General features: G+C 52.5%; 2 protein-coding genes across 2 annotated transcripts in view; both read left to right on the top strand.

Annotated features, from left to right (window-relative positions):
* The first annotated feature begins 14,213 nt into the window (after positions 1-14,213).
* Positions 14,214-47,165, top strand: LOC101990344 (olfactory guanylyl cyclase GC-D-like). Its single transcript, XM_005357534.3, has 19 exons — positions 14,214-14,298; positions 18,022-18,777; positions 21,382-21,677; positions 22,713-23,067; positions 25,175-25,259; positions 25,833-25,929; positions 26,007-26,135; positions 27,839-27,919; positions 30,343-30,519; positions 31,077-31,233; positions 31,456-31,605; positions 34,577-34,725; positions 36,649-36,812; positions 37,910-38,102; positions 41,681-41,855; positions 42,040-42,138; positions 42,910-43,004; positions 44,600-44,685; positions 47,057-47,165. The coding sequence occupies exons 1-19, from the start codon at positions 14,214-14,216 to the stop codon at positions 47,163-47,165; spliced, it is 3,438 nt and encodes a 1,145-aa protein (XP_005357591.2).
* An 11,206-nt stretch (positions 47,166-58,371) lies between these two features.
* The window catches only part of Lrrc32 (leucine rich repeat containing 32), an 11,877-nt gene continuing 1,475 nt past the window's right edge, over positions 58,372-68,773 (top strand). The window contains exons 1-3 of the mRNA XM_005357533.3: positions 58,372-58,427; positions 62,354-62,448; positions 66,540-68,773. The exon at positions 66,540-68,773 is cut by the window's right edge and continues 1,475 nt beyond it. Of these exons, the coding sequence (XP_005357590.1) occupies positions 62,362-62,448; positions 66,540-68,444 (1,992 nt within the window). The 5' untranslated portion in view covers positions 58,372-58,427; positions 62,354-62,361 and the 3' untranslated portion in view covers positions 68,445-68,773. The remainder of the gene's footprint in view (positions 58,428-62,353; positions 62,449-66,539) is intronic.

The raw sequence follows: 68,773 nt of genomic DNA, 5'->3' as shown, positions 1-68,773 counted from the left end.
TTTTCTTCTTCTTCTTCTTCTTCTTCTTCTTCTTCTTCTTCTTCTTCTTCTTCTTCTTCTTCTTCTTCTTCTTCTTCTTCTTCTTCTTCTTCCTTCCAGTGCAGCTGTCATTATCAGGTTTCCATAATTTCCATATGACCTGTGATCTGTCTCAACAGCTAGTTGGACAGGCCTGTTAATGTATTTTTCCTTTGGGGAGAGTATCTTGGCCTTTTGCTAACCCATTTAACAAAAAAGAAGGAGGAGTAGGAGGAAAAAAGAAGAGGAAGAGGAGGAGGAAGAAGAGAAGAAAAAAGAAGAAAAGAAGAAGAAGAAGAGAAGGAGGAGGAAGAGGAGGAGGAGGAGGAGGAGGAAGAACCTATTTTGTGGGCTATGGATGGCTCAGTGGTTAGAAGCCTGTACTGCTCTTCTCTAGTGAATTCAGGTCCATTGGGTGGTCCATTTATAGCTCCAGCTTCAAGGGATCCTATGCCTTCTTCCGGTCCCCAAGGACACCCACACATAATAAACATGCACAATTAAAAATAACTAAGTTAATCTTCTTTAAAAGCCCATATACAAGTGACTTACACAGTTCTCCAGGACAGTCACTAGAATTCGGATTGGAAAGACACACAAGCCCTAAATCTACACCGATAATTGATATCTTTCAGTATATGGATCTAAAATGTCTTGCTTCTTTATAGGTCTCTGTTGGTGCTTCTCAACAATGTTTAAAGTTTTTCTCATGAAGCCTTATTTGTCTATTATTAAATTTGTTTCAAAGTACATTTTAACTTCTGTTAGTATTATAAATACGTCTTTTAAAATTATGTTTCTGAACTTTGTGGTGTCAAGATATACAATGTGCCTGTTTTGATATATTTATCTCATACCCATGCACCTTGCTAAACTCTTAATTATGTGTGGGTGTTTATGATTTCTATGTAGACAATAGTATCCTCTGCAAACAACAGGCTTTAGTTTTTTTCCTTCCATATCTGTATGTCTCTTATTTCTTGGTGTTGTTTTATTGTGCTGTCTAGGGTCTCCAGGGGGAAATGCTATAGAAATTACAACAGCAGGAATCTCTAGCTCCTGTGGAGTTCTAAAGAGGCTTTAAACAACAAATTCCCCAGGTGACCCAGTGTTTGCTCCTGGGACTTTTGCAGGTGTTTTTTCTTTTTCATGAAATCAAAGAAGGTGTTGTCCTTTCCAAGTCTGCTGAGTTATTTTTAGAATCATGAGTGGACATTGAACTTTATTGAATCCATTTTTTTTCATTTATGAGATGAAGTATAATCTTTCTCCTTTAACTCCCTGTGGGTTGAATGCTAGGATTGGGTTTGGCTGCAAATGACTAAAAACCCCAAAGTATTGGCTTTCCCATGAGGGAGCTGTCTTTGTTAGAGACAAACCCAGAGCAAACAGTACGGGAGGAGTTTAGCAAGCAGGCATCAGGAGGAACAAGGTCCTCCCTCTGCATGCTGCACCTCTTCCCGTGAGCTGACGCTGTTGGCTCAAGGTGGTATCCTGGCTGGCACACCCTTTGTCCCAGGGCAAGCAGGAGGGTGGGACACAGGCAAAAGGCTGGCTCACCCAAAGAAGGGATCCTGGGAGCCAGTGCCTGAGTTCTCATGTGTGTTATTGGGATTTTCACATTCATGCTCCTGGAAACATGATTTTACTTCACATATAGACTTTGGTTTAGATATGGCCAAGTAGTGAAAGCTAGGAGTTATTCATTTCTGGAAAGTTTGGTATTGTTTATGGGAAAAACCTCTTTGGAAGTTTTATTGTGTGCACACACACAGAAAGTATTCAAAGGTGCAAGCTGGACAAACCATTGTGACCGACAAAACAAGGCCGTTTCCCTGTATAACAACAGGACCATCAAATCAAAGAGCACACCGCGAGTGTGGATGTGTTATCCCCGTCTGCTTCTTAGGCTCTTTGTGGGTTTCTTCAGCTGTCCCAGTGAAGTCCTTTAGAGCCAGTGATCCAGTTTAAAGTCTCTCACCGCCTACCTCTTAGACTCGAAATCAAGGCAGAGCTGCAGACCTGCCCTGCCCTTCGTGTGAACAAAACTCTAGAATATGACAGTCTCGCTCCCTGGACGACGCAATTCACCATGGCTTTGCCTGGTGGGTCCTTGACAGGAATGGTCCAGGTACCGCTGTCGTGGCCTCCTGTCAGGGACACATGACGTCACCCTGTCCCAACACTGAGGGCCTCTGCTCTTTGGTCTCTTGAAGACTGCTTGTCAGGCTTCCCCACTGTAAGATCTTGGAGAGAAAGGATCCTTTCCCATCCCGTGCACAAGGAACAGCATTTTGCGGAAGGGGTTTCGAGCGCGTGTAAATATCCCAAGCACCATTGAGTGTCCCTACCTCCTTCTGCCTCCAATAGCTTGGGCTCCTGGTCTCATTATTTTATCAAGGTCTCATTTATTCTGAGGCACAGAATAATCCGGCTTTGCCCTACGGGAACCCTTTCGGGTTCTTTCTGAAATGTCCCATCACCCTTTGAACGTGAACTTTCTGACATCTCAAGCTGTTCTGGGTTTGTTGTGTATATTCCCTACTCTGGGCTTGGAGTCAGTCATGTCTGCAAGAGGCTTTGACTCCATTGCCTTTTAGGGAGGGGTGTGCTCCCCAGGCCCTGATGGCAGAGAAAGCAACAGAAGGTTTCTCTCCATGGGTTTATGCCTCCACCCCCAATTCTATGCCAGCACCAGGGGATTCATCCTCTCACGGTCTTCCCATTCAATCATATAGAACTCCCCCATGACCACAGGCCCCAGTGTGGGGACATCCTCTTCCGACTGCCGTAGGCTGACGGCTGCTGGACCCTGCCTCCTCGTGCCCCAGGACCGGGCACAGTGGAGACAGAGAGAAGTTAATGTTGCTCTCACCCTCTCGGGGCTCAGTCTGACTTCAGAAAGTCAAGGCTTATGTTCTGAGCTTGTCTTTTAGCTAAGCACTGCAAAGGAAGCATTTGCTTTTGTAACCAGCAGCAACTCCTAAGTCCCACCCTGCCGCACCTTCTTCCCTTCCCTTTGGGGCCGCCTGCCCATCTCTTTCCTCCAAGTTTATTTTACTTGGCACTCTGGATCTTGTGTTTGCAGCCTGATGCTGCCGCTGTACCGGGGACCTCTGTCTCTCAACTGAGACATGGGAGAGGGCTCACCACTGTGAACACTCTGCCTTTCCCAAGCACAGATCCCGAGCGCCATTCTTTATTTGTTCCTGGTCTATTATTGCATATTATTTCGTCTGCCTCTCGTTCTCGTAGGATCTCCCTCCTCCCTCCTTCCTCTTTTTCTGATCTTTCCACCTCTACCTTCCAGCATTTACTTCCTGTCTTAACCTTCCTCAAAAATCTAGCTCTCCTCCTCTGTCTTTCTGTATCTCCCTCCACCCTTCTCTCTTTCCTGCCCCAAGCAGTTTTGTTGTTAATCCTCCTCTGACCTCATTGCTACTTGGTTCCTGCCTCTGGCTTCCTCCCCACCACTGCCGTCCAGTCCTTCCCTTGCCCAGGTTTCTGGGTTCCTACTCACTTCACTACCCCCGATCAGAGCCCCCTTCCCAAAGCACCCTGGCCGAGGACTGAGAGTTTATGTCTCACAGCTTCATCTCCGCCCTACCCCCGGAGCAGTAAGGGCCACTCTGAGGCCGCCTCAGGGAAGCATGCAGGTCCAACTGGCTGTCTCTGTTTCAAGGGAGGCTTTGTAAGCCAGCAGCAGCAGCACTCAGATGGCAGAAGGTCCGTCACAGCCCTGAACCCTCAGAGCAGACATCAGCTCCACCAGCAACCCCAGCCCTGGTGGGCGATACAATCACACGCCATGTATACACGCACGCACGCACGCACGCACGCGCACGCACGCACGCACGCACTCCTCCCCGCATCTGGGCACCGCCTGGCACTCAGCTTTCCTGGAAACCGTTGTTCAGGTTCAACTTTCTCCCTCCCTTTGGAGTTGACTCCAGCCTTAATTGCCAGCTCCGGCTCCAGCCTGGCCCCTGAAATGTTCTCCTCACAAGTCAGTGGGGAGGGAACAGGGGTGGGGCCATCTGCAGTTTAGGAGCCGAATCCGGCTGGTGGATTCTGCACCTTGTAGCCTGGCTTCTACGCTTTCTTTAAAACTCGGATCTAACACATGACATTCGCTGCGTATCTGCAACTCCAGGCGGGCCAGTCACTTCCTAGGACCTCCATCATCACCCTGCAAGACAGGCACCATTGCCGTCTGCATCACAGGTGTGGCAACTTAGGCTCCAGAGGTCACAGGTCAGGTGAGGATAGACTTGTCAGCCCAGCTCTGGTCATATTGTCCTCTATCCTGTGACAACCAGACTTGAAGAGTTGGCTGCGGCAGCGGGGTGGTGGTGGTGGTGGTGGGGTTAGCTGAGTCAGCAACTGGACCAGCTTTGGGAAAGGCTCCACAGAATGAAGCATCTCAGACCTGCTATCCCAACAGGGACCATGCCAGAGTTAGCCAGGATGAGGCAGTAAGTGAGGACCGGTGCCTTAGAGTAAGAGCTGGGGGAATAGGCACATCACAGTCCCTTCAGAAGGAAGAGGGTCTGGTTTATCAGACAGAGGACCTGCTTCCTCCCTGGCTCTCCACCCAGGGACCCCAGAAGGGTCAGCGTCTGTGCTGTGCACTGTACAACTCCTGAAAATACCAAGTCAGGTTGGCCCTGCTGGAACACTGGCCAGGTAGGGAGAAGGGAATGGACAGGTGTTTAGGCTCCAAATGTTTGCACCCCAGGCCCCAGGGCACTGCCGGGGCTCAGTTCACATAAATGGGGCTCCCTTTTGACAGACACCGTGGCTCACAGCGTCTGTATCTCCCACCTTACGCCTATTTGCTGCTAGCTTTATGCAGGTGACGGGTCCCCTGCAGCCTGCCCGCCATTGCTTCTGTTATTTTAGCTGCGAGGGGGGGTGAGCTAGCTGGGGGGGTGAGCTAGCGGGGGCGAGTGAGCTAGTAGAGGGGGGGGGTGAGCTAGCAGGGGGGTGAGCTAGCAGAGGGTGCAATCACCCGCACAGTCACCAGGATGGAGGGGCAGGAATCACCAGGTCGGGGATCCCCTTCTCAGTTGCCCTCCGCCAGGTCCTAAGGGTCTGCCTTCTCCACCCGATGATGGCAGTTGCCCTTGTCTGCTGACGTCCAAACAAAGAGCAGAGTAGGACATGGGGGGCAATGCAACCCACACGTGCATAACAGCTTCACAATAAGCAGGACTGGTGGATGGGATGCAGCGGAGAACTTCATGAGGGGTGGACGCAAAGGAAAGGCCCCATGAGCCCAAGACTGGGTACAAATCAAAACAACTCTGAGATTCCATCTTACACCTGTAAGCATGGCCAAGATCAAAAACACTGATGACAACTTATGCTGGAGAGGTTGTGGGGTAAAGGGAACACTCCTGCATTGCTGGTGGGAGTGCAAACTGGTATAGCCCCTCTGGATATCAGTGTGGCAACTTCTCAGAAAATTAGGAAACAACTTTCCTCAAGACCCAGTAATACCATTTTTGCGTATATACCCAAAGGATGCTCAATCGTGCCACAAGGACATGTGCTCAACTGTGTTCATAGCAGCTTTTTTTGTCATAGCCAGAACCTGGAAACAACCTAAATGTCCCTCGACCAAAGAATGGATAAGGAAAATGTGGTACATTTACACAGTGGAGTATTACACAGCAGAGAAAATAACAATAGCTTGAAATTTTCAGGCAAATGGATGGATCTAGAAAACACCATATTGAGTGAGGAAACCCAGACACAGAAAGACAATTATCACATGTACTCACTCATAAGTGGCTTTTAGACATAAAGCAAAGAAAACCCAGCCTACAAATCACAATCCCAGAAAACCCAGACAACAATAAGGAACCTAAGAGAGACATACATGGATCTAATCTACATGGGAAGTAGAAAAAAGAAACAGGATCTCCTGAGTAAATTGGGAGCATGGGGACCATGAGAGACGGTTGAAGGGGGGGGAGGGGAGCAGAGAAAAATGTAGAGCTCAATAAAATCAATTTAAAAAAAGAGTTCCTAAATCCAACAAAAAACAAAAAAGCTGCGTTTGCACATTGCTAACATACAGCTGGTGATCACGGTGGCGTGGGAAGCGTGCACTCGACATGACATCCTCCCAGGTGGTAGGATGAGTTCTTTTAACTCAGCACCACGTGTTTGCAATGACCTTCTCCAGCCTCAGAACATACCCCCCAACGCGCAGGCACACACACACACACACACACACACACACACACACACACACGCCCACTCCACTTTCATCAGACACTTCACTTTCAGAGAAGCTGCACTGGCAGTGTTTAGACGTTGGACAGTTTATTTCCCACCTTGCTTGCTGGGTGGTCTCGGGTGACTCCGAGTTCCAAACGCTCCGCACTGCGGTACATTCCGCTCACTTCTTAGACAGGTGCGGAAGACAATTACATCACTATTTCCCCTCGGGACTCCACGGCAGGTGGCGGGTGGCACTGAGTATCTAGTTTGTGCTTTCTGTCTCTGTTCTGTGCTCTGTGGACTCTGGCTTGGTCCTCTGCACCGTGAGTCCCTCCTCTCCCAGGCTCGCTGTCCTGAAGCTCAGCTCTCACTACAGGTGAACCTGCTGGCAGGAGGTGGCTCACTAAGAACTCTAGCGGAGGCCAGTGAGCGCAGTTCTGGCGCCCTCTGCTGGCAGAAATGCTGTGACCGCGTTTCTAAAGTGCTTTTAGTCGGTCTCCCTGTCCTCATTGACCCGCCTACTCCCTGTGTCATTCCGCTAGTCACTCATCCATCTGCCTATCCGGATACCAATCCTCCATCCACCCATCCACCACAAATCCTTTGATCTTCTCGTCCACATACTCATCCACCCATCCATCTGCTTATCATCCATCCATCATCTAACCATATATTCATCCATCCACCCACCCATTCAGTTATATCCATCGATCCATCCATCGATCCATCGATCCATCCATCCATCCATCCAAGCATCCACCCACCCACTCATGCACGTATGCACACAGCCATCCATCCATGCATGCATCCATATGTGCATGCATCCATATGTGCATTCATGCATGCATCCATCCATCCATGCATCCGTCTGTCCGTCCATCCACCCACCCACCCACATCTGCCTACAAGCCCCTGGCTATATCTATACACCTACTCCCACAGCCACGATCGCTCCCCCCACTCCCGGTACCACTTGTGTCTCAAAGACACCGCCCCTTTCCCTGGGCTTTTCACTGCAGTATCCCCATGTCTTCCTCTGCATCGGTCCCGGCATTGGCCTCAGTGCCACAGAGAAGGATAAATAGAGTCCCCGTCCGTGGGCCCCTTTCCCACTGTCTGTCAGCAGCTCGGAAGCCTTAGGAGCCTCACGGACCTGATGGGGAGACTGGAACACAGCATTGCCCGACAGCAGAACGTTAGGAACACTGCGGACAGTGAGTGGCCACAGCAGTCAATCTCGGGCTCTCTGAGCCTTAGATTTCATCGGTAAAGTTAACCACTCGGTGACTATTTGCTGGGTGTAGCATGTGCCATGCATGGCCCTGGGACACATCAGCGGGCCGGGCAGGAAGGTCCCTCTTAATTTTGCGCTGTGACATCATGAAGCTTACGTGACACAGACACGAGCCACCGTCACTGTCGTCACTACTTCTGTAAGAATGCAGAAGGGAGCGACTGGCATGTTTCAAGACATTTCCCATGGTTTATTATTTTTCTTATGTGTGTCTGGAGTCATGTTCTGCCTCTTACTGACCCAGAATCAACTGTGAGCCCCAAATGGTCTTTCTTCCCTGGATGGTTTTGTTAGCCATTTGGTCAAAGCAACGAAAAACTAACGGATACAACAATTCTCCCTGCCCAGCCATTCCCAAATTACAGCTGCGTGAGCAAAATAACCGGGGGTTATGTTAAACATCCACCTCTCAGGCATCTGTAGCTCATTAGCTATCTAATGCCATACCCCACTCTTCCCCTTCAGAATTCAGAGAAACTCGTCTAGAACACATGGCACGTCCTCACACGGCTGGGTCAGCCCGTGAAAGCTGCCTTCTGTGGGTCTCAGTTCCCTCATCTGCAAAATGGGACAGCAGTTGTAGCGTCTGGAATGTTCAGACTAAGCCACACCACTCCACACAGCTTGCTTTTCATTTTGCTGCGGTCTGGTGCGACTTTTCACCAGAGGCCACAGCTTCTCCCCAGGCAATCACCTGTCTGTGGGGGCTCCTGAAACCACCCTCTCCACAGCCTGAGCCTGTCTTTAAAGGTTTTTAAATTATTAATGAATTTGTTTAGAGCGTGTGTATGCCAGAAGAAAACCGTTGGAGTTAGGAGTCTCCCTCTGCCATGCGGGTCTCCTGGACCGCACTCAGGTGGTCAGGCTTGGCAGCAAGTACCTTTACCCACTGAGCCGTCTGTCAGCCCACTACCCCCATCTTGAGCAAGGGCCTCTTGGAGTTGCCACAGTCTGGCTGTATGTTTTCTGTTGCAATCCTAGGATTAGGGGTGCTGGGAAATGACCAACCCAACAAGACAATGGAGCTGAGTTGTTGGAACCAGAACTATGATCTGGGACAAAGCATTTACCTACGCAGAAGGCCTGGGTCCCATTCCTAGAACCATAAAATAAATAAGGAGTTGAGTTGTGAAATACAGGGATATTCCCCTGTATTTGTGCAATACTAGAATAGTCTTTTTGCCGAGGGAGAAAGGGAAGAAGCAAATTGTCCTAGGTGGTAGAATGGGACAGTACCTCTCCTGGGATGTCACAGGGCTCTGGCACTAAGCCCCTGTGACAACGATAACAATTGTAAGGATAGTGATGAGCTGAGACAACATACTTATGGCCACATGTTCCTTAACAGGGATCCAGTCTGGAGAGCACACTGCTGGGCACTTGTACTGTTATGAGGCCGTCAGAGCCTATATGTACAAATTCTGATGGCACACAGCCTTATGCATGCTTAGACCACACAATCACACCCCCACATATGCAGTCTGCCATCGACTGCTATGTGATGTGTATCTATATGTGGGAAATAAAGGATGTAAATTATCATCACATAATTGAGGGCTTCCATGACACCCAAGTCCCTCACGCCCTGCAGGGACAGTTATGGCACAATGGAGGCCCAGACTCAGGATCCGATGACATCATTCAGTCATGACCTCTTGGACTCCAAAGGATGGGACCCCAGCCACATGGGACAGACATTTAGGGACCAGGGATGGGTGTAAGAATTCTAAAGCTTCAAGTTGTCTTGAACTCCTTGCAGCAAAGGCAGATCCTGCAGGTCTTTCTGGGCACCCCTCCTTTGCTCCCCAGACCCTGCAGGTATTTCTGGTCACCCCTCCTTTGCTCCCCAGACCCTGCAGGGCTTTCTGGGCACCCCTCCTTTGCTCCTCAGACCCTGCAGGGCTTTCTGGGCACCCCTCCTTTGCTCCTCAGACCCTGCAGGTATTTCTGGGCACCCCCTCCTTTGCTCCACAGGCCCTGCAGGGCTTTCTGGGCACCCCTCCTTTGCTCCCCAGACCCTGCAGGGTTTTCTGGGCACCCCCTCCTTTGCTCCCCAGACCATGCCTTCATCACTTCGCTGCTTTCAGACCACAGCCAGGGCTCCATCCCAGCACAGTCTGGAGAAGCCCAAAGTCCAAACTACTAGCAATGGGTTAGCATGCAAAAAGCTGGGTCTGACCCCCCGATGACAGAGTCAACCGGTTATGAGGCAAGGGAGGGGGAAGGAAAGGCTTTATTACCATGAACTTAGCTGACTGGAAGATGGAGGACCACCTTGTCCCGGAGAGTGATCTTCCTGGGAGGCTGACTTGGGGGTGGTATGAAATGAGGGTCAAGTGAGGGGCTCCGGTACCCAGCCTCACATGCAGTGAAAGACTTTGAAGTCCACGTCAATCCCCAAAAGTTTAGATCAAGAGGGGGGAAAAACGCTAAAATTAGAGTGGGCCAAAATCACTGACATGGGAGCTGGTTTTTGGGATCAAATATTTTGCCTTGATCACTCGGGAGTCTTTTCATCTGCTGGGTGGATGAGCTGGAGTTTGCATTCAACAAAGGCCTCCCTCAGAGAGAAGAAATGTCAGAACGTCTTTGGAACAGGGAGAGTGATGCATCAGGAGGCCGAGAGGAGCAGACACATTGGGGAAGAGGATAAATATAGCACCTGCTAGCCTCCTAGGAGAAGCAGGAGCACGCTCCCTGCAGCAGAGCGAAGAGTAGGACCCTGCTCATGCTGAAGACTTCTGTGGGGGGAGGGAGAGGTGAGGTCAGTGTGGACAACAGTAGCCCGGGAGTCTAGATAGGGAAGAGCCCCTGCCCATCAGAAACAAATGAGTGGATACAATCGCCAGAGTGAGGCGGTCCAGACTTACCAGTCCAGAGCGATTGTGGAAGTGTTTCTGGGAGCTGTGGGAATTTCTAACTAATTGTTGTATCCCTGTCACCACAGGCAGGATGTTCTGGCATGGAATTAATGGAGATAAGATGGAGAAAAAGGTACCAGGTCAGACAAAGTGACTTGGGTGTGTAGCTGGCTGGTAGAGTCTTGCCTAGCATGTGCAGAGGTTCAAACTCTAACTCTGCAAAAGATAAAATCACTTTTGAAAACATAGGCAAGACTTGAATGGGGCGTAGGCTTGTGAGTAGAAGTGAGCTAGCACTGCCCAAAGAGGTAGCTGGACCTGCCTACTGAGCATAGGAAAGGATACACGTTCCTCTGATCTGCTGCAGTCAGATAAGCTGGGTATAGTTTCAGAAGATGGTTTATCTTCTCATGTACAAACATCTGGCTGTGAGGTTTGCAAGCTAACCGAGTAGTTATATTAACCCAGGAGAGGCCAAGTTACTTCGCTGTGGACACCAGCATCTCTCATGGTGCCCTGGCCTTTAGTGTAGTCATGGCCCTGTGACAGAAAGAAAGACTTCCAGTGTTTGGACTACTGAAGAGGCAGCAAGGTTGCGAAGAACACGTTCCAGCCCCAGTGGGCATTAGGCCAAGTGAACTCTGCATGCTCGTTCACGCACAAAACATCGTAAATAAGCAATGTGCTTCTACATGCATGGCCAAGTAGAATCTGTCTCCTGGGGCAAGATGGTAAAGGGTCAGACGCACACTATGAAGACAGACCAGGGCAAGATAGCAAAGGGACACACACACTCTGAAGACAGAGATCCCATGTCTTCCACCTGGTTAGTCATATACACATATGTTAGACATATACACATATGTCTGAAGGACATATATATGTGTGTGTGTGTATATATATAGTCTGTGTTTTCAGTGAAAGTACTTATTTTCCATGGGGATGATAGCATGGAGCTGAGACTGTACCACCCAGAGACAGGGCCTCAAGATTAGTGATTTTTAATTAACCAAAAGCAAGAATCATCACTAGGCTTAGACCGGACATCTGAGTCCATTCTTGGGGTTTGCCATTCATTTCATAAGATGACTTTTCCCCTTGGTAGTGATTTCTACCTTGCCTTTATTTACTCCTTGATCATGAGGGATTTGAGTGAAGCCACCCTGAACCTCACCAGCTCACGGGGTCCCTATAAACCTCCTGCAGGCGGACCCAGCCTTCTGTGTCACGGCTGTTGAGAGGGAGCAAGGATGGAGCAGATCTGTGTTTAGAGTGGGTGGCCGGTTAAGGACTCAGAGGGTTTCCCCGCTTTTCTCTCCTTGTGGGGATCCCTGCAGCATCCACAGAGAGAAAGAGGGCAGCCGTCTGCAGTTCTGCTTGAGAGTCAAACACTATCCGGAGTCCCCACAGTGAGGATGCTTTGCTTCACAGTCAGTCCCCTGCCTCGGAACCTCACAGAGGAAAGATGAGGGTGGACACTGGGTCTCTTCCTGCATGGAGGAGGGAAGCTGGAGGTTACTAGACACAGACTCTGACCACTGAGTGTTAGCTGCCAGGAAACAAAGAGCAAGCAGGGCGCTCTTGGTCTGGGCCTTCCCCATGGAGGAAGCCGTAGGTATTCACCCAGTTCCAGAAAGACTTGATGGAAGTGGGCATGTACAACAAGCAGACAGGTGGCCATCTGGAGTCCCCGACCTGGAAAAGGAGGGCTCTGGAGGAGGGAATATGAAACGGGAGCTTCGAGACCCCTGCCCAGAGAACACAGCCAGAGCAATACTCCATCCCTGAAGGCCTGAAGGGGAATGCCTGAAAAAAGGGTAGTCATTCTTATTACACCTCTATTAGCTTGCATTTCTTTTAAAAAAAATAGTATTTTATTATTATGTGTGTAGGGGTGCTCACGGAGACCAGAAAGGGGGCCGGATTTCCTGGAGTTGCAGGCTGTTGTGAGCAGCCCAGCATGGATTCTGGAAAGTCAACTTGGGTCCTCTGAATGAGTGGCAAGTATTTTTAAGTGCTGAGCCATCTCTCCTGCAACCACACTGGCATTTTGACTGAGGAAAAGAAGATGGATGGGTCCTTGGGGACAGAGATGATTGTCACCCATGCAGCCTGAGACAATGCCGAGGAAAGCTTCTAACCCGGCTGGCTTTACTGGACGGGTCAACAGTCTCTGGCCCCAGCTCTGTGGTTCTTGTCCTAGCGAACGTCTTCCATCCCACTCCTCAGGAAGTCCATTAGGAGCGGTGTGCAGGACACAGAGGTCTCTATTGTTTTGTCCCCAGAGCGATCCAGCGCTCCAGTTCTCTGTCATAACAGGGCTTAAGGGACCTTGGCTAAGCTGGCTGTCCCACTCAAATCCCTCATGATCATGTGATGCCGCTTTGCTAATTGGACCTGACGCTAAGGGGGGTAGCTGGAATCCTAGATGTCACTGTGGTAAGAGCTAGGAGAGCCAGCGGTTCAGGAGGCTGTTACCCCAGGGCCCAGATGGCCTAAGCCACCTTGGAACATCATCCCTCCTTCCCTTTTTCCCTCCCTCCCTCCCTCCCTTTCATTACCTTCTCTTTTCTTTCTGTGTGTGCATATTCATGGGGGGGGGGCTGTAGGTGTGGGCACAGTTGTGTTGGGGTTGGGTTGGAAGTCAGAAGCCTACCTTGAGCATTGTCTCTCAGGAACTATGAACCTTTTTAAATTTAACTTTTTAAATTTAATTTTTAAGAAGAGTAGAATTAATGTTCCATTATGACTTATCAGATGGCAGTTGGGTATAAATTTCTGTACTTGATACTTTTTCACAGATTAGAAAAACAACAGGTTTTAACCAGCTGGTGGCTGGTTTTACCTTTTCAGGACAAGGTTAGGCAAATCCATTAACAGCGGCTTCTAGGTTTTCCTTCTTAGCCCCAGAAAAAGCCACTGGCCTTTGGACCCACGTATAAGACTTGAAGGTCAGCAGGCCTGTGAGTTCACCGTTCGCGGCAACGTCCTGACAGTCCTCCACAGCCACTTCAAGGAGTGTGGCATGCTGGATACTTCTCAGAGGGGAAATGAAAGGGGCTGATCCTTCTGCAAGGTCTCCAGTCTGGGAGATCCAACACTCCAGGCTTACTTCCGGCAGCGTCCAGGGCCTCCTGCAAAGCTTCCATGCTCTTGATCAGCTTCACTATTTGGGCTGTTGTGGGAAGGCACCTGCTGAACTACTGAAGAAACAGACCTGAACCCCCAGACAGAGCATGCGCTAAACTTAATATAATTTATTAGTGTTGTGTGTGTGCATGTCCTTAGCACTTCGGTATACAAGATGACCTGTGGCTCTCAGTCACGCTTCTCCCATACCCTAGGGCTCCATCAGTAGGTGGAAGAAGCCTTGGGAGCCAGAATGTAGCCTACACAGGGCAGTGTGAACTTCTATTATGGCTGTGCCACTGCTGTGTGTCCAAGCAGCCAACAGCAGAGGGCGCTGCTGAGCAACAGTTCCCGTAGCGGGGAAGGTAACAACCTGGAGATTAATTCTACTCTCCCTAGCGGAAGAGAAGATCCCTTTCCATACAAAGAGTTAGAAGCTGGGCTGCACATGTGTCTGTTTCCCTCACCTCCAGCGGTTTTGCTGAAGCCATGATGGCAGTCACAGAGACCTTTTGCTATTGTCAAACAGACTCCCCTGCCTGGAGGGGGTGTTTTCCTGCTAGGGCACAGGAGCAGGGAGATGGCTGGCTTTACCTCCTCTGTCACCCAGCGCCTTGCTGATGGGCTAGAGAAAGGAATTGCTAGGGCTGAGACAGGGTCAGTTGGGGCCTTGTCGTAGGATGTATGTGGATGAGGGGGTGTGGGCTAATGGCCGGATGTACCTTTCCATAGTCAGAGCAATGGGCCAGGAACCAAGCAGTGAAGGTGGGGTCGGTGGGAGGGGGGTCTCTCACTTCTGTCCTGCAGATACAGTGCAGGAGGGCCGCTGGTTATCTGTTGCCTGTTTTTTGTCGTCTTGGACTTGGGGTTCTGGAGCAGCTCAATCTAGCAGCGGCTCTCAATCTCCCTAGTGCTGCAACCCTTTAACACAATTCCTCTTGTGGTAGCCCCCAACCATAAAATTAAATAACTATAATTTTGCTACTGTTATGAAGCATAATGTAAATATCTGTGTTTTCTGATGGTCTTAGGCCACCCCTGTGAAAGGGTATTTGGTTCACAAAGGGGTTGCAATCCACAGGTTGAGAACTATTGCTCTAGCAGGTACAGAGGTTCTCCTGACGAAGTAAGAAGAAAACAAAAAAATATAGTTCAGAATTTTAAAAAATATTTATTTATTATGTATACAATATTCTGTCTGTGTGTATGCCTGCAGGCCAGAAGAGGGCACCAGACCCCATCACAGATGGTTGTGAGCCACCATGTGGTTGCTGGGAATTGAACTCAGGACCTTTGGAAGAGCAAGCAATGCTCCTAACCACTGAGCCATCTCTCCAGCCCCCAGAATTTTTTTAAGTGCCATGTAAGTAAGAAAAAGAAAACAAAACCTAACCTATTAGTGCTGAGGAGTGAAATTCATAGCCCTACATAGTTTGTTGATATTATTACTTTAACTGATGAACACTTTCAAATACACACAGAAATACAAAGAAGTGTAAATAGTTCAAAATACACCTACAGAGTGAGGGGGAGAATTTCCCAGCTTCTCCCTTTCTCTGTTCTCCTGATGTCTGTGAGTGTCTCCCTTTGGCTGAAACCAGCCAGCAGCCATGACAAAGCATGCTGGGAGTTTCTGGGTTGTCCCTGCAGTGAATGCAGAGTCCTGGCTTTCCTCCCTTGCTCCTCCCTCTGAGTTTAGCCCAGCAGCCTGCTGAGGGTTCAGAGAAGGGATATGAGAGCCAATGGGGCCCACACCTGGCACATCGATAGAGGCCCTGAAGCCCCAGGCTATATAAAAATACACAGCCCGAATAACTTACGACATATCTGCTCTTTCTTGACCTTAAAATCATGCTAAAGACTGTGTAGTGATACAAAACTCTTGTGCGAAATTATGTATGTGGTAGTTGATGCTCATTTTACAACATCCGTCTCCTCTCAGCAGTAAAATGACACCTACCTACTTTATAATGTCCCAATCCTTGATAGAAAAAGTCTGTGAAGAGCAAAAAAAATCTTTGTTCTTTCCGTATGATGATGGGACCTAATTATCTAGGGAAATATGTAGGGGGAAGATGAGTTTGGGGAAAAGGGTGGGAATTAGGGGTATAACGGAAGCGGGGGAAAGTGGCTTCGACTCACTCCAGACAGAACTGGGAAATGAGTGCTTAGTGATTTGCAGCTGAACGAATAACATGACAAAGAAAACGAGACACATTTTCCACCTGACAAAGTTGTCTAAGTGGTGAGGCGGGGCATAATGCCAGCCCTTAGCAGACACAGGACCCTCAAGAAGAGCCGGCTGCCCAGGTAAGAGGGAACAGGTGGAGAAGGGATGTGGGAAAGCCCACTGGAATGAAGTATTATCCAAACCAAAAGGAGGGTAGAAAAGCCCGCTCATTCATGAGCAGCATGGTGCGATGTAAGGAGAAGCCTGAAGCTTCAACCACGCAGTCATGCCACTGACTGGTTCTGTACCCTACCAAATTGCCAAACTCTCTGGACCAGACTTTGTTTATCTCTAAAGTGAACGTAATAATAGAGCCTCTGTGGGTAGAATGAACTGTGCTCGGCACATGAGGGACGCTGACTGATGCTGGGTCCTGGGACTTGTCCACACTCCCTGCCTCCCGGGTGCCCCAGCGGACGGGAGCTGTCCACAGTGCTGAAGCACACACCTTCTCTCCCCTCCTCCTAGCCACAACTTCCCGTTCCTTTCTGATGTGCCTCCCCAGAGCCCTGGGGTCTGAACAGATCCAATTTTCCAAATGGTTTCTCTGGGCTCCTAAGGGGGACAGGAGGGAATGAACCATGTCTGAGGCACTCCCCAGGCAGGAGTCTCAGGAAGCTGGCACACAGCAGGAGCGGCAGGCCAGCCAGGACACACGGGAGGCCCTGGTCCAGAGAGCACTCAGTTTGACCTCTCAGGACTGACAAAGATGTCCACTCTAAAGGCCACCATGGCAAGTGAGTATACTGGGAGAATGCCCCGAAGAGAGGGGTGGGGTAAAGGGGGTGACCCTGGGCTGATAGGAATTCTCCATCCTTGTCCTGTGGGCTGCTATCACTCTGGTTTGGTGTCTTCATGCAGACAGACTTCTGCATCTCTGAGTTCCCTGAGTTCCAGGACTCTGATGAGGGCCTTTAACTCCATGTTCTTGACCTCATAAACAAAGCAGTAGCTAACCCTAAGGTCATCCCCAATTCTAAAAAAAAAAAAAAATGTAAATCCCCTCCCCACTTCAGGGTGGCCCTTTCTGTGGCCATTACAGAGGGAGCAAAGGAGCTTACGCCCTGGGGGGATATTTAGAAGAGAACATGGGTAGGCTTAGAGACAGAGATCCCTATCTCTAGGTGTTCTACCAGCTCATGGAATGTCAGTGCTGAAGGATGTTTAGAGACTTGAGATGTGCACCAAGCTCTCTTTGCACAGTTGAGGAGACCAGGGCCCAGAAAGGTGTGGACCATGTGCTACAAATCAGGACCAAAGCTGTAGTGAAAGGCTGCCCTGCCGTGTCCTATTGGCCTGCTGCACAGGTCATTGTCCTACGACAGGCCATTGGCTGTAGTATTATTTAGGGACTGCGTCCTACCAGCAGGAACTCAGGGATATGGACTCTGTGTCCTGAATCAGCAGCAGAGCTCGGGTGAAAGCCAGCCATTGCCTTATTCAGAAGTGAGCCTGTTAGGCTCTTCGGCTCTTAGGGTCCCTGCAGGTCACTGGCTACAGAACTCTTGAGACCCTGAGTCTGGCCAGCAGGGAATTTTGCTGATATTCTGTAGGACAGAGAAAAGTGTACTCAGAGGGAAGTCCAAGCATCCTGGTTGAGAAGGTCAAGTTCTGGGTGGAGCCTCCAAGCTGGATAGACTTGGGTCGTAGCTCATCTTTCCTACTAACTTCACGTCAGTTCCCCTAGCTTCTTCTTCTATACAGTGGGCTAGAGAGGCCGTTTAATCCAAGCAGGTCTGTGAAGGATGCCAGGGTTGGAACACATTATAGGTGTAGCATGAACACTGTAACTCCGATTCTCTTGGACACACCCAGCACGTGAGCTACAGCACTTGACACGTGGGCTTTGTTCCCTGGACCTTGGACTCTGCAGCCAGGACCTTTGGGTGGAGCTAGGCTTGAGGTGAACAGCGACGTGGCAGGGAGGGCTTGGTCCTCCTAAGGACAAGCCACAGAAGCAGCAGCAATCACAGGGTAATAGAGGTGGGACATTGAGTCCCACCATACTGAGACTTCTGAGGAGTTTTGCTGCTTATATTCTCAGAGGAAGAAGACAGACTTGGAGGCAAGGGATTGGGTCTTGGTGTTATTTCTGTAGGCAATATCCTGTTTGAAGTCCAGCCTGGGGCTCAGCTTGTATTCACAGTTCTGAGCCAGTCCTAGGGAGTCCTTCAGATCATGGCTCCAAGTGTCTTATGTACCAATATGAGAAACGGAAAAAGGCTAGACAGTGAGGCTCATCCATGCTCCTCCCCCAGGACTGCAGCAGGACCTGAACCTTGAATGCCAGGACTGGATAGCACCACACAGGAAGACCCGACTTCCCTGCCAGAGCCGGTGGGGGCTCACTGTGTGTCATCCGAGGAAAGCCTCTTCCATATCAGTTCTCACTGTGGTATTTTGGGGTGTCCTGTGGGCTGACTCCCTTTCCCCGCCAGCATGGGCAAGAGAGACCTTCATCCTTGGGGTCCTGGGTCCCTGGGAATGTGACCCCATCTTTGCTCAGGCACTCCCCAGCATGGCTGCCCAATTGGCTGTAGATCGAGTCAACCAGGATGCCTCCCTGCTGCTGGGCTCACATCTGGATTTCAAGGTCATCCCCACAGGCTGTGATACCCCCCATGCCCTGGCCACATTCGTGGCCCACAAGGACACAGTGGCTGCTTTTGTGGGCCCTGTCAATCCTGGATACTGCCCAGCGGCAGCTCTGCTGGCCCAAGGCTGGGGCAAGTCCCTCTTCTCCTGGGCCTGTGGAGCTCCAGAGGGAGGAGGTGAGTTGGTGTCCACTCTGCCTTCTGCTGTCCATGTGCTACTGTCTGTCATGAGATACTTCGGCTGGGCCCGCTTGGCCATTGTGTCCTCTCACCAGGACATCTGGTTAGCCACAGCCCAGCAGCTGGCCACAGCTTTCAGGGCCCACGGGCTCTCCATTGGACTGGTGACCTCTTTGGGACCTGGAGAGAAGGGGGCCACGAAGGTTTGCAAACAACTCCACAGTGTGCGTGGTCTGAAAAGTAAGTATGCCTGGGTCCACCCTGCTGTAGGCAGCCTGGACGTCACATGGCCACAAGGAGGCCCTGTCTATACCAGCTGGACTGAGCTCTTGTCAAGTCTCCATCCTTGCTGAAGGCTTCCTCTGGCAGTCCAGAGAGTGAGGAGTTTGTCATAGTATTCTGGCAGAGCGTCAGGATCATAAGCTTGGTCCAAATGTGGGTTGTGAAGTCCAGGGCGTTCTTGGTGGTTGTCTTTGAAAGTTTCAGGAGTGTAACAAAGATCTAATCATGGCTAGCATTAAAGAAAAAGAGAGGAAGAAAGGGAGGGAGGAAGAGAGAAGAAAAAGAATAGAATTGAGAATAAAATAAAATAGAACAGTGTGTGGTGTGTGTGTGTGTATGTGTGTGTGCGTGTGTATGTGTGGTGTATGTGTGAGTGTGTATCTGTATGTGTTTGTATGAGTGTGTGTATGTGTGTGCATGTGTGTGTATGTATGTGTGTGGGTATGTGTATGAGTGTGTGTGTGCGTGTGTGTGTGTGTGTATGTGTGTGGGTATGTGTATGAGTGTGTGTGTGTGCATGTGTGTGTGTGCGTGTGTGTGTATGTATGTGTGTGGGTATGTGTATGAGTGTGTGTGTGTATGTGTGTATCTGTATGTGTGGTGTATGTGTGAGTGTGTATCTGTATGTGTTTGCATGAGTGTGCGTGCGTGTGTGTGTATGAGTGTGTGTGCAGCTCTCAGAGCTACTTTCATTGTATCCCACAGGTTCTGATCTGCTGTGTTTTCATTTTCATTTGATTCTAGAAATTTAAAAGTTCACCCTCCAATTCTTTGACAACTCATTCATTATTCAGGACTGCGCCGTCCAGTCTCCAGTTTGCACAGGTTCTCTCGCTATTGATTTATGGTTTCAGTACACTGACATCAGATACAATAGATAAAATTATCTCAGGTTTTTTTTTTATTTGTTCAGAGTTGCTCTGTGTCCAAAAATGCAGCCAGTTAGTCGTCCACTCTTACTGTGCTGAGATCAACTGGCACCTTTGCATCCGGTATTGTTTGTTTCATGAAACTGGGTACCTCAGTGTTCAGTGCATATATGTTCATATTGGCAGTACCATCCTAAAAGACCATTCCTTTAACCAAACACACTGACTTTGTCTTTTCTGATTTTTTAAAATTTGAAGTTTATTTAGCCAGATATTAGAATTGCAACACTTGCATGTTTTCTTTTATTATCCTTCAAACAAAGGCTGTCTTTCTTATAGACAACAAATAGATGGATGCTGTTTTTGATTTTTTTTAATTCTTTGATATCTAATCCAATAATCTATGTCTTTAATTAAGGAATTGAAACTGTTAGCATTCAGGATTTTTATTGAAATGCATGCATTCATTTCTGTCACTTTGTTATTTTTGTAATATTTGGTACTTTCCCAGTCCTAAATGAGTTACATCTTTCTTGTGTAGTTTATCCTTTTTTGTCTCCATATGGATGTGTTTATCTTTCTCATTTGTGTCATGCTAGCTCAGTGGTCATGAATGTCTTTGCTTTTGTTTTATATAGAAGGATAGTTTGAGGAATAACTTTGCTGGGAATAGTAATCTGCGTTCTCAGTTACTTATCTTTCAGGGACTGAAGTACTGTCCATGACTCTTAGGATTCCTGTTGAGCCATCTGCTATTACCATGCTAGACCTGTTCTGGATGGGGCTTGGCGCTTCTCTAATGCAGCTCCCAACACAGACCCTTTGCTCTGTATCATCAGTGTTTCAGCTGTGCTATGACACGGGGCTGTCTCGTCTGTCTGACATGCTAAACGCCTCTTTATCTGGATAGTCCCCTAGGTTTTGGAAATTCTCTGATACTCTTATTAAATGTATATCCCATGCATTTACCTTGAAATTCTCCTTCTTCTATGTCCATGGCTCGTAGGTCTAGCCCTTTAGTGGCACTGACCTGACCTCATGCGCTCCGTCCACACTTTGTCTTCACCACTGTCTGAATATTGGAATCCATGTACTTTGACTTCAAGACCCGATAGTCTCTGTCTAACGCTTGATTCATTTTGCGCTGAGGTTTTCCACTAAGTTTTTTATTTGAGTTATTGAACTATTCACCTTCACTATTTGAACCTGACCTTTCCAGTATCTCTTTTGAAATCAGTAATGACGGTGATGATGTGTGTATGTATGATGATGTGTATTGTGATGTGAGTGTGTGGATGCCCATGCTATGGAACACAGGCGTGTTCTGGGGACTGAGCACAGGCTGTCAGATCTGCAACATATGTGGCAAGCGTCTTTACCCACTTCTTCCAGTGTTTCTTGGTATGGAATCCCCTTCCATATAAGTACTGACTTCCTCCATTTGCTGCTTGTTTGTGTCCTCTTTAGTTGGTGCAGTAATTTCTTTGCAGCCTCTTGGATTTTAGGATTTTTTTTCACCTCAGTCATAATCACTATGGAGTCAGACTGAGTTCAACTCTCAACTCATACCCGGAATGCTTAGGGGCTGGGACTAGAAGTGTGACCACAGATTTGGGGAGCTCCGAGGGCCTCGGGGTTTGGGTTTCCGGCAAGTGCTGAAGTGTGAAGATGACCCTGTCCTGTTCACCCCCAGTTGTGGTGTTGTGCATGCACTCGGCGCTGCTGGGGGGCCTGGAGCAGAGTACGCTGCTGCGCCGTGCGTGGGAGGAGGGCCTGGCAGACGGGAGACTCGTCTTCCTGCCCTACGACGCTCTGCTCTTTGCCCTGCCCTACCGCAACCGCTCCTACCTGGCCCTGGGTGACCGTGGACCCTTGCAGGAGGCCTACGACGCGGTTCTCACTATCAGCCTGGAGTCCGGTCCTGAGAATCATGCTTTCACCGCTACCAAGATGAGTGGAGGGGCTCCTTCCCCACTGGAGACAGAGCAGGTGGGTGTGTCGGTTCGCTGCAGCCTGGAAGGTGGGACCCTGAGTCAGAATATGGGCACACTGTAGCCATCACAGACCTCTGCCTGGGCTAGGGACCCACTGGGCTAGCCAGCCCCACCCCACTGTGGCCATGTGACCTGTGCCTGCCTAGCCCGCAGGTGCTGGCTTGTGCCTGCCCCCATCTTCCTGCCTGCTATGTAACTTCCAGGCATGGTGGACTCAGTTGCACTTTCTCTTGGGGCACCCCACTTCTCTTCCATCACATCTCTCTAGCGGTCTGTGGAGACTAGAAGAAGGTGTCGGGAGTGGGTTTCTGGAGGTCACCACTGTGAATCTGAAAAGGACTAGTGGTGGTGGTGGGGGGTGACTACAGGCATGGTTTTGGCTTATAGGAGTCAGCCAAACCCCAGTGCCTGCATTTAATGAAGGAAAACAGACTGACTTGAGGTGGTGACAGGGATGCAGGACCTGATGGAGGTTGTGCATCTTCTAAAGATGAGAACTGAGTCTTTCATGTGCCACCATGTCAGGTGACAGGGGGCTGGTAATAAAAAAAAAAGACAAGGTTCATTCTACTGGGGGACACAGACCATAACCAAGAAACAAGATAAACAAATCCAAACCGTGATGGTTCTGCCAAGAAGGTAGACCAGGACCGAAGGATGGAGAGAGGTTAGAACAGAAGATTGGACAATGGGCACAGGATGGACCAGAAAGGCCTCCATGAGGAGAGGACTCTTGAGCGGAGCCCTGAGGGATCGGGAAACATTCAGAAGAGGACCCGAACAAAGAGCAATGAGGTAGAAACTGCTAAAGCCAAGAGTTTTGCTTTTGGAAGGTTTGAGATGCCTACAAGACTTCTGAGATAGAGGAAGAAGCATAGTGTTGTCAGTCATGGAGGCAGGGAGGTTGTTCAGTGGGGCTGGGGCAATGTGTGTCCAAAGAGACTGTTTGGGGGAAAGAATGACCATCTAAACAATCCTGCAGGCCTGTGAGATGTCCAGGGTGGTAGGATGAAGACTTTCTCTTCCACAGGTGTCTCCACTCTTTGGAACGATCTACGATGCTGTCATCCTATTGGCCTATGCCCTGAACCGCTCTGAGAACCATGGAGCAGGGCTCTCAGGGGCTCACTTAGGGGACCACACAAGAACTCTTGATGTGGCTGGTTTTAGCCAGAGAATCCAGATGGATGGGAAAGGCAGAAGGCTAGCCCAATATGTCATCCTGGACACAGACGGTGAAGGAAGCCAGTTGGTTCCCACCCACATCCTGGACACAAACACATGGCAGGTACAGGCCCTGGGAAAGGCTATACACTTCCCTGGAGGGAGCCCTCCAGCCCGTGATGCCAGCTGCTGGTTTGACCCCAACATACTATGCATAAGAGGTAATTCACTGCTCACCTACTAATCTCTCATCTGTCTAGCCATTCATCTGCCCATCCATCCATACACCTCTTCCATCCGTCTGTCTACCCATCCTTCATCCATCCATCCATCCATCCATCCATCCATCCATCCATCCATCCATCTGTTCATCCACCCATCTTCTCACTGGTCTACCTATCCTTCTATCCATCTGTCTACTCATCCACCCATCCATCATCCATCCACCCATCCATCATCCATCCATCCATCCTTCCATCCATCCTTCTATCCATCCATCCATCTATCATCCGTCCATCCACCCACCCATCCATCCATTCATCATCCATCCATCCATCCATCCATCATCCATCCACCCATCCATCCATCATCCATCCACCCATCCTTCCATCCATCCTTCTATCCATCCATTCATCCATCCATCATCCACCCACCCATCCTTCCATCCATCCATCCATCCATCCATCCATCATCCACCCACCCATCCATCATCCATCCACCCATCCTTCTATCCATCCATCCATCCATCCATCCATCCATCCATCCATCCATCCCACATACCCACCCATCTATCCATCCACCATCTTCTCACTGGCCTAACTACCTTCCATCAAGGTACCACCAACTCTATTCACCTATCTAGCCCAACCACACGCTCGTTCATCACTCTATCTTTTCTCTCCAACTGTTTACAAATCCACCTTTACTAAAACTCTCTACGTGGATAGTTCTGTAAAGGGGGGCAAGAGAAAATATAAGGAAGAGCTATGACCTTTAAAAGGAGGTGTGGCCAGTAGCTAAGAAACACCAGGAGACCAGCAAGGCCTCCCTTGGGTGATCAGGGCTAGGATGCCCCCAGCTCACAGATCTCCTAAAAGTCCCATAGCGTTGTGAGAAGGCCATTACCTCCCATAGACACCATTAAAGAATTGAAGTTCAGAAAGTCTTGGTGACTTGCCAGAGTCACACAAGAAGTCAGTGGCTGAGCTCATGCTGGACCCAAGTCTGTTGGCTCCAAGTACAGGATTCATTTTCCTTATGTCCACTGGGGGCGCTGTGGGGCATGACACCCACACAGACTGATTTCTGTCATTCATCCATCCTGGCCATCGTCCTTTATGACACACGTGACTATGAACGCAGGGAAGTGCACACATGTGTATACAGTCACATACATGCAAGCACATCCCCTAAAGCACACATGCTCACTATGGCAGCAGTGACAGGTGGACCAGGCTTGGGTATGTTCCTGTCTGTGCCTCCTTTTGTCCCAGACTTGGCCAACCCTGTTCTTCCAGCCCAAATCTGTAGACACAGCAACTCTTGCACCCTCCCAGACACATGCCACCCCATCAGGCCTCCCTTGGCAGGAATGCTTGGGTTTCTGACCCCAGGGCCACCTCAGTTTGCTTGAGCACATCTGCTCTGAGATGTGTGTGTTCCTCTCATAAGCGAGCACTCAAGCCCCGAGCCACGTCCCTGACTCCACGGTCCTTACACATCAGCTCCTCCCCTGAGTTTAACACACACAGCAGGGTGCCTAACCAGGCAGCATTGTAGCTAGAGACTTTTCTCTAGCCTGCCTGCTCCCGCTGGACTGGGTTTCTCTCCTGCCTGCTGGTCCCTGCAGCTGCTTATAAAATAATCACTCGGAGGCTTAATATTAATTATGATTGTTTGACCAATGGCTCAGGCTTCTTACTGGCATTTGTTTACCAATGGTAATAAAACGGCATACAGAGGGGCATCCCACATCACGGGATTATCCTCCTTGCAGACGGAATGTGAATACCAAGAAGCCTCCTTGGGGAGGGAAGGGAGCTGAAACCCTCACCTGCCCATCTGCCCCTCTTTTCTTCTACAAATAGCAAATCCCACCTCCTGTTCCGCCACTGCTCACTCTCAGGAGGAGAGAGCAGAACATAGAGCGCCCTCCCATGGATGCTCTTGAAAACAAAGGCCTCCAGGGGCTTCAGCCTGTGACCAGCAGGAATGGCTGGAGTGGAGACCTCGCAGGGCAGGGACTGGAGGAGGCAGTAGCCGGGCTGTGAGGGGATGGTCACTGCTTTAATGACACCTGCCTCTTTCCCCCCTCTTACCCTCCCACAGGTGTGCAGCCACCAGATGGCCTCCTGACTCTGACACTGGCCTGTGTCTTGGCACTGATTGGTGGAGTCCTTGCTTACCTCATCAGGTGAAGCTGACAGACCCGGCTCAAGCTTGCTGCATCCTGTCCAATGGGGCCCTGTCCATTAGCAACCGACAGGGGCTTTCCCCACCTCTACTTCCTGATCTCAGGGCCTACAGCCTCCTTTCCCTGTCTTGGCTGCACCCAAGAAGAGCTAGGAGCCCTGGCTGCCTCCTGAGAGCTCTGTTTGAGACTTGCGGCAGAAGCCTGTGGTTCTGGATGAGGCTCTGCCTCTGAGCTTTGGGCTCCTGTTTGTGCAGTGTGGGACTAGCCAGATCCAGCCCAGGGATTCCCTCAGCGTTACAAACTCTTCTTCCCTCTGTGTGCCTGAATTCAGAAGCTCCAAAGCCCCGGCCATATCCGCTCTCACCTCTAACAAGGAAACAGGTGTAGGCATGAGTAGGCCCATCAGGGAAGGTTGCAGACCTGATCCCAAGGCCAATGGTCTCTGAGTAGACAGTATTCAGTGCTCACCATCCCTGAAGCTGACACAGGAGATGTGGAAAGACTAGGAGGCAGGTGCTGAGCCGGAGACAGGGCTGAGAGTCTGACCGAGGCCCTGCTGTCTCTCACTTCTAGGTTAGGCCTCCAGCAGCTGCAGCTGGTGCGGGGCCCCCATCGAATCCTGCTGACAGCCCAGGACCTCACCTTCCTCCAGCGGACCCCCAGTCGGCGGGTGGGTGGGCAGACCTGGGCTGGGTGGGCAGGTAGGCAGAGGGGCAGGTTGGGTCTGACATCTTGATCCTGTCCCAGAGGCTGCGTGGGGATGGTGGCAGCGAACCAAGAAGTATGGTGGAAGGTGGGAGCCCAAGGTCGGTGATTCAGGGGTCAGCAAGGAGCCTACCGGCCGTCCTGGAACATCCCAACATGGCCCTGTACCAGGTGAGGGCTGTCGCTGCCCCACGCCAGCCCTGCAAGACTGTCTTTGGCTTCTGGGGTCTTCTTCTGTTGCGACTTTCCTGGTTCCCCTAGCACACAGACAGCAGCCCCAGAACTAGGAAACAGGACACCTCCCTCCCACCAGCGTGGTTCAGGGGCTGACCTTGGGAATCAGTCAGTCTCAGCTGCTTGGCTTTTTTCGGCTTTGGCCCAGAACGCCCACCTGCTCAAGCAGTGAGATCCCCAGACCCTAAAACCCAGGTGAAGGCAATACCCAGTCACAGGCACCTCCAGCTCACAGGGAATCTACAGAGTCAAAGGTCAGAAAAGCCATATCACGGTTGCTGAGAACATAGCCATTTTCCAGAGGCCATTAGTCTCAAGTACAAGTATTTACTAATATATACTAATATATGGTTCTTTGCCTATGGCTGCTGTGCTTACTGAACTTGGCTAATTGTTTCCATAGGAAACAGTACAAGGCTCTTGTGGCTTATTTTCCACCTTCTCCCCGCCCCTCAGCAACCCCACCTTTTTGTTCTAAAGGGGGGCTTTAATGACAGACAAAGCACAATAGCCAGCAGGCTGCAGGTGAGGCTGCATGGAAGTGACCCGCTAGGGACCAGCAAGCCCTAGGGACTGGGGAGGGGGGCAACCTGCTAGGGACCAGAGCTGGGGGGGGCTGGGACCACGCTGGGAGCTGGGCCTCGTCCTCTCACACCCTTCTGGAATCCCTAGACACAGCTTGAGTATCACAGGTGCCTGAGCCCTGCATGGTAAAGCTGGCCTCCAGCCAGGACCTGCTCGTTGGTTGGCTGCCTCGCTTTGCAGAGCCCGAAGCTGAGGCTCGGACTAGACTTTATCTACCTAGGTCTCAGGGTTCCAGGGAGGTAGAGTGAGGAAGGGTCCACCAGTCAGAGCCTGGCCCCCACCCCCCGAGTCTCAATAAAGTCTGTGTAGTGAGGAGCGGCAGGCTGCTGCCCAGCTCCTGCATGGCTAGCTTATGCCCCAAAATAGTTACACTGAAACTGTATTCTTTTAAACACTCCTTGGCCCATTAGCTCTAGCCTCTTACTGGCTAACTCTCACATCATGATTAACCCGTTTCTAATGAGTGTAGCACCACGAGGTGGTGTCTTACTGGTAAGATCTTAACCTGCGTCCATCTCGGAGAGGAGAGCTATGGCGACTGGCTCACTTCCCTTCTTCCCAGCATTCTGTTCTGTCTACTCCGCCTACCCAATTTTCTGTCCTATCAAAGGCCAAGCAGTTTTTTTTTATTAATTAACCAATGAAAGCAACAGATAGACAAATGATCCACTTCCATCAAGTCTGCTTACTGCTCCCATTGACAGGGTATGCCCCGCTCAGAACGCAGAAGAAGGTGATGTATAGGGTAGCAGCTAAGTGCAAGAGATGATGGATTGGCCTGAGATGGCCAAGCTGGTGAACTAAAGCGGGCAGGCTCTTGTTCTTATGTTCATGTCTATTTATTTATGTTTTCTTTAGCATCCCGACCACAGTTATCCCTCTCTGCTCTCCTCCCAGTGTCCCCCTTCTCTACCTCTGTTTCTCTCCAGTCCTGGAACTCGCTCTGTGGACCAGGCTGGCCTTGAACTCACAGAGATCTGCCTGCCTCTGCATACCGAGTGCTAGTGCTGGGATTATAAAAACAAAACAAAACCCTCTTGTTTTTGCTTAAACAGGGAGACTGGGTGTGGCTGAAGAAGTTTGAAGCAGGCACGGCTCCTGAGCTGCGGCCGAGCAGCCTCAGACTCCTGAGGAAGGTAGGACCATAGACAGAGGGGTGCAGGGGGCCAGAGAGGCATGTGCTCAGGACACCCCCACTGTCTAGACTGGTCCCTACTCCCTGGGCAGGTTTCTGGCCCGAGAGTCATTGCTTTCATTGTTAGCACTGCCCAGTGACATGTCATCATTGTGGTCACCATCATTCACCAGCATCCCGCAAGCCATGTCTACATTCCAGCATGAGCCTTATAGCTCTCTGGCAAACTCTTCCTCCCCCAGCAATGGAATCTGGGTACCACGAAGGGTCCTCAGTCTGTGCCTGCCTCCCTGTATCCATGACTGTATCCATCCCTGTATCTGTTGTTTACTCATAAGCCGGGCAGAGTTTGGGGCTTAGGAGAAGAGGTTCTGTTTCCCGAGGGAACTTCAGTCACCATCACGGACCGTATAAGCACCTTCTCCCAAAAATATCACCATCAGAGAGGCACAGGGGAGGGAAGGCAGAACTCAGGAAGATCAGAAGTCCCTGCCTCCATGGACTACCTGGTGTCCCCTCCCCGTAAGACAGAGCCAAGACTACCCATCCCAGGAGAGCCGTGAGAAGGGCAGGGTTCAGGAAGATCTCCTGGTGTCCTGCTTCCCTGGACCACCTGGTGTCCCCTCCCTGTAAGACAGAGCCAACACTACCCAGCCCGGGAGAGCCGTGAGAAGGACAGGGTGTATACAGAACAACCCAGAACTGTCCCTGGCAAGTGGCATGCCTTTGAGAAATGGGGGATTTCATCAGATTGTGGCTTTGGTTATTTTTTTTATTATACCCAGCACTGGCTATCTGAAATGAAATTCCGAGAGATTACATGACAGGGGCAGTTAGGCACTTCCCTTGTAGCCAGTGTGAGCAGCATCTCTGAGAAAGGTCAACCAAGTTTGGGGGTTGCTTCAGGGTAGCCCCAGAACTTCTCTGAGCCTTTACTGTGTGCCATTCTGGCTATCTATTGGAGTATAACAATGTACTCCAAGACGCAGTGGTCAAAAACAGCGGTGCTTTTATGTCTTACACTTTCGTAAGGAATTTGGTTAGGGCTCAGTTGGGTGATTCTGTTTAGTTTTATGACGGTGGAGATCAGCCTATGGGGTTCAGCCATCAGAACTGGGGCGAGCCGTGACCTGTAGACCAAATCTGACCCATTGCTTATCTTTTTTTTTAAATACTTATTTATTTATTATGTATACAATATTCTGTCTGTGTGTATGTCTGCAAGCCAGAAGAGGGCACCAGACCTCATTACAGATGGTTGTGAGCCACCATGTGGTTGCCGGGAATTGAACTCAGGACCTTTGGAAGAGCAGGCAATGCTCTTAACCACTGAGCCATCTCTCCAGCCCCCCCCCCATTGCTTATCTTTATAAAGAAGTAGGGACACAGCTATGCTCTCTCCTTTATGTTTTGTCTCTAGCTGTGATCCTGTCTCCCTGGCAGGGTGAGTATTTGTGACAGAGATGTGCAAAGCCTAAAATATTTATTACTGGAACCTTTTTAGAAAACCTTGTGGTTTCTTGGTTCGGAGGGCCCAAAGATCTCCATTCATGAGCAAGGCCAGTGAGGATGGAGTCTGGTGTGATCTGACTTCTTTCTTATACTCTTAAAGCTGTCTACTGGTCTCTCCGGATTCAGGGACGGTCTTGGGGTACTGCAAGAGATGGGAAATAGGAGCTGTCATTTCCTAAAACCTGGACCCCAAAACATATAAGACTGCCCCTGCGGTGTTCAGTAATTCACGGTAGTAACAGGGCACACTTAGGGAGGGACAGAGGTCACCTCTCCATGGCAGGAGTGGGAACGGCTTTGAGGCTGTTCTTGGGGCTCTCAGAGGAGGGAGAACATGCAGCCACCCCTCCCCATTTAGTTGATCTCTGAGCCATCTTTGTGAAGAAGGCCTTGCCAGTCAAGGGTTTGATCTGTCCAGGTTGGGCCCTTCGCTGCAGGCAGGAGCCTTCTGATCAATATTGTAGGCTGCTACAGAGAGGATTGATAGGATTCAGATCAATGGTATCAGTCAGGTGGAGAAACAGACCTAGATCTGACTCTGGAGGTACCTACATCTTCTCCACTCATCTATCAACGATGCTTCCATTCATTCATTCATTCACTCATTCACTCATTCATTCATTCTTCTACCAGTCTGCCCATCTATCCATCAATGTGTCTGTCTGCTCATCCCCCCACCTCTTCACCCATCCAATCCCTGTCCATCTATATTCATCTGCCCGTCAGTCCATCCATTCAATTATCCACCCATCTACTGGCCATCCACCACCCGTACCCACCCACTACCCCTTATCTATCCACTTATCCTCTTGTTCATCTGCCCATCCACCCACCCATCAGCTCACACCATCCACGCACCCGTCCCAGAGCCTTGATGCCCAGGGGCCTCTAACGTGCCGTTTGCCTCTGCAGATGCGGGAGATACGGCACGAGAACGTCACTGCCTTCCTGGGCCTTTTCGTGGGCCCCGAGTTTAGTGCCATGGTGCTGGAGCACTGTCCCCGCGGCAGCCTAGAGGACCTGCTTCGGAATGAGGCCCTGAAGCTCGACTGGACCTTCAAGGCCTCCCTGCTGTTGGATCTGATCAGAGTGAGAGACTCCCCAGGAGCTAAGAGTCAAGGGGGTGGGGAGATGGGACACGCTCAGATTTCCCACAGCTTTGTGTAAACGGAGACCCCACTTTCACCTCCCAGCCCCCCAGACCCCAATAATCAAACAAAAACTATATTAACTACAACACTGTCTAGCCAACAGCTCAGGCTTATTCTTAACTAGCTCTTGACAACAGCTCCGGCTTATTCTTAACTAGCTCTTACATCTTAACCCATTTCTATTATTTTACATTTTACCACAAGGCTGCCTCACCTCTTGCTTCCTGGGCAGCTATGTGGTGTCTGTCTGACTCTGCCTTATTTCTCCCTCTCTGTTTGAATTTTCCATGTAGCTACGGTCTGCTCTGCCATAGGCCAAAGTATCTTCTTTATCAACCAATGGTGATAAACATATTCACAGCATACAGAGAGGAATCCCACATCAGCTTTGAAATCTGACAATATCAAACACAAGTTGAGGCCAGAGGCCTCTGGGTCCCGTGGGCGTTCTATGGTCCTTCTCACTCCTCAATGACCTCACGTGTTTCCTCCCAGGGTGTGAGGTATCTGCACCATCGGCGGTTCCCCCACGGGCGCCTCAAGTCCAGGAACTGTGTGGTGGACAGCCGTTTCGTGCTCAAGATCACTGACCATGGTTACGAAGAGTTCCTGGAACTCCACTGTTCTCCCAGGCCACAGCCAGACCCAGAAGGTTGGCTGGGTGGTAGGGGGCCACCTGTAGGGTGTGCTGTATTGGCATTTGTGAAAAGGGGAGGGGGAGGTGCCCATAGTTTTTGTGTTGGGACCTGGAATTGGTGGGTTTTCTGTTCTGGAAGAACCTAAGGCCCTTGACCTGGGATTGCAGGAGAACAGATACTCCTAGGTCCTCTCAGGCGCAGAGTTGGCAGCAGGAGACCCTTTCTTACGATTGCAGAGCTTCTATGGACAGCTCCTGAGCTGCTGCGGGGGTCTGGGGGATCCGGGAAGGCCAGCTTCAAAGGCGATGTCTTCAGCCTGGGCATCATCCTGCAAGAGGTGCTTACCCGAGGCCCACCCTACTGCTCCTGGGGACTCTCAGCAGAAGGTACGTGTCCTCCCACCCCATCCCACTGTCCAGTCCCAAAGAACTGTCCTGCAGATTTTCGGGGTATCTCAGCCAGAAAGGTGGGGCAGAGGCACAGCCGAGCTCTTGATGGATGGCCTTTTAATCCATAGGGGCCTGACTTTTGCCTTCTTCCACCAAAGTCCTGCCCAGTGGACACTGCCCATTTCAGGCCTGGGTTTAGAGAGTCAGGGAGGGGCAAGGTAGCAGATGCAGGGAGCGTTTGGTCTCTGTGCCTCACATCTGGAAGACCACCCAGATAGGCTCTGTAAGCCTTGCTTCCAGGTGAGGCCCTCCAGGTAGGGCATCAACCTTTGGTGCAAGGATCAGAGACCTTCAGATGGGGATCAGCCCAGGCCTGCTTCTTCCTGGAATGTACTTTCTCCACCCTTGGAAAGAGCAGAATCCAGAGCTTAGCTTTCTGAACTAGGTCTAGAGCCGGCTCCTCAACCATGCGCCCTGCAATTTTGAATAAATCCTTTTTGGGTCAGTCTCAGTTTCCTTGCCCGTAGAATGGCGACCAGTGGGCCTGCCTCATAAAACCACTCTGTGTGCAGCTTTGCACCCAGATCCAGGGCCTGAAACGTGATAGGTGCTCAGTCAAATCTGCCTAGGTGCTTTGGGGATGGGCTAATGGGGGGGGTCCCACATTCTCTCCTGTATCCCACATTTTGGAGGATGCCTGTGTGCATAGGGCCCTTTGTGGTTTCCCAGGCACTCTCTCTAGCACTACGTCTCATGCCCTGGTTGTAAGGGATGGCTTTTTCAGAGAAGATTTAAGTATTACTCAAAGCAGGGCAGGGGCTTCTCAAGTAGGGAAGTGGGATTTGGGTGGCGCTCTCCCCATCCAGGCATGGTGTGCTTGGGGACCAGGTGAGCAGCCTCCTACACAGAAGCCAGCACTGTCGAGGTCAGTGTCGAGAGCAGTGGGTGTGAACAGTAGGCCTGGCACAGCAAGAGGACCCGGGGACCACCCCAGGGCTATGTACTCACCATCCTCTAAGATGCTGAGACCCAGGCCTGGGGGAATGGCTCAGTCGGCAAAGTGGCAAAGTATTTGCCGTGCAAGCATGCAGACCCAAGTTTGGAATCCCAGAACCCACGTAAAAAGCTGCATGTGGTGGTGCAACACCAGAAAGGAAGAGACAGGGGGACCCCAGGGATTGCTGGCCGGACAGCCAAACTGGCAAGCTCCAGCTTTAGCAAGAGAGCCTGTCTTTAAAAGTAAGATGGAGGTTAATTAAGGGAGACACTTGGCATTGATCTCTGGCCCCTACACGTGTGCCATCTGCGCACACGCACCCCCAACACTCCCACACACACACCCTACACGGAATGCCCGAGCCTCCACACTGTCCTCAGCTTTTACTATCTGCTGGCTGCAGAAACCCCCCCCCCCCCCATGACAGACGCTGCTCAGAAATCTGCAAAGCTTTGAAATGGATTTACATCTCATTCATCACAATGCAATCGGCGGTGTGCTTTTAAAAACACAGCTGTGCGTGTGAGCGTGCTCTGCGTCGCTTCCATCTGTGCGCTGTAAGCACACAGCCTCCCTGCGCCTGTGGTCTGAGGCCCTTGGGGTCTGCTGCCTGAGGCTGGGACCCTCTAGATGAACTGAGTGGAAAGCCAGCCTACTGTCATGTCTTCTCTTTGCTGGCCTGTAGAGATGTTCCCTTATGCTCTGAGCCTCAGTTTCCCTGTTTGTAATCCTGGACATTAGTAGCCAGTGTGTGGTAGCACATACCTGTAACTTTAGCATTTGGGCAGCGGAGGCAGGAGGATAGCGAATTTGAGTACAGCCTGAGCTGAACTGTGAGTTTCAGACAAGCCGTGGGCTGCCCTGCTTCAAACCTGCTTCAGGAGCACAACAACCAAGGGCGAGGGATGTCGATCGGGACGAGCACCCAGGAGAGCCGTAGCCTAGCATGAGCAAAGCCCTTGGTTTGAACCTTAGCATAGCATAACCAGGTGTGGTGGCACACGTCTGTAGAACTGGGATCAACACTTGGCATGCATGAGGATCAGAAATTTAAGATCATCTTTGGCTATGTAATAAGTTTGAAGCCAGCCTGGGGGAGATCCTATCTCAAACAAACAAACCCCTACCCCAAACCATAGAGAGATGGTAACCTCTCACTATCCCCAACAAGGCGGCCAATCTAGGGTGGGGAGAAGGAGACAGTAGAGGAAGAGAGGAGGGCCCCAGACCTCCTTGGAAGTTACCCTGCTATGGCCCAACCTGTCCAGATGACCGATGTCCTGCGTTGATCTGCGGGCTCAGAGTCCGAGCACAGAGCCCAGCCCCTCTTCTTCTCAGCCTTGATGAACTCTTGGCCTTGCCAGAAGCAGTTGTCTGGGGTGGGGTGGGGTGTGGGACGCAGGCACAGGGTGGCAGAGCCAGAGAACTCGAGCGCTGGTCCCTGTGGCCTCACCCGGTGGAGCAGGGATGTCTTGGATGTCAGTCCCGTGAGGCGTGCTATGGTCTCTGGGTGTTAAGACGGGTATGGAGGGCTAGGCTGTCAGGTTTCAACCACAAGGCTGGGAATCTCCAGAACAGCAGCCTTGGGAGAGCCTGCCACATGCCAGGCACTGCCTTCTGCACCTCCCACCTCAGCGCCCCTCAAGAGGAGGCCCCTGACCCCGTTTCACAGACGAGGAGACTGAAGGTAAAGGGATTGCCATCTTCTTTGCCACCCTATAGAGAATGGTAGCAGATTTGGAACTGAATCCCAGCTCTCCTAGTCAAAGGCTGAGATCTTTCCTCTGGCCACAGCCTGAGGCAGACCCAGGAGAATAGCAAGGCTGTGTGCCCTGACCAGCTGTGCAGGAGACGTGGAAAGTCCTGGGAAAAACCCTGAGGGCCCAATTCTCCCTTCCCTGCCCTACCACAAGACCCATCCCATAATCCCTCAGGGCATTTGACCCAAGGTATCCATGGGATTTGCTGCAGAGATCATCCGGAAGGTGGCGTCTCCCCCTCCTCTATGCCGGCCACTGGTGTCCCCCGACCAGGGACCCCGGGAGTGCATCCAGCTGATGCAGCAGTGCTGGGAGGAAGATCCAGACGACAGGCCCAGCGTGGACCAGATCTACACGCAGGTCGGTGCTCCCCAGAGGCGCGGGGCCTTACAAGCACTCCTGTCCACAGGCCTGGCTCGGCCCAGGGCAGGCCACATGCATCTCCGGGGCCTGGAAAGGATGGGTTGTCAGGGGACACACGTCAGCAGTACCACTCTGAGGAGGACAGCCGTAAGAGAGGGCCATGTGTGCCGTCCTGCGGGTCCAGCCTTTTCTCAGTCACTCCGTCTTTACGGCAACCTTCTGAAGCACACTGCCACGGTCTTGGCTCTGTAGAAGATACAGGAGGCAGAGGCAAGCTCCCAAGGGACCTCACCAGGTGACTGGCTGTGTCCCTGAAGAGCTGCTGAGGAGCCTCACCCAGGACCAGGCCTCCCAGCACCTGAGCACAGGAGACTTTAGTGACAATGGAGACAGTCCTGGTCCCTGAGTCAGTGAGGGGACTCGATGAGCTCTGGGGTCCCCCTAGCCTGCTTTGGGATGGCAGTTGGAGGGCTGAGGCAAGTCTGCACCTAACTGAACAGGATAGCTCTCCCCCAGGGCCAACCCATCAAACCCAGATCTACGTCCTGTTCCAGTCTCATCGTCCCCAGCCACAACACCAAATTACCAAGGTGAAGTTCAGCATCTCAGACAGGCAGGTGAGGAGAGACAGAGGCAGCATGGCAGACCCAGACGATCTACAGGGCTCCTTGGGACATTGGCACATACCCCACACATACTGTGGTATCATGGGGTAGCACCTGCTTCACAGATGACCCTCTGGATTTCAGAGTTAGCAAACTCCAAGGGCCACAATGATGGCGGGTAGATGAGTTAGGACGATCAGAGATGGCTGAAACGCCAGGGTGATATCTCCCTAGGGAGGTTAGAGGTCATCCTGGCTAGAAAGCCAGGGGAGGAGGCACTGGAATTGCTATTCCATATCTGTGACTGAGAAAGACCCCTGTCTGCGGTCCATGGCAAAGAAAGCTACGGGCACACACTGTGCTTAGCATGATGAAGGTGGGATTGCATCCTGCCTCAGAGAGGGCAGGGTCAGAAGGCCTGAACAGCTACGCCAACTCTCACCCGTTGTTTGGGGTAACTAACCTCCCCTGTTCCCTTGGCCTTTTTCTATGAGGGCTGGAAAGAGGTGTCACTTGTGGCCACAGAGACCTGATATGAAGACCCAAAAGAGGCTTCTCTCTGCTTGGCAGTGGCAGTAGCTGTTTTTCTTTACAACAATGGGTTTAACCCTCTGCTGTCTGCATGGGCATTGGTGGATCGTGTGATCTGTGTTTCCATTTTGGTTTCATTGCTAAGAAACTTGCTTCCAAACACTGATCAATTTCTACATAGAAACCCCGCTCCTGAATTTAGTCTTTTTTCCCCTTAATCTTTAGTTTCCTTTGGTTCTAATGCTCTTGGATACTTAGAGAGGGAGAAGAAAAAATGGAATTTTATATATTCTACTTATCCATTTGTCCATCCTTCTATCCGCCCACCCATCCATCCTTCCATCCATCTGTTGGTTCATCTGTCTGTCTGTCCATCCATCCATCCATTTGCCCACAACTCATCCATTTTCCATCCCTTCATCAGGCCCTCATTCATGCTTTCACCAACCCATAACGACTCTGTCCATCCATCCATCTGCCTCGGAGAAGAACAGAGTGTCCTGCCTACAATGTTACTGTGAGACCACATGTAATCCAGTTTTATGTTTGTCAATAATGATGCTTGTCCGAACACAAATTCCTCTGTTAAACTCTGTTCCTACTGACCCCATCCAATCCAGAGATTCTCCCCACCTCCCTCTGAACTCCTGTGTCTTCCTGATCCACACATCTGCCTTCACTTCGACCCATCCCCTCAGCTGGGGGCTCCGCCTGGCTACTCCCAAGCTGTGGGCAGGAGGTGTTGATCCGTATGAGTGAAACTGAGATCTTGTTCTTTCTCCAGTTCAAAAGCATCAACCAAGGCAAGAAGATGAGTGTGGCTGACTCCATGCTGCGGATGCTGGAGAAGTATTCCCAAAGTCTGGAGGGCCTGGTCCAGGAGCGGACTGAGGAGCTGGAACTGGAGAGGCGGAAGACAGAAAGGCTGCTCTCACAGATGCTCCCTCCGTGAGTCGCCTGCGGGTAGCAGGGACCAGCCACGGGGGGCAAGAGGGCAGCTTGGTGCAGCACCACTCAGTAGCCCGTGGCAGCTCATACTTCGGGAGTCTGACCCGAGTCGCTCACTTCAGGCTTTTTGAAGCACAGCACGATCTGGCGAAAAACTGTTCTCGCAATGAGGAACTCAGTCCCACGTGCACAACAAAGCTTGCCTGAATCTCTTTGAGGAACAAAACCAGCTAAATACAGATCAGACCCAACCACGTTGAAACTCTTTGTAAAGAGCATGTGACATCTTTCATAAAGATGGGTTCTGTAGAGTGACGGAGAAAGACATTAGGAAAAGGGTCTGAGGGGGCCAGGTGCCAGCTCTGGCCACACAGATTGCACAAAGGTCACCAGGCTAGGAAGAAAATTATGGCGGCTCCAGCCTTCTGGGTGGAAAGCGGGTTTTGTATTCTTTTCCTTGAAGGAACAACCCCGTGTGCCTAATGTCCTAGGTTCCGCTTGTGCATGTCTGTGAGCACAAGCCGCTCCGTGCCCCTGCACATGTTTCCATGCTTGAGCACACATGTGTGCGCGTGTATATGAGCACAGAGTTCAGCTCAAGTGTTATTTCTTAGAATACCTTCCACGTTGGTCTTTTGAGGTAGAGTCTCTCTTCACGGTCTGTGGTTTGGCTGGGCTGACGGGCAACCCCAGAGCTCTTCCAGGCTCCACCTCCTCAGACTGGGATTGCAAGCATGCATACAACCCTGGACTTTCACGTGTGTTCTAGAAGTCAAATCAGGTCCTCACTGTTAAGCAGCGCCCTTACCGACTGATCCTTCCACCCCCTCTGCTGCCACCTCACTGCTTCTCATTTATCTGACTTAGCCTTCTAGCCTTTCCTCATGCATTGGGCACTGAGTTATTTATATTGGTGTTGGGTTCCTACTGCCCATGCCCTGGGAGCAAGGAGTGTCCACAGTGCTCCCCATCACTTCCTAGGAAGTCAGGACAGGTCTGCTCAACATAACTGGTACACTGGCCAACCAGGGACTTCCTCCCTCTCATATCTCCAGCTTCCAAACGGGGTCCTCACCTGGCCCCTCCTGTCCCTTCAGGTCCGTCGCCAATGCTCTAAAGATGGGGAGGACCGTGGAGCCAGAGTACTTTGACCAGGTCACCATCTACTTCAGCGACATCGTGGGCTTCACCACCATCTCAGCCCTGAGTGAGCCCATTGAAGTGGTGGGTTTCCTCAATGACCTCTACACACTGTTTGATGCTGTTCTGGACAGCCACGATGTGTATAAGGTGAGGACAGTAGGAGACTCTCCTCCTCTCCCTCCCTCTGCAGCCGTGAGCTGCAAATCTGTTTCCATCCACATGTGTGTGCATCTGCACCAATTAACTGCAACATTGTATAAGGAATGATCTCAAAGTCCAGGAGGGAAAGCGTGGGTTACAAGCCTCAGAATGGGCACACACACACACACACACACACACACACACACACACCTCTGGCTAGCTAGCTGCGGGCAAGGTGGGAGCTTTGTGACCTTAGCTTGGTTCTCTGTCTCTGGAACCTTGACTTGAGGGATTCAGCTCTGGCCTATCACTCTCTGAGATAGTTTACATGTGTGGTTGGGTTCTTAAAGAGGGCAGAGGCGTGCTGGCTTCTTGAGTTCTTACCTGAGCTTGGCACACTGCTTTCCTTGACAGACTCTGTTGGCCAAGGGAGAAGATATGGCCAGCTGGGAGAGGGGAGAGGAGCAACACCAGTTGTGGATGGAAGTCATTGTAGCCACACTACAGGGATGGGAGCCCTTGCAGCCACCTTGCAGGGATGGGAGACTTTGTAGCCACACTACAGGGATGGGAGCCCTTGCAGCCACCTTGCAGGGATGGGAGACTTTGTAGCCACCTTGCAGGGATGGGGCAAGCATACTGTTGACTGCATTACTTGTAGTGTCTGTCCCAGCATTTATGGAGCACCTACTGTATACAGGATGCTGTGTTAAGGGCTTTGATCTGTGAGGAAGGTGCTGGCCCCCTAACTTACAGATTAGATGGTGTAAGCCCAGTGGTTTATATGAACCTGAGGCTTGAACTTACAGTTGGGTCATTAGCCCCTTGTAGGGTGTTCACCCTCTTCATGACGAAGACTCCTTTAGGGTAACGTGGCAGGTCACAGTGGCTCACAATGGAGTCGACCCACCTCTCCTGAGTCACTTGCCACTCACCTTCGTATTTCTCTGAGGGTTCAAGTCTCACCAGCTCCTTCCCCCTCCTGGTTCATCCACCTCTTCCTCTTTGCCTGCTCTAGACTTAGCCAGACTTCCAGGCTCCCATTGGCTCCCTTACCTGCTAGACGCTTTGAGTTGTTCTGCTTGGTGCTCTCAAAATTCTCCCTGGCAGAAGAACTTGGTGGCTCAATCCTGAGCCCCAGAGAGGAAGGAGGCCTGCCTGCAGCGGCACAGACAGAAACAGAGCCAGGAGGAACCCGAGGGTCCTCAGGGTAGACACCAGCCCCTGCAGACATATGGTGGGGACCCACAGAGGCCTCTGCTCCTGCCCCTGGAGTACTCAGAACCCCCCCCCCCCCCGCTGCCGGGGCGGGAGGGGGATTCCATGGCTCCAGGTGGTGTCTGGCAGCCCACACCTCAGCCTCCTGTGAGTCCCACAGGTGTCTCCCCGGAGCCCCCTTCCTTTGATCTGCCCTGAGTCACCTTGGCCTGTCTCTCCCCGCCTCTGCTAATCTTTCCTCACACTGTGCCCCTCCCTGCTCTGAATCATGCCTTGGCTTCTTCGCTCTGAACTCTGGCCAAGAGGCCTGCATCTTCCCGGCAGAGGGAAATGAAATCAAACAAGGCCTGCACACCCCTCCAGATGTGGGGAGCAGCAGGCCCAGTCCCTGTGATGTGTGACGCTCTCATCACTCATGACATCTGCCTCGGTTTCCCTCCCGTCCGCAGCAGGATCTAGTTACAGCTTTGGATCTTTTCTGGTCTGAAAAGCAGCCATTCAAACAAACACATGTGTGGGGATCGGGGTGGGGTAAAGGGGGAAGAGTGGTAGCGGTGGGGGTGGGGAGGAGGGATGGGGCGGGGCTGAGAGGACCACCCCAGCATCAGCATGGCTGAGTAAGCTCTGCTCTGACTGTAGTGTGGAACTGAGTGTGGGGGCTCAGGGCCCAGGACAAGGCATGGGACAGAAGATAGGGGAATAGGGGACAAGGGTGTGACTACCCAGCTTGGCCTGGAGTGTGGAGGTGTGAGGCCCTGGCCACCTAAGCTGTTAAACAGCCCTGAAGCTTGCCCACCCTCCCAGCCTGAAGCTCCTGTTCGAGAGGCAGGGTTGAAGAGCCTATGGCTCAGGACGCTCTGCTGATTAGCAGAGAAAGTGCCGTCTTTCACCAAGTCACAACGTAATGCCAGCACCGGCTGCCTGCAGCTCTTCCCCACTCCCAGCCTCCACTGAAAACCTGGAAGGAAGAAGCATGCGTGCTGAGCAAGGACCTTAGGAGGGAGAGCTTCACCTGAAGGTCGACACACACGAGGCTCAGAGAAGACAAGATCCCTTGTTGAGGTTACACAGCAAGTCAGCAGCACAGCTAGACTCCACTAGAAGGCCTCCCTCGATCTCGCTTCTCCTCTGCTGTGACCCTGCCCCTTCTGAAGGAAGCATATATATATATGACAAGCAGCCACAACCTCACTTACAGGTGGCTGTTCATCACCAGGCATCTCTGGGCACACCAGCTCTGAAGGGCCAGCGTGTGGCTGACCCTGAGCTCTGAAGAACTGGGCTGTGGGAGGGACAGCCAGTAAGAGCCAGCATATGTGGCTGTGTGATGTGTGGCGGGGGGGGTTATCCTGAGAAACAAACAGCTCTGACAGTAGAGGGGTGCAGTGGAGGGGCCATCACACTGACCTCAGGTCCTGAGGTTGGCAGGGGTTCTGTGGGGCAGTGTTAGAGCTGGCTCTGTGAATGCATTCCACTCACAGAGAGAAAGCTGAGCTGCAAGGGAAGCTGTAGCTGCAAGGGAAGCTGTAGCTACAAGGGAAGCCCTCTGCCTGCACAAGCGGCAAAGCTGGGGTGGAACCAATGGTCTGTCTAGTTCCAGAACTTTCTTTCCTTTATCTCCTCCTCCTTTTTAGTTGTGTGTGTGTTTGTATGCATGTATGTGTGAGTGTATATATGTGTGTAAGAGAGAAAGAGAGAGAATGTGCTTGTGTGTATGTGTTTGTGTGTATGTATGAGTGTGTGTGTGTGTGTGTGCATGTAAGAGAAAGAGAAAGAGAGAATGTGATTGTGTGCCTGTATGTGGAGAATGAGGATCATTTCTCTCCTTCCACTTTGAGGATTCTGGGGATCAAATTCAGGTCATCAAGCTTAGCTACATGTACCCGTACCCACTGAGTCATTTCAAACCTCCCCCAAGCCCTTCTCCTTTGGAGTCAAGGTCTTACTATACAGCCCAAGGATTGCTGGCCTCAAACTTGCAGCAATCCTCCTGCCTCAGCCTCACAATTTCGAGAAACATAGGCTGTTACAGGCTTTCCTAGAACCCACTTTCTTTCCAGTATCCATGGAAGCCACTAGAGTCAGGACACCAGATTGCCCCTGATAGGTGGCACCTTCAGACGAAGCCCTGGCTGGCTGTGACCTAATGCATATTGCTCCCTGGGTCTGCTATCAGAGACGGACAGTCACCTACCTTATAGACATCGGCTGCCTAAATGGCTCAGTGCTGAGTGCCTGGGCCCGAAGGCTGGAAAGGCTGTAGAGTATATGAGATCTAGAGGTGGGGGATCTGTGGGTCCCCTGATTGGTGGCACGTAGGTTTGGGTGCAGGAAAGGCTGTTCCAGCATGAGATTGTCATCCGCAGGTAGAGACCATCGGGGATGCCTACATGGTGGCCTCTGGGCTTCCTCAGCGCAATGGGAGTCGGCATGCGGCTGAGATCGCCAACATGGCCCTGGACATACTTAGCTGTGCAGGAAACTTCCGGATGAGGCATGCACCTGATGTGCCCATCTGCGTCAGGGCCGGTCTGCACTCAGGTAGAGAGGGCTGGGGGCTACGGCCAGGGTGGTGGGTCAGCCCCAGGTGCTGCTCCTGAGCCTCTGGCATCCAGACTCTCTGCAAGAAAAGCTCTGTGACCCTTGGCTGCCTTATACCAAAGGCTCTGGGCACTCAGATTCACCCCTTACTTGGTTTAAGACTTTCTGCATATTTGGATTTCAGGGCCCTGTGTGGCAGGTGTCGTGGGTCTCACCATGCCTCGGTACTGCCTCTTTGGGGACACTGTCAACACTGCCTCCAGGATGGAATCCACAGGGCTGCGTGAGTATCTTCAACGCCTATCCCGCCTGGGGGAGTCTTTCTCAGCAAACCCAGACTGGCTGTGTGGGAAACAGTACTTAGTCACCGTGTCCCCAACTGGTGACAGCACATGCTAGGTGACAGCAAAGGGAACAGAAGGGAGGGGGTGTGTATTCTTTAACTGTCCATGGCGTTTTTATGATGATCTCAGGGGAGGATTAGCAGAGAAGACAATGATTCAAAAGACAAGAAACCTAGGTCTTCCTCCTGGCTCTGCAACCGACTTGCCCAGTGTCCTTAGCAAGCTCTGCCTGGAAGGCCTTGGTGTTCTCCTTTTACAGTGAGGTGACCCCACCCCTTCCAGTTTGGGATTTTATTTGGCTGCATGCTAACTCCTGTTATGCTAGGTCAGCTCCAACACCGCCATGGAGACATCTCTAACATTTTAGGCCCTTACTTTTGAAGAACCTGGAAAAAGCCACCCCAAACTGCCAGGTCTTATGGCCTCTGCCTTGGGTGCACAGAAGGCGCTGTACGATCCTAAGGTAGCTCGGGGCACACACTGTGTAACTGGGTGTGGTAGCCCCACAGGTAAACATCGTGTTCCAGGGATCTCCCCTCCTAACACTTCATTTACGTGGCTTGTTTGTTCTTCGGGGCTCTTTCAGTGACCACCTGTCTCCAGAAAGAGAGGTTTGGGCCTTGTGAGGCTGACTAGGGCCAGAGTCACAGGCTCTTAGAGAAGTAGATGCTGCCAGGGAGCTGTGGCTTCATTTCTGCCTTTCTCCTCAGCGTACAGAATCCATGTGAGCAGAAGCACTGTCCAGACCCTGCTCAGCCTTGACGAAGGCTACACAATCGATGTCAGAGGCCAGACTGAGCTGAAGGTGAGGGATTGCCCTGGGCACCAGTTTCAGCAGGCCAGTTTGTGTGAACTGGGCATAGGAGGTGATTCTCTCTGCTCCCCAAATTGTGAATTAAGAAAAACTTCTTCCTGGGAGCCATTTGTTTCTTTGCGAGAGTCAGGGGCAGGGCAGAGAAGTTGGGGCTCTAGTGAACCACCTGTGCAGCGCCCTGGTGCCCAACACACGCAGCACATGAGGCCCTCGGAGCAATTGTGCAAAGAACAAATCAGCCTCATGTTACACAGTTGAGGAAATGCAATTAGCAAAGCAAAGGCCCATCTGGCGAAGGCCCCCAGCCTGTGCTGTCTCTATAACACTCTTGGGCTTCTGTGCACCCTCAGAACCCAGTTCAGACTGCACTTTTCACTAAAACCTACCCCGGCCCAAGAATATCCCCACTTTTTCCCATGGCTGTCATAACTTCCCTATGCACCCATAAACGGCTCTCCACAGTGTGACCCTGGCTGAGCTTGCCAGCAAGTGCCCTCCTTCAAGGCAGAGAAAAGCTGTGAACCCTGGATTTCCCTCCTTCCCTCATTTCTTCCTTCTTCCTTCCTCCCTCCGTCCCTCTGTCCCTCCGTCCTTCCTTCCTTCCTTCCTTCCTTCCTTCCTTCCTTCCTTCCTTTCTTCTTTCCTCCTCCCTTCCTCTGATGTGGTAGGTGAGGTTTGTTGTGAATATGTTTTATTGACATTGGTTAATAAAGAAGGCTGTTTTCAGCCAGTGGTTTAACAGAGTAAAGTCAGGCTGAAAGAGAGAGAGTAGGTAGAGTCAGGGAGAAGCCATGGAGTGCCAGAAGAGTTAGCTAAAGCTACACTTAAGCTATTGGCCAAACAATGATTTAAATAATATAGTTTCTGTGTGATTATTTCAGGAGTCTGGCCGCTGGGAACAAAGAGCCTCTGACAACATCCCTCCTTCCCTGCCTCCCTCCCTTTCTCCCTCAGTTTCTTCTTCTCAATCGCCCCATTCTGTCCGCTCCCCCAGTTCCTCTGCTAGGGGTATGCCTGACTAGGAGACAGGGACCACCTAGTTTAAAGGTCCCTGGGCTATGACTGGACCTCAGAATCAGGCGGGCTCTGTGACTCACCTCCTGACACTGTGGATGATGTCTCAGCAGGAGGAGCAGCGGTGGGAGGCCTTCCCCAGCTCCTGAGGGCCAGTGTCTGCCTGTGTCATCCTGGCCTTGACAGGGCTGGAGCAGGCTGTGGAGGAGGGCGTGGACTGTTTGACTCGGGGACATGGTGTACCCTGAGAAACTCAGAGGGGTGGGATAGCACACCCCAGAGTCCTATAGCTCCTTCCCACATAGTCCCGGGGGAGGCTGCAGGGTCTTCCAACTGGAAGGAAGTCTACACGATGCCTGCCTCAGGTTTTAGCATTCCAGGTCTGCCTCCATCTCTCTGACTGGTAAGTATATCATTAAATCCTCACAGTGGCTTTAGGGAAGAGCAGAGGAAGCACAGAGAGGTGAGGTAAGTTAACCAAAGTCACACAGCTGTCAAGAGGCAGAGGCAGGCTTAGCCTCACCTGGAGAGTTTCCTCTGGGCCTTGACCTCTCACCTCTTCTCTGTTCTAGGGGAAGGGCTCAGAGGAGACCTATTGGCTGACAGGGAAGGTAGGATTCTGCAGGCCCCTCCCTACACCTCTGCCTATCAGACCTGGGTGAGTCCCCAAAGCCAGAACATGTCCCCACTAGGGATGACCCATTATTTTAGACTTTCAAAGACCTAATGAGACCGGAAAAATACATAATTTGCCCGATGCTAAGCGCTGTCTGCATTGCTGGGTGGTAGCTATCTCTGCTCCACAGCCTGGCTCAGCCAGTCTATTTGGGGAGCACTTGGTGGGGGGGGGGTCCCAAGACACCCAGTTGGCCCGCATGAGAGAGCATCCTGAATCCCCACAAAATCTGCATCTGTGGGGACAGCACACAGGGGCTTGCCGTGCACTGCCAGCCCGAAGGGTCTTTCTATTCTGAGCTGACCAGCTGTGTCCTGGGTGCCCTCTTCCACAGTCATGAGACTCATATTAAAAGGACACCAAAAGGCTGCATAGGGAGAGACCTCAGAGCTCGGGCCTCTGAGAGCATGCTCTCTGCCCTGCATCTTTGGGGGTATCATGTCCCACAGTACCAGGTTCCTCCAACAGGCTGTCCCTCGTTCCCCTGCCCACATAAGAACCTCCCCAGGCAAAGGGAGCAGGCACAGGTATCCTGGAACCATGATGGCCAAGGGGCTCAATCCACCAGGGGAGGTTGGGCTGGGAATGCACCCCCCTCCCAGGTGACCCAGCATTGGGTTAAAATTCTCCCTCCACCAGCGCCTCTAACCCAGTGGTTCTCAACCTGTGGGTTGCAACCTGTTTGGGGCTTGCGTGTCAGATGTTTGTGTTAAGATTCATGGCAGTAGCAAAATTACACCTATGAAGTAGCCACAGAATAATTTTATGGTTGGAGGAGGGTCACCACGGCATGATGAACTGTGTTAAAGATCTCGGCATTAGGAAGATTGGGAAGCACCGCTCTGGTTGGCTTAGCCACTTCCAGGTCTGCCCTACCCAGCACTTGCTCTGCTCACGGGCTCCTGGGCTGCCTCCCAAAGCACACCTCAAGTCTCCCCGCCCCAGGGCCTTTGCTCTTGCCCTTGCTATGGCTTAAGAAGCCCTTTGTTTGTTCATTTGTTTTGGTTGTCAAGTGTTTCATCTCTTTTTAGCACTGACTGGGACTCCACTGAGCCACACCAAAAGCCCCTTTCTGCACCCAGGGCTCTGCTCACAAGCCCCTCTGTGCACCCGACCTGGTCATACCCTGATGATACCCCAGTCCCCTCCCCCAGCCAGGCTCTGTCCATGTCCACACTTCAGGGAAGCTCTCTCTGCCCCCGGCTACCCTGTCCCAGGACTGGGGACCCTGTAGGCCTGGCTCCCATTTATCAGCCAGGGCTCTGGTGGCTGATGGCTTTTCCATTCCTAGACAGAAACTTTAGAAAGTGCCAGAAATGTTTTCATCTCCTGGCTCCGGGGGTGGGGGTGGGGGGGTGGTGGTGGTGGAAGGAAACCGGAGATTAGCTGCAAGGAGCATCGCCTGGCCCAGAGCCTCAGGCAGGCAGGGTGGGGAAGTCAGGGGGGCTTGGGGGGGGTCTGTGCTCAGAGCCTGCCCGTGAGCTGGCAAGGCTCTGCACTTGTGTGTATGCGCGCACACACACAATAACACACACACACATATACTCATGTATGCACGCACGCATGCACACACACACTCACGCATGCATACACACGCATGCACACAAATGCACTCAAACATGTATATGCTCACAGAGGCACTCACGCACTCAAAGCATCTGCTTGCACACACTATTTCCATCAAAAGTCAGGCAGAAGTCAGGGACAGAAACCCTGCCCTGACCATGCGATGGTCCCCTCCCATCACACTTCAGGGAGACACCCCACAAAGCTCCCTTTCTCTTCCTTCTGCCCTTGCTAACTACCATCAAAAGTATCCCTAACAGCTGGGAGTATGGTTCAGGGGCAGATTGCTTACCTAACATGTCTAAAGCCTTGGGTTTTACCCCGAGGGTTAACAGATGTCCCCTATGGATTGCTGTGAAGTCTGGGTTGTCCCTCAGATGTCTGCTTCATTCTCTTGACCAAAGCAATGCCTGAGCTGGCCAGTTCCAGGCACTATGGGCAGAGCATGAGAAAGTGAGCTGGATGTGTCCAGGGAACCCCGCAGCCTCAGGGTCTCCCAGAGCCATATCCCAAGTAGGACACAGAGAGGCGGCCACACGGGCAGCTGAGGAGCCACTGGTGGCCGTGGAGAAGACATGACATGTTTGAGCATTTCTCCCACATCGCAAAGGTGGGGATGATCAAGCCCGAGTGCCCAGTGTGCCCAGTGTGCCCAGTGTGCCCAGGACAGGCTGCTGGGTGTCAGTAGACATAGAGTGGAAGGCGTGCCTGCCACCTTTAAAAGCCTCAGCCACCTCTCATCATTGTCCCCAGTTGTTTATGAGCCTCCTCTTTCCGTCCTCCTCAGAGACCCGTGGCATGACCGCATAAACCAAGAAATCCGGACCGGCTTTGCCAAAGCGCGCCAGAGTATGGCTGAGCCCGGGAGGCCAGGGGAGGCTGGGCCAGGTCCCTGATAGAAAGTCAGTGAGCAGACCTGGCAGCCAAGATGCCCTCCACTACCCTCTGCAAGGAATGCCTAATCAGCTCCCTGGAGATCTTCCACCCACGAGTGACAGGAGCTGGTGTCTTCCCTAGTGACTTCCGGGGTGGCCTTGCTCCTGCCAGGGAAGCAATAAAACAGAAATACTCCCTTTGGCCCTGCAGTTATTCACTCTGTTGGACAAGCCATTCTGATACAGAGAAGTCATTGTTTCCAAGTCCCTGGTTCCTACGGCGGTCCCCACCTCATGGCTAAGCAGCCAAGGCCAGAGAAAGGCACAGTTCTTCTGAGAAAGTAAGAGGGGGAGAGGGCTCCCCAGGCTGGAACAGCGTCCCCACCCCGTCACAGCTTGCAGAATCCCAACACACAGAACCTGGGTCTCATCCTCTCTAAGAGAACTCTCAGACTGCTTAGATTATATCCGTGGTGCCACGGGAAGGGCCCAGCCCCGCCTACTCCCCTCCGCTGCCTCATCAGAACCAGCCCACAACGTCAGCAGCTGGGAGCACTTGTGCCCAGACCCAGTGGGTGCTCCCGGAACCTCAGGGTGTAGAACTGCGAATTCCTCAGCCGTTAGGAAAATGAGAGCTCTCTCTTTCAGAAGAAAGCCTGACTCATCAAACTGCGACCCATCAAAGAACGCTCCCCGAATCCCTGCGGGTGATTTCAGAGCCAGAGAAATCAGGCATACACATGTAACTCATTTCCCCACCGAGGGGAGAGCCCTGGGATGCGGGTCAGGTTAAACCACTAAACAAACTTTCCTTCCAAAGATCCCTCGGGAGGGGGACTGTGGGACTGTGAGGGTTCTGGGAAAACCTGTATAGGGTCACTGTGTTCAGATTCTCTCCACCAGACCGCCCTACCTGCACAGCTTTGGGTCTTAATCTTGTTAAGCAAGGATCACGAAGACATCCTGTACTACCCGGCCATCCTAGACTTTGGCACTTGAGTAGTATGCAAAAGCAGTCAGCCAACTGGTCACCCAGGAGATGTCCCCATGCTGGCTCAGGCAGCGGCTCTCAAGTTCCTGCACAGACCCCTCTAGGAGAACCTGGGAGCTTGGGGAGGGGGGTGGGGTAGCTCTGGCTCCAAACTGGCCCACTAAACACAAGTGGGCATGTAAGTTGCCCCTCTGAGGTCCTTTGCCCTACCCTTCCCTGTCATTCAGAATTGGGCAGGGGTCTGTACTCCTCCCATGCCCTGCAAACTGCCTGCCCCCAGAAGACAGAAAAGGTTTGGGTGTGGATAGCATGCCCTCTCCCTTCTCCAACCTCTGCCTCCTGAGGTGTTGACACTGCTAGAGGAGCCCATAAAAACAGCCATGGTCCCCAATATTCTCCCAAGGAGCTGCCTCAAGGACCATGGCTCTGCTGTACAGAGCTGGGAGGCCTTCAGAGCTGGGCACTGAGGTTCTGGAGAGGAGCCAGCCTGGTGTCTGTGTGAGCTCACACACATTCTCAGGTGGAGCCTGAGCCTAGCCCTATGTGGGCATTCAGATGGTGATGCAGAGGCCTTCTGTCCCACCAGCCTATCCTTTGGGGTGGGTTCCCAATGAAGGGCCATCCTGGCCCTCACTAGTAGATGGGGCCATATTTTGGCAGAGGGGGCCTGGTAGTGCCAGGTGATTGGAATCACTGAGTCCTACAATCTGCAGCTGAGCACAGTTTTGGGTGGAGGACTTGGAAAACTGCAAAGGCTTTAGCTTGGCAAACTCTGTACCTGTCCCCACTAAGGCTCCCCAAACCCCCAGACTACACCCGCCTGCCCCACTACAGGCTCCCGGAAACCCCAGACTCTGCACCTGCCTGCTCCAGCACAGGCTCCCAGAACCCCCAGACGCTGTACCCGCCTGCCCCACCACAGGCTCCCGGAACCCCCAGACTCTGTACCCGCCTGCCCCACCACAGGCTCCTGGAACCCCAAGACTCTGTACCCACCTGCCCCACCACAGGCTCCCCGAACCCCCAGTTCATTTGCTTGGCACACTCTCCACTCTTCCCCTGACCCCTCAAAGATACCACATCTTTACTCCTGCTGCTGCCTACCAAAATGACCTTGGCCCTTTCCAAGGCCCAGTAAACCCCTACACACCCGTCAAAACTTACCTGAAAAGCCCCTTTCTCCTCCTCTTGCTACAGACCCCTCTCACCCGTCCTGTGAAGGAATTAGCAGATGCTAAGACTGCCATCACTGGGGCAGCAGCCATATTCAGCTCATCCTTTAGCTTAATGCCTATGTAGAAGCAGTTAGAAGGGACGGAGCTACTGAGCGGACAAGGGGCAAAGCTAAGAGGTTCGTAGGCTTCTTACGACAACCCTTCCCCGGGATGCTTGGACTAACGCTCACTCGGGATCCAGTGGTTTCGACTCTGCAGTGGGTCCGCAGGTCTCAGCCCAACCTCTGCTCAGTCCCTCCGCGCCTCCAGCCCTGCGCCAGCCTGGGTGTTTCTTCCCAGACCCTGGCTTCCACCCCTCCTGACAGATCCCTCCTCTTCTCCCAGTCTTTGCTCGCTGATACTTCCGACAGGAAGCCTTCCCTGAAGACTTTCCTCCCTGCCTCTCCTGGCTCCTCATTCCCAGCCATTCTGGCTGTACGGTTCTCACTGTGTACGCCTCTACTGTGGAGTCCAGGCTTCCTGAGCATGGCGGGGTCTACATTTTGCTTTTGTGACTCTGGTGTCTGGTCAATAGAGAAGGAGCTTAGGGAGGCAGCAGAGGTAGAGGCGGCTACAGTGGTCAGGTGAGCATCAGTGCCACGGATACTCGAGTGTGGAGCATTGCTCCAAAGGGAGAGGCTACATTCTGGGGGAGACTGTTAAATGTGGCAGCGGAGGACACAGGTTTGGGGCACACATGATCTCTAGGAAGGCTTGAGGTCCTGGGGAGAAGAAGCCAAGGTCCCCAAGCCAATCCTGGCTTCCTACTGAAGGGTCTGCCAGAAGTCCCTGCTCCCGGATCCTCACACACGTCTGCTTCAAGGTTCCAGTCTCAGCAGGATGGGTCTTAAGACATCCACTAGGGGGCAGGCAAGGCATTCCAGGAACAGACGGACTTTTTCGGTTACAGGCTCCCGGCTTGACTGTCCGACCTGAAGGGGGGGGGGCTCACTCAGCTGGAGCAACCTGCCTGGGGATTCTCCTGACCACTGAAGGGCAGTGAGCGGTTGCAATGTCCTGTTACCGCACAGACGGCCTGGAGGCACTGGGAGGCGAGTGTCAACGGGTTTATAGGCTGCCATTCCTTACACTTGCGGGACTGCTCATTTTGAGCACGCTCCCTGGCTCACGTGGCTTATTGTATCCTCTCTCTGGAGGCGGTCCCGATTGTCCCATTCATGGTCAGTGACTAGGTACTCTACCACCGAGGGCTCTGACCTTCCTTCGGGGCCCCAGACTACAGACATCTCCTCGGGGAGTCCCAGGTCTCCCGACTGTGCATGGTCGAGCCAGACCTGTGGTGTCCCTGTGCTCACCCTGTGACCCCCTTCTCTCTGCCACATACCAGTCACCAACCCAGCCAATCCACCAGAGTGCACTCCACCCTTTTGTTTTTTGGCAGTGCTGGGGAACGGAACCCCGCCTGAGCACATGATACCCAGCAATCCTCCCATCTACATTTTGCCATTGCCTCAATCTCAAAAGTCCAGCTGTTGTAAGGGCAGAGCCTCTCTTGGCCCTCTTGCCATTACTGCAACCCTCAGACCTGGACCCCTTAAGGCATTCTCCTGGACTGGGCACACTGCGAGGCTCTCATGGATCGTCGGTAGAACATCTTTCATGTCACCAAAAAAGGGAACTAACGGGGATGGGGTGTGTGGAGCTCCATCTTCCCCACAGTCCCACGGGGTAAGCAGGGGCTACCTTTTTAGATGAATGGCTAAGTCAGTAATATGCTTCCCATGCAAGCACAAAGACCTGAGTTCTGATCCCCAGATCCCCTATACAGAGATGGATGTGGTAGTGTGAACCTCTCATCCTAGCAATCAGGCTGGGTTCAAGGTCACCCAGCAACCCCATGGAAGAACTGAACCTCAGCTCCAGAGCCACCCGGCAACCTCACAGGCTACAGAGTTGTAAAGTGACGTCAGCAGCTCTCCCTCCACACACAGAGAGAATGGGATCCCAGCAGTGAGAATAGCACTCTGGGGTAAAGATAAAGGGGGAACTAGGTTAGTCCTACCCCATGCCCAGATGTCTGCATGGTGGAGAGAGGAAGGGCACTGAGGACAGGGACAAGCCAATGGTGTGAGTGTAGGGCTGGGGGAGAGTAAAGGGAAGGCCAGAGACCCAGGATGCTTCAGGCTTCTATTCTTGTGTGCAGCAGCAGCTTCCATGGTGTGGCCCTCTCGTCCTCTCACGGTGCCCTTTCCTGACTCTTGAGATCAGAGTCAGGACACAAGGCACCCCTTTGGGCCACTTTTGCTCGGTCAGCATGGAGCCCACTGGGACATTTCTCCAGCCCTTGCCTCTGGAATTTTCCATGAGAGAGAAAGAGACAGGCGGTGGGGAGGGAAGCTGAGAAGGGGGAGCTGGAGAGGAAAGAGGGGTGACTGGGGCGGGCTTTTGGTGGAGATAACCAGGCGTGTTAGAGAGAGCAGGAAGGAGAGAGGGACAGAGGACATGTGTGAGTGTGTGATTTGGAGGGTGGTGTGAGCAGAGACAGGAAACTGGAAAGGGCGGTGTGAGCCCCACCCCCAGCGCCATCATGAATCTTCACGCGGCGGGTGGTCTCGTCCATGACTACCACAGGGACCCTGGACTAGAAAGCCATTCTGGGGAAAGGTTCCAGGTTCAGAGAGGAGGTGGGAAGTAAGAGAAGACAGAGGCAAGGGTGCAGACCCGTGGGTGAGGAGCTGGGGACAGAGTCCATCCAGGGTGACACTGGTCTGAAGGCTCTGAGGAGCTAGAGGCAGCAGTGGGAGACAGGGGAGCAGTGGACTCTCTTCTAGGTCTGGCTAGGAAGGGGCTGGGAATGAGGGCTCTGTCCTTACTGGTGGGAAAATATACTAGGAGGAGAATTGTCTAGAAAGTTCCTCCTGCAGGATCTGTGTCTGGCAGCAGGCAGCACAGACAGACTGCCAGGAGGCTGGGCAGACCTGAGACCCACTTGGACAAGGTCAAGTTTGTTCTGGAAAATGGAGTTGAAACATCAAGCCCCAGTGTCCTACCTGCCTGCCTGCCACACAGAGGAGTGACATAGCAGGAAGACAGGAGTCACTTAGCCTGGAAGAGGCAGAGAGCAGAAGTCCTTCAGACCCAATAACCACATCTAGACTTTCAGATCTGGAAAAGAATGGCTTCAGGAGGTCAAGTGTCCACGGACACAGTCCAGCCTCCTTGTATCTGCCTGGATTAGTCACGGGATCCCCAAGACTGCGGCAGTTTGATGTCAAAACTCGTCTGTCTACCCCGTTCCTTCTTGTACCTTAGGAATCAGCCCCAGTAAAAGGTACCTGGTTCATGTATGGTCTAACACTGAGAAAACCTGTGGGCCTGAAAATGCAGCCCAGTTTCTATGAACTGTGCACTGTATTACAAGTGTGCCTGTGTGACTGTGTATGTGTGTGTGTCTGTGCACATAGACGAGAGGCTTTTCTCCATGTCCCTGGTGTACAGTCCAGCGGTTGGGGGAGTTGGAGCATTTTATCCCTCTGTACACATAAGATGTGAGCCATGTTTTGCATTCCGTATCTCCTGTATGAGCATGCATTCTGTGTGTTCCTTGTATGTTTGTGATGTGTTCTGCCCAAGTCGTGTGCATTTGTGTTGGATTTGTGCAGGGTGCATATCCATGTGTGGTGATTATGTGACTTATCTCTCTTCTGTGTGATGTAGATGACACAGTGTACATGTTTGTCTGGGTGCACACACATGCTTGCATGTGTGTGTGAAGGCCAAAGGTCAAGGTTGGGTTGGTTCCTCAGTCACTCTCTACCTTCTTTATTTATTCATTTTAGAGACAAGGTCTCTTGCTAAGCATGGAGCTCACTGATTCAGCTAGACTAGCTAGCCAGTGAGCTCCAGGGATTAACCTGTCTCTTAGCTTCCTCCATCCCCCAACTCCCACCACCAGCCCAGTCCAGCCCTAAAATTAGAAGTGTTGCCGCCACACCCAACTTCGGTTCTGGGGATCCAAACTCATTCTTCACACTCGATCAGAAAGCACTTTTTCCACTGAGCCCCGAGAAGGCTTTTCAGGGCATTCCTATGAGCTTGAGGGGTTGGTGATGCTGCGTGCCTATGTGACATTTTAAGGACTGTTGTGGGGTTGGGCAGATTCATGGCACAGCACAGGAGGCTGGATCTGCTTGTTAACTCCTGGTTCTGTGATCTTGAGCTGGTCACTTACCACCAGCACATGTCACCTTCAAAATGGAGATGATGGTGATGAAGATGGTGATGATGGTGATGAAGATGATGATGATGGTGATGATGATGGTGATGATGATGGTGATGATGTGATGATGGTGATGGTGGTGGTGGTGATGGTGATGATGATGGTGGTGGTGGTAATGGTGATGATGGTGATGGTGGTGGTGATGATGGTGATGATGGTGATGATGATGATGATGGTGATGGTGGTGATGGTGGTAGTGGTGGTGATGGTGATGGTGGTGATGATGATGGTGGTGATGATGGTGATGGTGGTGATGATGGTGATGATGGTGACGATGATTTATAAACCTGTCTCATTAGGTTACTGATGCTTGACTGGGCTATAATCAAAAACTACCTAGCCCAACCTTCCCTTCCCAGCTTGGAACCACCCCTAGCAAGGAAGACCGGTGATCTTGTAAGCAGGCTGTATGCTCCGTCCCCTTCCTTGTGTCACCTCTGCCTCACAGGTGAAGGCTGCCTGGCTGTAAGGATAAGGGATGGGGCACTTGCAGCGTCTCCCCACTGTCCCCCATCACACAGCTAAAGCCATCTTAGTCTGGGTGCCTCTCAGAGGGCAGTCCACAGACCAGCAACCTCAACACCACCAGGCTTAAGTGGAGGTGCAGATTCTAGGGCTCACTCCAGCCTGCAGAACCAGACTCCCGGTGGGGGTGGGGGGAGCAGCAATCTACTTTAACGAGTTTCAAGAACTCTCATGAAGTGGGGAGCAGGGCTCTACCTTCTCTGAAGAGGCTGCAGTGTGAGTCTGGAGGCCCCATGTCCAGTGTGAAGTAGATCAAAGAGAGCAGGCTGGGTTGAGACAATTGGACTCTTCCCCGTTGTGACCACGGGCTGTGTTCCCACTTACTGACCTGGGAGAGGAGGCAGGCAGCATTCTCTGAAGTGTGGGAAGTTAAACCCTATCTGTGGTGACCAGCCTGGCTCGTGGGAGCCAGTTTCCAGAGGCTCTGCCAAGTGTGAGACTTTAGGCTCTGAGGAAGATGGAGCCTGAAGACTACAGCAAACAGGAGCCTGGCATCCAGTCTCCATCTTGGGAAAGAACCTCAGGAAGCTGCCAGGACAAGGTGCCCACTGTGAGAACTTTGCCACAGTGGCTCTCCCAGTTGCCGGGTGCATGGAGCCTGAGGGGCAATGTCTCCCTGTTATAGCTTCCCCCAGATCAGGCCTCCCAGGTCCTTCCTCCCTGCTGGGACTCCCTTCTCTCATCACCCGCAGAACTCAGGCTGTCCCATGAAGAAGATGACACTACCAGCCAGACTGACCCAATCCTATGCCATTCTCTTTCCTTAGTGCCATCAGGCCCCCACCACCCCTGAAACTGGGCTCCATTCTACAGAAGCTGATCTTGAGTCTACAATAAGGATGCTGATCTGGGTATGTCCCATTCCCCTCTCCTCCGTGTGGAGCCCAGTTCCCATGCTATACCACCCTCATGATCGAGAAACACCCAGGGACCTGACCCTCAAACGGTTAACCGGGAAGCCTGTGAGCTGGGTCCCCCCCAGTTCCCAGCAGTCCCCAGCCGCAGTATTGTGGTTTCATGGTCCTTGGCTCAGCACAGATGCGCTTGGAGTTTCATGTTTGTCTTAAAAGTTTTTGCTTGGCACCTCGCCACTCCCTGGGGGCCTGGGGAGCCTGCAGGGGGCTTAGTCAAGGTGCTCACTGCAGGGACTCAGAGCCTGGAGCCCCTGTGGAAGAGTGGAGGGAAACCACGCCTCAACACCTCCTGCTACCCCTGCATGGATGTCTGACTACCACATATTCCACTAAGCACAGAAATCCAGCCCTCTGGGGTCAGCCAGGCTCAATGGCCTGCAGGCTTCAAGATGCCCTGCCCTGCCCTGCCCATTGCACAGTTATGGCCAGAACCCCTAAGCCAGTCCTGAAAAGAAGCGTGATGACCAATAAAGAGGAGAACTCCAGAAAGGCACCTACCCTGACCTCATTCCAACTCCCCAGTGCCTACGACACACTGGTCCCTGTGCGGGCTTGCTTCCCTGGCTCCTCAGCATTGCCTTTCGGCTTCAAACTCCCTTCTCTGAGACATCTGACATCTAGCTGCAATGACTGGACTTTCTTATTGTCCCTCCAAGAGCCATGCTCAGAGCCACGCTCCTCAGCGGGTGTGGTCAGTGCCCTCTGTGTTTAAGGGAAGATTAATAGGGGAAGAACTGGGGAAGCCAGGGTTCCGCTCCAGCAGTCAAGGCCCTGATACCAGCTGATGGGGAACTCCCTGACTCCCAGGAGCCCATACGGGTGCTGGGCAGGGGCACAGAATGAAGACAGCCAACGCTGAGCACGAGATTCTTGTGTAGAAAGGAAGCCTGGGATTAGTTGCTGACCCCCAAGTTGTATGGCTTGAGACAGTTACTAGGTCTCTCCGAGCCTCCCTTACCAGTGAGTGAGAATAAAGACACTGTAGCCATTTGTAGCCATCGTTACTCTGGGACACCAAATAAGGATGACTGGCCCAGAGCCGGTGCTCAGCCTAGAGCGATGGAAGCTAAATTAGGGAACCGTGTTCTCGTGCTCCCTTCTCTCTCTAACCAGTTGTTAAACAGGAAGTCAGAGAGGTCTAGCCCTCTGCTCCAAGTCCCACACGCTATAGACACCATTCACCGGTTTTCTGGATCACTAGCTCCAGCCTGTGTCCTCAAGTGTCAGCCTGCCTGAGCAAAACCCTCCCAAGGAGCCTTGAGCAAGACTCAGTGCCTGAGAGACACGCTCTCGGAGTGTGAGCAATAAGGAAGGGCCCAGGATAAGAAGTGTCAAGATGGAAGCATTTCCATTAAAACAGCTAAGTTGGTGTCTGACCTGCCACCTGATGACCATACTGAGAACACCCGGCTTCTGGGTTTTTTTTCTGGAAGGAAACTGTTCTCCGTGGGCCTTAGAATAAAGCACCCCACAGTGACCTTGTAAATCAGACCCTGCTTAGATTCTGGCCTCTGTCCCCTGCAGACTCCAGCTCTGCCTCCTGGATGAGACCCTTTACTCCTCAGGATCAACCCACCTCCTTGTTCTCCCTCCTCAGCCTCACATCTGCCCACAAGAGAGGCAGCTGAGAAATTTTATTTCCCAACAGGGAAGGGGGTCAGGCTCCTAACTGGGTTTCTAACCAAGGCCATCTTATGTTTTATGCTTTATGACGTCTCCCAGGCAGCACAACCATTGTCTCGCTCCACAGCAAGAGACCGCTGTAGCAGTGGCCATGCTTGGCTGCCCCTATATCTCTTACCTCTTGGGGAGCCCCATCGGGGCACTGAATACGATAAGGCAGAACTTCATGTGCTTCCTAACCACAACCGCAGACTCTGGGGGCACAAGGGAAGCAGCCACTCATCCTGTAGCGGTGAGGCCAGTCCCGCCCTGCCCCCACCTTAGGGGGGCAAGCAAGACAGCCTCAGGCCCTAAGAGGTGAGCAGGCAGGGAGAGCCCCAGCCTGCCTGAATCTCTTTGTCCATCCCTGTTCTGCTCACTCTGCAGAGTAGCCACGAAGCCCCTTCCTCTAACCGAGACCCCAGGGAAACGAACCTGGTGTCCGCCTGATTGACGCTGCAGAGGAGGGGCATTCTCTAAAGCCCCCTGGGTGGTGGCCCCAGCCTACATTCCTTTCTTCCCACCCCGGCACCACAACCAAAATGCAGCTCTTGACATCCCCGAGTTACAGAGAGAGACTGAGTTCAGTCTGACTAGATAGTACGGAGAAGTGCGGAGGGATGAACCAGGACTCCGGGAGCCCCGAGGTGGCTGGGCGGTGGGTGGGGGAGCCGGAAGCTTGCCTACTCTGCCTGACCTTACTGCATCCTTCACCTGCAGCCCCAGCCGACTCCACTCCTCATAGCGACAGGGGCTGCCTCCTTCGCGAAGCGTTGCTTGACCTCAGGCTGAGTCAGGACTCTGGGCACCATGAGACTTGCCGCTACTCCTTTTCACGCTGTTAGGATGGGGTGGACGTTCTCCCAGCGCTGTAACCATCAGGGAGAACATTGTGACTGAGGAGCCAGGCCTGGAGTACAGTGGCAACATTCTCCTCTCAAGAACACCTGTCTTTCCGGTCGGTGCTCCAGGCAGGGTGTGGCGCCAGTGACTGAGAAGGGCCAAGTATCTCTTTGAGGAAGTCCTAAGACTCGATATGCAATTTAACCTTCCCGAGCCTCGGGTCCCCCAACTATACATGGGGGCCTGGCTAGCCTTAGCTAATTGGGTTTTTTTCACATGTATTTACGGTCATATCACACCTGCCCCCCACCCCGCAACTCTCAGCCTCAGTTTCTCCATCAGTTATCTGGGAACTTTGACAGGCTCGGAGATGACAGGAGAGCTGAGGTACGGGGAACCCCCCTCAGGGCCGTCCCAGGGCCAAAGAAGGGTCACTTCCTTTCGTGCCGGTGGTTGTCAGTAACCTCTGGGTGGCCGCCGCCCGGGTGTAGCGGCGCCAGGATTTCCTCCGCGGACCTCGGACTCCCTGACCCCGGGCCTCGCCGGCCCACGGCTGCACGTGCGGCTGCCCCAGCAGCCTAGGTTCCTTCGTTTTCCTCCTCCCTCCCGGGGTTCTTCCAACCCTAGCTTGGGCCGGGCAGTTCCAGGTCAGAGGGGATGGATGCAGACTCCGTTCCCAGATGTCGCACAGCTGGAGAGGCGGCGTTAGGACCCCGAGGCTCGGAGTCCCCCCTAGGGGGCGTGGCAGGGAGGGGAGGGCGATTTAAAGGGCGGGCGCCGCCCCCTCGCGGCCGGCGGGAGCGGCGCTGCAGCGGCCGGGGCTCGGCGGGCTGGACCCCGGCGGGCTGCGCAAACGATGTGCCGAGGAGCCAGGCGGCGGCGGCGCTGAGCCAGGTAGGGGCGGCGGACAGCCGCAGAGACTCGGGAACCTGGGCCGGACCCAGGTCTTAGTCGATCTCCCCCGGAAGGGCTCAGATGGGTGGTCCCATTTGACAGCTGGGACAATCAAGGCCGGAAGTCCTGGACGTGCCTAAGAGCACACAGTAGAACTAGCGGAGGAGGGTTTGAATTCAAGTCTTCCCGAGGCTGACATGGACTCTCCAGAGCACCACTGCTGTTTTTGGAGGGGATACCCCAGCGCTCTTTGGAGAGACTTGAAGCAGACCTGCTTTGTGGGTGATAGATGGGAGGCATCCCCGCTCCACCTCCTCTCTGACATTCTGCATCAAAGCCACATTCCTTTGGGTTAAGGTCTGATTCCCCTGAGATGTGGGATGGCTCCAGAACAGGGCTGCCCTAGTGATTCACTGCCCTGTGAGTCTCGAAGCTGCCCTCCCAGGCCCCCTCTGCCAGTACGTCAGAGCAGACCAGAGCACTACCGCCCAGTGTGCTCGAGAGAAGTCTTGGCAGCTCCTTTGGAGACAGAGGGGCTGGATTCTGGCTCCCACTCTTCTATTTACTGTACAAGTGACTCTGGGTAAGTCATTTCTCCTAATCTCCTGTGCTCCAGGGGGCCAGCTGGGTCTGTGCCACTAGAGACCACACAGCAGGAAGGGTCTGTAGATCTGTGTGAGTCCCCTGCCCCACATCTAGGGGCTGGAGATCAGGCACTTCGCCTTCCTGTGCCTCAATCTTCTGATCTGTACATAGGAATTGCAGTAACTCCCTCACTTGGTGGTTATGAGGATGGAAAGACCTGAGATCAGTCAAGGGCTTAGGAAAACGTGTAACCTCCTTGCAGAGTAGGGCATTATCTCTATCTGTCCTTTTCTCTCTCTGTCACGCACAGAGACACATACAAGCACGTACACAGAGAGTACTTTAACACTTCTCCATGTCAGAATGCAGTCACGTGCCTGCAGACCTCTGTTCCTAGTGTACCTCGCCCGGGATGCTCAGCCCTATTGGTCCCTGTACCATCTGGGAAGGACACTGTGGTGTCCTGGTACTTCCCACCTGGGCTAAGGGTGGACAGTGGTACAATGGGAACTGGTGTGTGCTGCGGACGGCAGACGGATTGTCCAGGTAGGAGAGGTGAAAGAACTTGCCCCGGGGGACTCAGACTAGCTAGTGGTGGAGCTGGACTGTGAGCCTGGATTCTAATGCCCCTGGTCCTCCCTGTGAGAGGCACAGCCGTGGTTTCTTTCTACCATAGATCTGTGGTAAAGTGGGGGCTGTCCCTTCTAGACGTGCAGAACCTCACGCTAGGGCAGAACAGGATTTGACAGAGGGGGGAGCAATGGAGCCCCTGGGCATCTACTCCTTAACCCCAGGTCTGCTGTGGGAGCTCCTAGGTCCTGGTGTCCTTTTGACAGCAGAACTTCTGCCCTTGGTCAGCCGCTTGTTTCTCGAGAGAACTTTAGTGAGCATCTACTTGAGGAACGAAACAGATGGGCGTCGGGGAACTACAACACCGTGGAGCCGAGCAAGAGCATTCTGGGTAGAGGGAGCACAAGGCGGAGCCCCAGGCAGGCAGTGAAGGTACTGGGGTGTGACTGAGGAGTTGTTGGAGGAGCTGATGGGAGAGAGAGTGAAACCTTGATCCTCCTGGAGATTTCAAAGTGACTCCTGAGATCTGCCAGGTGATTTTGAAACATTGCTGACCGCCATGTATGGAGCTGGTTGTCCCGTAGTGGAGGGAAGCGAGAACTCAGAAAGTATAGTCGGCTGTTGCACTGAAGGTCAGCAACTTTGAACCTGGTGGGATATGGAAGGATGGGGGCAAGGGGACACAAGGAGTCGGGGGACCTCCCCTCACCCACATTTTCTGCATTGGAGACTCAAATGCTGGTGTGCGTCTGGGGTGCTTTCCTTTCACGGGCTGGGAAGCATATTGGGGTGGGCTCCGTGCTCCACACTGGGTTGTCCAAAGCTCAGCAACTATAAGAATCTGAAGAACACAGCTCAGGGGAACCAGAAATGGCTTCCCGGAGGACATGGCATCCAAGGCACAGTCCGTGAGGTGGGGAGGTAGGTATTCAGCCATAGGGGGAACAAAAGAAGGCAAGGCTCGGGCACTGAAAGTACCCAGAGGTCCAAAGGAAATACACGTATTCAGGACCCAGAAAGTTGGGGGGGGGGTATGATGCTAAGAAGCTAGAGATGAAGACCAGGGGTTTTCATTTAGTTCTGAGTATGCTAATGTTCAAAAGCAGGTGGGGACTGCTTTTGAACCAAAAGAACAAAATTTCCTGTGAACTCACGACCTGCAGTGTAAGGAGAGTGTTGTGGGGTAGGGTTGGGCCCTGGGGGAGTCAGGAAGGAGAGTTAAAAGGGCCACGCTGGCCCGGCCATTGTGGGTCTCAGCAAGATGAAGGCAGAGCAGCCTTCATGGCCGGTGGGTCCTGACACCATGAAGGCCTGCCGATCTCCCGAGGCCACCCTCAGAGAGGTAGCACTTACATTGAGCACCCTCTGTGGAGACCTTCAAGTGTAGAGGTAGCACAGACCCAGAAGGTAGCCTTCCCCTTAGCTGTGATGCCTTAGGTGTGTGTATGGCTCAGCCTCTCTGAGCCCTGGTTTTGTTTTGTTTTGGTTTTTGTCATTTGTTTGGTTTTCCCCCTCTTCTATACGATGAGAAGTGTAAGAAAAACGGAACCGAGTCCTTGTGGGGACTGAAAGAGTTGGTAATTGTCAGGTTTGACGGCAGAGGTCTGATAAGCTGTGACACTCCCGTAGACTATGTCCCGTTTATCCTCAGCAGAACTTGACGTGGTTGTCATCTACCTCAGGGAATAAGGTCAGAGAGATGATGAGACCTGTATAGGGTCACTCAGCAGGCACCTACCGGAGAGGAGGGAGCTGCCAGGTGTTCAGCTCTGAGTCCCGTGGTCCCTTCTTGTGAGCCGGCTGTGTCCAGGCTGTGATCTCTTCAGCACATGCTCATGACTGTTTCCCAGCACAGAGTTAGATGTGAGGTGACGTCCAGCATGGGCGCAACTGGATTCATTCATTCGTTAATTAATCAGATGAATTGGCTGATCTGTCTCCTGAGCACGTGGCTCAGGGATTCACCCCTGCTGAGGGCCTCTGGGGTCCTTGTGGGCCCGGGCCCCCACCCTGCTTACACAGCAGTGGTCAGTGAAAGTGGAGGGCTGGCAGTGAGCTGGGGTGGGGCTTCCTGTTAGTGCCCTGGCCAACCCCGAACAATGACGAACAATGACAAAGTCTGAGAATTCCAACCGAAAGAAAAAGGTCAAAATGAGGGAGCGTCTGGAGCCTACGAGGCTGGGCTTGGGGCCTGCCTGGGGCCTGGGGGGAAACCAAATTGAGGTTTTCCTCCAGCCAACCCTGCCCTAGGGTCCCTTTTCGTCTTGAACGCCCCTAATTTTAGCACTCTTAATTTTCTTCTAGTAGGTTGACCTTTATAATTTTTTTTAAATTACATTTTCTTGATTTGAAGGGAGCGGGTACATGTGTAGAGATTAGTGAAGTCCAGGGGCAGTTTTCTCCTCCCACGTGGGGGGTCCCAAGACCAAACTCAAGCCACTTAGGCTCACTGGCAAGTGCCTTTAGCCCTGAGCTATCTCAACGGCCTCGGGTGGGCCTTAGGTAAACCCAAAGCAGACAAGTCATTCATTGCTTCAAAAGTTTTGCTTCCTCTGAGTAAAGACTCAGCTTGGCCTCAAAGTCCCAATCCCTGGCCCCCTACCCCGGCTCCAAAAGTTCTGGACACCACTACTTTCAGCTCCCCTGAGTCCCGAAGCCCATATGCCTCTTGCTCTTAGCTCTGGTCTAGAAGCTTCGAGGGAGGGCAAGTGGGTGTTGTCGGTAGTGCAGGGAGCAGTGGCCTCACTATTCCCCTTTCCTCTCCTCCATAGGCAGAGCCATGAGCCACCAGATCCTGCTACTCCCGGCCATGCTGACTCTGGGCCTGGCTATCTCTCAGCACCGGGACCAATTGCCCTGCAGGACGGTAAGACACCATGCAGGCAGAGTAAGGGTGCCTGTCCCATCCTTGCTGGGTGAAGGGTGTCCCACAGCCCAGCGCAGGAGCAAAGGTTGGAGGACCTAGGAAAGGTGCGAGTTTTGCCTTGGTATTTGTTGAGCATACCGTAGACTGTTCAGAAGCCTGCTTACCCAATGCTCTTGTTCCTTTTTTATATAAGGAACACAGGTTTGGGGGAGGTTAGGTGACCTAACCAAGATCATTAGGCTAGGGACAGAGGGACACTCACCCCCAGCTCTCTGTTCCCCATCTTCTGGGAGCTACTGGGGGAAAGGTGCTGGGGAAGAGACAAACTGGGAAAGACTCCCCTGTACTGATTCTCCTGGGCACAGATCCCCTTCCCAGCTGGGCTCCTGGACTTGGCCTGCCTGCCGGTTAGAATTCCCTCACTCAGTATAGCCAGGTCAAATGCCACCTTGCCCAGAAAGCCTCCCCTGGCATTGCTGGCTGACTCCTTCGGCTGCTCCTCTTCCGGCTTCATGCCCTTCCACCCACCTCCATGCTGAGCAGACTGAGGATGTGGGGTGCTGGGTGCATGGCCCAAGGCTATCCTACCCGGTAGACCAAGAGCCCCTCGGGGACAGAGGGCAGGCTTGACCTATTTCTGTTCTTTTCCTATTCCAAGCCGGACAGATGCTAAAGACATTGTGACCCTGTGAAGGATAAGGAAATGACCCTTTAGGTCAGTGTTTCTCAACCTGTGGGTCATGACCCCCGCAGGGGTCTCTGCAAATCAGATATTTACATTATGATTCATAACGGTAGCAAAATTATAGTTAGGAAATAGCAACAAAAATGAGTTTATGGTTGGGGGTCACCACACCATGAGAGACTGTATTAAAGGTCGCAGCATTAGGAAGGCTGGAGCCACTGCTCTAGGACATTTGTGAAGCAGACTTGAGATAGGAGAGGCCACCACCAGCTGCACTTGGGCACAGAATCACACTGCTTACAGAGGCCAGAAATGCCAGCAGCCCTTTCCTGGGGTCTGTGTGCCCTGCGGTGGCCACCACTTCTTCCTTGGAAGCCTCTTACGAGTCTTACAACCAAGAATAACAGCAGGAAAGGCTTCAGATATCACCCTATGCCCAGGGACTTGGAGGACTGAGGCCCTAGATGGTGAAGGGTTTTGACCCAGCAGATAGAGGGCTCGGGGCAGAGATGCCCTGAGAAGCCTTCTATGATAGACAGGAAAGGACTTTCTGAACCATCACAGAAAAGTCCTGTATGCACACAGCAGCAGAGAAGACTTGTGGCCCTGAGAATAGAAGTGAGGGTCTCAGTTCAAATCCAGCTCCGCCTGCACTGTTCATGGCCAGTGCTTCTCCTTACACAGGTTCCTCCTGTGTGTGTGGATGGGAAGAGGAGTTGGAGAGCATGTTCTTTTCCCCATCAGGAAGAAAGCAGAGCAGTGGTTGATACAGCAGTGTGAATAGGGATGCTAAACCGTAGCCAAGGCCTATTCCCTATCATCTCTGCACCAGAGACTCCTGGCAGTCCATCATTGAGATGGGATTCAAGGATCCTCCTGCTCCAGGTGCTCCCTGGGCCTCTGCAGTACCTGATAGACAGTCTCAGGCTGTGCCAGCTCCTGCCATGGTTCCTCTGGAGCTGGAGAGGGGAGGGTATGTGGGTGTGGGCTGACATGGGAGAGTGTGGTGTGTGCACCACAAATGAAGGGTAAATCATGCATGGTGGTTGTCCAGCTAGCCTGGGTACCTGGGTGTTGAGAGCTCAGCTTACACAAAAAGAAATTCATGCTCACAATGGGTCATTCTGCTGCAGTTACAGCAGGGTGCTCCTGTACAGGAGGTGGCAAATAGGTATCTAATTTCTGTGGGAGAGGAGTATTGTTGGGTCTCCTAGAATCTCATTTGGCAGCTTTTCCTGGAAGTGTAAGGCTAATCAAGGTACTTTACACAGAAGGCGTTCACACCAGTGCCCATGGCCAGACAGTGCCTTGCCTTGCCCCTCATCTCGGGGTCATCAGGGGGAGCCTCAGAGCTAGACCAGGCAGGGGTCGCAGACTTGTGTTTCTTCCTGGCTACCTCAACCACTGGATCCCTGTAGGGCCCAGGCAAGTCACTACCAGGGCAGGCCTTGACTTTGGCATATGGATAGCAGGTGGGCTGGTTCCCTTTGCTCTGATGTCTCCAGTGGCTTTAATCTGAATATCCGAATTAGCTCTTCCTCCCCCTACCACCCAGGATTGATTGGATCAAGGCCCCAGCCCTTTACTTAAACACAGATGTCTGCAACTCGTTCATCAAAGACATTTCCAGAGCCCTTCTGAGGGTCAGGTCCGAGACATCCATGTCCATCAATGGAGTCCTTTCTTTGCTCCAAGCTTACTGGCTGCAGCTCCCCACTTGGCCTTTGTTTAGGGGTACCAGGCCATAGGGAGAACACACAGTTGAAGGTGTTGGGTTCTCCGCGTGGAAGTCTCATACAGATCTGATCCACACGTGTCCAGAGATGGGCGTGAAAGAGTGTGGGAGGAGTGGCTAGGTAGATTGGACTGAGGCCAGTGGACAGGTTGGGCAAAGTCTTGATGGATTCCGCTCCATGCTAAGGCCAAGCATACCGTAGGCAAAGTGGGTTTTGAGCCGTCTCTGGGCATTTAGGCGGTGGGTAGTTCAGTGGTGGGGGCGGCCGGTGGAGACAGGCAGGGACGGGGTGAAACTAAGCTGGCTGGTTGTAGAAGTCCCACTATTTGCTAGGGAGGACTGGGGGACCTAGAGTGACAATCTGGGACCAGATAGAGGTATGCATTTACATATTACCCTTAAAGACGTGCTTTGTGGAAGGATAAGCATGGCAGAAAGACCTGTGTTCAAATCCCAGCTCCTTCCACACCATCTGGGTGATCCTGGACACTCCCTTATCCTCTCTGACCTGGGCTTTGATAAAAATGTGTAATTCCATCAGATCACCCCTATACCTGGGGCTGTAGTTGACAGGGTGACCAGTCAGAAAACCCTGATATATAAAGTAGGTGCTGGGAATGACAGTTAATTTGGGGGTAAGGAACTGGAGGGTTGCTGTGACTTGGTAGCAGTCACCCAGCTATCATCAGATAGTGCTGGTCGGGCCCTGGCATTCCTTACCCCTGCTCAGTCTTCTCATTCCTGCCACCTTCAGGGTTCTGTGCTGGACCAGGCCACCAGAAGTGGGGCCACTGATGGGGAGGAGGTAGCAGCTACAAAAAGTATTGTGTCCAGAGCCTACTCCAGGTCATAAGAGGAATGAGATCTGAGGCTGGGTGGACCAAATCAAAGCAGCTGGTGGAACACCCTGCAGGAGTTCCCAGCCCAATGCTGGGACTTTATCTGGGATGTGGCCACGACCCAGCTGTGGACCTGGAAGCTGTGGCCATGTTGCTTCTTGGCCACTCTGAGTGGAGCTTAGCTTAGTTTTCCATATAGCAGGACAATAATCAGCACGTATCTATTCTAAGATTCACCTACTATTTCTATCTTCTACCTCCCTCCTGTCCAGTATCCACTAGACTGCCAGAGTCAGGGCCAGAGAGAAGGCTAGTGTCATTGTCTGGGTGAAGAAAAGGGTCTGGCATTCTGGGAGTCCGTGGGGAAGCCCTTGTCTTAGTTAGGGTTTCTATTGCTGTGAAGAGACACCATGACCATGGAAACTCTTACAAAGGAAAGCATTTAACTGGGGTGGCAGCTCACAGTTTCAGAGGTTCAGTCAATTATCATCATGGCAGGGAGCATGGCAGTGTGCAGGCAGAGATGGTGCTAGAGCAGGAGCTGAGAGTTCTTACCTCTTGACGCAAAGGCAACAGGAAGTAGTCTGAGACACTGGGCAGGACTTGAGCATATGAGACCTCAAAGCCCTTCACAGTGGCACGCTTCCTTCAACAAAGTCACACCCCCTGATAGTGCCACTTCCTATATGCTTATGGGACCAATTACATTCAAACTACCACCACCCCCCAGCTTGGAGAGAGTTAGCCATTTTTCCTAGAGAACACTGTCTGTCCTGTTCTATTGTCTTGCTCCTATTAATGCCAACTTCTCCACTACCCTTGCTCTCTCTAGGTGAACAAGGAGGCCTTGTGCCAGGGCCTTGGCCTCCTTCAGGTCCCCTCTGTGCTCTCACTGGACATCCGAGCTCTCTCCTTGTCTGGCAACAGGCTGCAGAGTATTCTGGTCTCCCCCTTGGGCTTCTACACGGCACTTCGTCACCTGGACTTAAGCGTCAACGAGATCAGCTTCCTCCAGCCAGGAGTCTTCCAGGCCCTGCCGCACCTAGAACACCTCAACCTAGCCCACAACCGGCTCGCCATGAGCGTGGCACTGAACAGCGGCAGTCTGGGCCGCTTGCCCCTTCTGGCCTCCCTGGACCTCTCCGGGAACAGTCTGTATGACAGTCTGGTGGAGCGGCTGTTGGGTGAGGCCCCGAGCCTGCGCACTCTCTCCCTGGCAGAGAACAGCCTCACTCGCCTGGCACGCCACACCTTCCGGGGCATGCCAGCCCTGGAGCAGCTGGACCTCCACAGCAACATACTGATGGACATCGAGGATGGTGCCTTCAAGGCTGTGCCCCACTTAACCCACCTCAATCTCTCCAGGAATTCCCTCACCTGCATCTCAGACTTCAGCCTCCAACAGCTACAGGTACTTGACCTGAGCTGCAACAGTATCGAGGCATTCCAGACGGCCCCAGAACCCCAGGCCCAGTTCCAGCTGGCCTGGCTCGACCTTCGGGAGAACAAGCTGCTCCACTTTCCTGACCTGGCCTCATTCCCAAGACTTAGCTACCTAAACGTATCTAACAACCTCATCCGGCTCCCGGCGGGGTTGCCCCAGGACAGTGAGGACCTCCATGCACCCTCTGAGGGCTGGTCAGCCTCTCTACTATCCAACCCCAGCCGGAACACCAGCACCAAACCCCTCTCCCAGCTCCTGAACCTAGATCTGAGTTACAATGAGATCAATCTGGTTCCTGCCGGTTTTCTTGAACATCTGATCTCCCTGCGCTTCCTTAACCTCAGTCGAAACTGCCTGCAATCCTTTGAGGCCCGGCGTGTGGGCTCCCTGCCCTGCCTGGTGCTTTTGGACTTGAGCCACAATGTGCTGGAAGCGTTGGAACTGGGCACCAAAGCCCTGGGGTCCCTGAAGACATTGCTCCTGCAGAACAATGCCCTGCACGAACTGCCACCCTATACCTTTGCCAGCCTAGCCAGCCTGCAGAGACTCAACCTAGGGGGAAATCAGGTCAGTCCCTGTGGGGGCCGAGCAGAACCAGGTCCCCCAGGCTGTGTGGATTTCTCTGGGATCCCCACCCTTCGTGTTCTGAACATGGCAGGGAACTCAATGGAGGTGCTCAGGGCCAGCAGCTTTTTCCACACCCCACTTACTGAGCTGGACCTCTCTGACAACCCTGGCCTGGATGTGGCCACTGGAGCCTTGGTAGGCCTAGAGGCATCCTTGGAGGTACTGGAACTTCAGGGCAATGGGCTGAACATCTTGAAGGTGGACCTGCCATGTTTCCGCCACCTCAAGCTCCTTAACCTTTCCGAGAACCGCCTCAGTCACCTGCCTGCCTGGACACAGGCTGTGTCCCTGGAGGTGCTGGATCTGCGGAACAACAGCTTCAGCCTCTTGCCAGGCAATGCCATGGGTGGCCTGGAGACTAGCCTCCGGCGCCTGTACCTGCAGGGAAATCCACTCAGCTGCTGTGGCAATGGCTGGCTGGCAGCTCAGCTACACCAGGGACGGGTAGACGTGGACGCTACTCGGGACCTCACCTGCCGCTTTGACTCCCAGGAGGAGGTGCCCCTGAGCCGTGTGAGTCCCGAGGATTGTGGGAAGGGTGGGTTCAAGAACATCAACCTCATCATCATCCTCACCTTCACACTGGTCTCTGCCATCCTCCTCACCACACTGGCCACCTGCTGCTTCCTCCGCAGGCAGAAGTTCAGTCAACAATACAAAGCCTGAGGGATCTTCCTCGGTGTGGTAGCCAGAGGGGCAGAGAAGCTGGGGGTCTGACTCAGGTTACACAGTGACCAGGGGCTCAACATCCTGAATCCCACCGCATAAACAGGTAGTTGCTTCCTAGGCTGTGTATGTGGTCCAGCTGTGGCAGTTTACAGAACAGAGCGTACCAACAGCTTTCCACTGAGCATCTGCTTCAGGCCAGACCCTGTCCTCTGGCAAGAGAGACTGTCACAGAACCAGTGACCACGCAATGTGGCGGGCCTGAGCCCCCAGACCTACAGTCCCCAGCTGGTCATGGAGAGCCCACCCTGGCTGGCCGTGTTTGGGCA

The sequence above is a fragment of the Microtus ochrogaster genome, chromosome 22, assembly GCF_000317375.1.
Source record: "Microtus ochrogaster isolate Prairie Vole_2 chromosome 22, MicOch1.0, whole genome shotgun sequence".
Classification (NCBI taxonomy): Eukaryota; Metazoa; Chordata; class Mammalia; order Rodentia; family Cricetidae; genus Microtus; species Microtus ochrogaster.
The sequence above is the reverse complement of the archived record's forward strand: the minus strand, read 5'-3'. Positions and strand labels throughout refer to the sequence as shown.

What these genes read in the sequence shown, in the direction of transcription:
- LOC101990344 (XM_005357534.3), top strand. Translation starts at nt 14,214, where the DNA reads ATGTATGTGGATGAGGGGGTGTGGGCTAATGGCCGGATGTACCTTTCC. An exon ending in ACAGCCACGATGTGTATAAG is followed by an intron (nt 38,103 to 41,680) that starts GTGAGGACAGTA and finishes TGTCATCCGCAG; the next exon opens with GTAGAGACCATCGGGGATGC. An exon ending in CCTCTGCCTATCAGACCTGG is followed by an intron (nt 44,686 to 47,056) that starts GTGAGTCCCCAA and finishes CGTCCTCCTCAG; the next exon opens with AGACCCGTGGCATGACCGCA.